A 72,089-nucleotide genomic window follows, 5' to 3' on the forward strand; every position below is an offset into this window, starting at 1 on the left:
GGGGCTCCCCTCCCTATATAACCACTTCTTCCCTAAGTGACATTCAATATCTTCATCTCGTGCTCTCCTCCCCCTTCTCTTTCACTTCCAATGCTCTCTTCCATCTGTTTCTCTTTCTCCCGGCCCATACCCCCTTGCCCTCCCCCCCCCCCCCCCCCCCCCCCCACCCCCACCCCCCCCACACACACACACACACCACACACACAACCGGTAAAATAATCTAACACTGTTTCTGAAATTGAAGTTATTATAATACTGTTTAAACAAGATTGTATTTGTTCGACGTCTAATTTTTGGCGTGCCGTCCAAAGACATCAGCAATATATTGCTGAAGTCCTCAGTTACTTCAGCAATTTTGGATCCATTAATTTCCCGCGAGACATACAAAATCGATTAGCTAAACAGCGGAAGTATCGCCTTTGTTATCAACTCATCATAAATTACGATGATTTAAGTTGTGTATCGATTGAGTGAGTTGAAGAAGAATGACTTCTTTAACTAAAATTAGAATTACAACATTTTGATTATCGTAGTAACCAATTATTTTACAGATAGTGTGATTGTAAATTTTAAAAAAAATGTATTATATTATCTGATTATACTAATGTTTATTATGAACTTCAAATTAAGGCCTATGCCGTATCCTTTTTTTTTTTTACCACGGCCTTTAATCTAATGCCTTTTTAATGATTTTATTACGATATTTTAATAACCGGTACCCAATTTCGCTGATTTAGTAGATTTTTCTGATTAATTTAATGGGAAATGGTTACTAAAACTAGGTTACTAGTTGGAAAATAACGATAAGGGGGCCTAAACTTATATGACAATCAGTATGCTAAGAAAATCAGTAGGCCTATGCTAAGAAAATTAGTATGCTAAGTACTGATATTAAACATGTTAAAGATCGAGGAAGGTGGTGAAGTAGGATAAACGGGCAGTACGAAGGCTTATAAATACGATCAGGCCCTAACCTGCAATTACGCACCGTATACCGGTACAATACTGCCAGGCAAGATGCGGTGGCTCGCTTGAGGGGAGTTTCCCGTACACACAGCACAAGCACACCGACTCGGCGTGCGTCAATGAACGTTCCAAAATCGCCCTATTTAACTAGTGTATTCCATCAATGAAGCATTTTGATCTTTTATCTTGTACCTTCAAACTAATGATCTTCTTTTTACCTGTCTTTCTTTCTTCTGTTTACGTGGTAAAAAGTCTAAAAGTCTTTAAAATAAGTCTTGCTATTTATTTTTATTCTAACAGGCTCTGTGGTTTTTTGAAACATGTAAAAAATCTGATCGGAAAACGTCACAATCTTAAGGGAGGTGTAATGAGCGTGAACCTGGTTTGGATTCCAGAGGGAGTGTGCCTGTAACAGACACAGCCACCAGAAAAGGACCAGCTCAGATCGCGCGCCAAATAAGTTTGCAGTCCAGAAATTTCATTTTTTGCTTAGCCTTGCAAAAAAATAGGCAGAGCTGGGAATCGAACCCGGGACCTCCGTGTTGTAAAACCTAGTGCGTTACCACTGAGCCAACTGACAATTAGCTATGAGAAGTTTGATAGTAATCCTTGATATTGCTGAATAGAATAAATCAATACTGATAGGCCTATTTATCTAATGTACGATGCTATTCAAATTTAATAGACGTTCCATAGGGGCATATAAACTAGGAATATAATGTGAAATGACTATCAATCGATCAATCAATCAACTTTTCAAGTTATCAACAATCAATCAATCAATAATAAACCGACGTATCATGGAATATTACAAACTACTAACTAATAGGCCTATACCAAATAAATAAATAAATAAATAAATAGGCATAGGCCTAAATAAATAAATAAATACAGAATGCAGAATGCAGTTAGTATTTTATTTGCAAAATTCCAAACCTTCTATTATAATTTTCTGCTATACACGCAAAGGACCTGTGCCTTTAATATGTCCGCGCCTAATCAATAATGAGTCTTTCACCATGCTCACACACCATGTTACTCCCTTAGCATTATCTACTGACCAAGTCCTAACAACTCAATGAAATGGATGCTATAACGTACCCAATCAAGCGAACATATCAAGGTCATATCAGGGCGTTATACAAAGAATGGTCAAAGGTCAACGTTTCCAAAGAAGTATAGTCATAGATGTAGACACAAGCTTTCGTGCGGGAAACATAAACACATAGTCGTCAGTCGTGTGGTTTTTATGAGATTTGATACGGCGCTGAAGTCTATGGCTGTCCCAAAATCAGTTCCAGGCCCGGTTTTTTAGACGGCAATGTGTGTGTTGTTACAAGGAATGCGAACTCATTTTATCAATGAGTGAACCACATAGAGGAATACGACATCTATCGTGACCCAATCTGCATTCTGTTGCCTGCAAAAGCCGACGATCAGGTAAAAATTCTAAAAGCAGCGTGACTAGATATTTGCGTTAATTTCATGATACGTGTAAAACGCATTGAAAACGCCAAATTGCAGTCATAAAATATATAATATTAGTAAATCACCCAATCGAATGTTAACGTAGGTATGTGGAAAGAACTGCAATAACAATAACAAACTATGTGCCCAAAGAGTTGTCTTTGGCATGTCGTTTTTTGAAATATCACCAAAAATATCAAATTTTGGAAAAACGCCCCAAAATTTTAAACAAAGACGAACCTTCCAAAATAAATATATATTAGCACTCGGCGGCCCAGCCACTACCTGCCGCTGTGATTTCGGGGTAACTCATTGCTTCCCCTCTCCAGATACCTGTACTTCAAGTTCGCCCATACCCCACGCCTTAATGCATACTCAAATATAATTTAGATCACATAGGCCATAGAAACAAATTCCAAACAAATTATAGCCTATCAACTGATTGATGAGGTTTAAAAAACGAGTGTGTGCCTGATAATGTAAATTGTATATAACAATGATTTTCACGCTAAATTCAATTAACTTCACATGTTAACCCTAACACCAGTAAAAACCACAAAATACCACGATGAAAAATTCATAACATGCATGCATCCCAGGGTCTGCGATGACGCAATCACCCGAAGTGTGATATGATCACGGAATTGCTGGCCGGGCAGCAATAACCGAGCAGCTACCGGTCCGCGTTCGTTCGCTTGGCATGCGAGGGGTCAAAGGTTCGAATCCCGGGGGTGCCAAGTCAAAAATTCTTCTTCTTCTTGAAAAAATCGGATCTTCTCTGACTTCCGATACCAAAAAGCATGGGTCAGTGTTAGGGTTAAATTGACAATTTAAACTTTAATAATAGGGCCTTCGCGATATGCACGCGCATGCACTCTCTAATTGGTGAGTAAAATGTTGAGTTAAGGGGGTACTACACCCATCCATAATTTTTTTGTCTATTTTTGCATTTTTCTCAAAAACTAATAACACAATGGTAACAAAAGTTATCTGTATTATAGGGGCAAGGAATCCAATTACTACACTGGAATTTCAGTGACCCAAGACAAGCGGTTCGTTATTTATGACAAGAAAAGAGGTACAGCAAGGATGTACCTCATATCCTATCATATTTACTGAACCGCTTGTCTTGAATCACTGAAATTTCAGTGAAGTAATTGGATACCTTGCCCCAATAATATACATAACTTTTCTTACCAGTGTGTTATTATTTTTTGATAAAAATGCAAAAAAACTCACAAATTTACCACAGGGGTGTAGTACCCCCCTAAAAAGAAACAATCCCCTTTTTAATCTCCATTGATATGGTAGAAATTTAGAAAATGACAGTATTCTAGAATTAAAATGTAAACATTTGAACTGTTGACAAATGAATAAATGAAACAATATTAAAGATGTCAACAGTATAGGGCTTCGTCATAATGTTGTCATTTAGGCCTATGACTATGTCTGATTAACACAATTCTGAACTTAATTTACAAAGTGTACTGTAAACGTATTTAATTTACAGGTATTTGTTTTTAATTTGTCGACAGCGGGCATTTTTAAGGTTGCATGATATTAAAAAAAATGTTGCGACAGACTACTGTATTGTAGAAAAATGCATTCACCGATATAATAACTACGCAAATGTCTGCATCCCGCTAAATTAAGCACGTTTACTGCATTTAATCATCATGTTAAAGCAATATTATAACATTTTCAAACAAAATAGATTAGCATTTTTTTGCCATAAAATGTTAGCTTTTACTGTCAGATATATCCCCTTTTATTTTTGAGCCGAACAACTACTTCAAAGCAAAGAAAATTGGAATTTACTACCAGCGCACATGTCGCCAATACGTACCACTCCTTCGGTCATGTTGTGGTACGACCCTTTGTTGTGTATATCACCGTCGCGCACGCCGCGTAGTACTGTGTATTATGAACATCGTGTATGCGTTCGACTAACAATTCCATCGTAATAATAAAGGGCTGAATCAGCCTTTTATTCAAAATCTCTGATTTTGACAAAACTACAGCACCTAGAGTCTTGATTTTTGCAGGCTATATTGGTTTAATAAAGTACAATTTAATCGTGTAAAAAATGAATTAAAAAAAATTCAGTGAGGGCGTCCTCCTCAGCAAATGTTATAATATGGCTTTAATAGAAAACATAGTAGAATCGGTTACTTTACTCATAATCATGAATAATACTTATTTCAAAATATCCATAAAACAAACTGTCATTGTCAACCCACATTCATGATCAATCCAATTATTAGTCGCGTGGACATGTTTGTTTTAAAAATTGATTCAATAGGGAAGTGTGAAGTCTTAAAATCTTGGTGACTATCATTATTGATGATTAAAAACACGTATTCATACTTTTGTTAATAGAGTTCAAATGACAATCTATGGTGTTTAGGTTTTTAAGCATATATTTAAGCATACCGTATTAAACATGTCATAGTATTTACATTGTAACAGTTTTCAAACACTGCAGTGTGTTCATGTTAAACTCATTGTTTGAAGAATAAATTTTTTAATAAATTTTAAATTGCCGAAAAATCAACAACAAAAAGATACCACGATTGCGCTTGGCAAACCCTCACTTAATAATTTCTTTAAATAGATCCGAGTTGCAAATATATCCTGACAGAATTTAGTGCGTGTTTGGTCAAGAAAATATACATCCCAAATCAGCAAAAAAAAGTTTAGTTAGTAATAATAAAACTCTGTTTGGATTTTTGAACATGATTAAGCCAGTTAGCAACCTGGACAACCGATTCTTTTGTTATGCAAGACTCACTCAGTCATTTAATGAGGCAATACAAACGATCGAATTTGGTGTTGAAATGAGATACACCTTTTCAATGTAAAATTAATGTTCTAGGACAAATGAAAAGCAATTTTTTCAGTAAATGTCAGGAAAAATTGTAGTGCTTGATACTGTATTTTTTTTCAAATCCTATTGTTAAACTTAGGCGTGAAATTTAGTCATTTAGTGTAAGATGTTCGATTTTGATAGGCTTAAACTCTGCCCGCGAGCCTTTTTTTTTGGGATCAACCTTTTAGCTTTTCAAAGTAAGATAGTTCGCTAATGAAGGATTTTTCCCAACTTTCTAACGCACATCACCGTGAGCGATATATCATAGTTTTTTCAGAATTTCCGTTTTCATTTCACCATTTTTACTGCCGGCTGAAAATTTTTCAAAATCAACGCGTGAAATCTAAGGCTAATACTAGCGTTTTGGATCGATATCCCTGGGTTTAATAGGAATACCGGCATGGCTACAGTGTTGCCAGAACTCCAATATAGCAAAGAAATTTCCAGGCCTATAGCGCTCCTTCTGATCATGTTTAAGCACGATGAGTGATTAATTATTTGATTTCATCATCACCGTGATCATCGGACCAATGTGTTGAAATTTGCTTATCCTCAAAACAACTTTGCCCAACAATCTTACATGCAATCGGGCAATATTTTAAGCAAAACTTTCATTTACAAAACATAAATATTACGCTGTATGTTTTATGATCAAGCAAACTGTTTGGAACACACTTCCATATAACCTTGGTAACGACCCCAGACTTTCGTTATTTAAACGCCAGCTTAAAACCAATCTCTGTAAATTGATCGTTTTTACGTTTGTTTGTAAATTTCGTGCTTTACGCGCTTTGAGTTCCTCATCAGAAAAGATTGTGCCTTATACGAACCATTCATTATCATTGTTAACTTGAACAGGTTTTTGTTTTTAAACAAAAACCTGTTCAAGCAATTATTTAAAATTGCTTGCCTACAAACAAAATAACTTGGATGTTAATACATGACGTAGTGTTTCAATTCTCATGAAGGTGACTGGGTATGATGTCTTTTGTTTGTGTTTGTTTGAAACTGCTTTTGGAAACCCACCGAAAGTCATAGGCCCTAATGAAGCAGCCAAAACAATACCAGGTTAAACATGGAAGTTTATAAAACCTATTAAATTACCTAAAGGAAAAAAATTGTGGCAACAATGAGCCTTGCATTGAAAGTCATGGTTAAAGTGTGTTGAGTACCACCCCAAAGTTTCCCTACATACACCCCCACTACCCACCTCACACACCTCTATACCCACCCCACCCCATAGGCCTCCATGTGCATGATATTACATAATATACATAATAATATTTATATAGCACGACTATAGGTATACATTTATATAGGTACTCACGCTAAATTATGACAAATATTGGTTATAGGCCTACATGTCAAATTAAAAACAAACCCGAACACAAGTCTGAAGGGTGTAATGAAAATGCCAGCCCGCGATGGGGGGCGGGGCGGTGGGGTCATACAAAATTCACCTGGAGATAGGAGGGACAGAAGATTAAAATCCCCTATAATAACACGCTAATTTTTCTAGGTTTGGACCGTGGATTTTCCCATGGACCTCAAGCGTGCGTCTCTTAATACGGACTAACCTAGGTAAGCAAACAAACAGACAGACAAAATGGTTTTTATAATCATGGAATCCATATAAATTGAAATTCAGGCTATCACGGGAGCAAATTTTTAAAATTCACCTCATTTACCAGAACACCCAATTGGGGATTTGGGCTACCAAATCGCTGGTCGGGCAATCTTGGCTTTCAATGGAAAATTGACCTGGATAACAGCAAAGGAAATATCGACTATTTCTGCTAGTTGTTCTCGAGATAAAAGTACTGAGTTTGACATTTTCGGAGCATGAAGGGAAAAAGGGTAAAATAAAAACGCAAATTCTGACAAAACTATAATATATAGACCCACACGATGTGCCCTACAGAGGCAGGAAATATCTTTCTTTAGCAAACTATATTAATTTGAGACGCTAAAAAATGAATTCCGTAAAAAGCTCGCGGGTGAACTCAAGGCCTATACAAATCAAAAATATCACATTAAAAGACACAATGTGATGCTTAATTTTAACACCAGGATTTTAAAAAAAATGTATATCCAAGCACCAAGTTTTTAACTGACATTACTGAAGGAAAAAAAATATTGCTTTATATTTGACCGAGAAAATTTATTTCATAGCAAAAAGGTGTATCTCTGAATTGTGCTGATTTTAACATGTATCGATCGACTTTTAGCGCGACTAAGCATTTCTAAAGAATCGGTTGTCCAGGTTGTTGACTGAAGCTACTAATATTAAATACACCGTCACACAGGCCTATTGTAACTATGGTATTGATTTCCGTCTCGCTATTTGCTTTTGGCAAACCTGTGGTCATATTTCGATAAGTGGCACTTAACTATGATCGATTTTTCTTACAAGTCAACTGCGCGGGCAACTGCGGCATCCTCGCTCGGATCCGCAGTTTTATCATAATCACTGTGGAATACATAATTTGGTTCCTCAATATTTCTTTCTCAATGCCTCAGTAGATTGCTGAAGTTAACTGAGGACTTCAGCAATATATTGCTGAAGTCTTTGGACGGCAAACGTTTCCTTCCTCACAGGGGCGTCTGTAAGATATAAGACTACCTAAGATCTAGAAACTTAAACCTTCAAAACTAAGACTTAAGACCTGGAAAATACCTTCAATATTTAGATGCAAACAACCCCGCAAGAAATATATATAATAGCTTCAAATATAATAGCTGCAAAGGTAAATCTAAAAATAAACAAACTATACCACCGGTAAAATTATTGGAACCTATGGGAACATAATATGCTACTCCGGGTATTTTATTTCTTCGCTTCCTCTGTAAAACTTAATGTAGAACCGAACAAATATTGTATGATGGGAAAAATATGTACTTACCGGGTAAGAAATACCACATTAACATTAGCCACCGCATCAAACCAACAGCACATTTTCTCATCTTAGCAGGCATATTGTGTTAACGTTGGTACTGAATCGTATAGTGAAAATGCTAATGTGTCTTTGGATATAAGCTGTATCATACGTACATGGCATTAACCATAATTATGTTGCATGGGGAGCTTGGTGATTTCCAAACGCCGTGATCGTGCGCCTGTCTATCTAATCAAAATCAATCCCCTGTATTGAAGCGAGGAGGTCGCGTAATTAGCCAGTTTTGAAGATATTGCACGAACGAAATGTACGTGGAGGCTACGTTGAAAATGCACACAATTTATCCATTTAACAACATGTTGAATATTCAAGGACAATGAACATACGAAAGTTTGACTTTATGCATACGCGCGGGGTTCATAGGTACAGATAATCCATTGAAATGCGTGTGATATTGGCCGTATAAAAATTAGATTGCGATTTGCCTTGTTGATACAAACGCACATTATATACGCGTATTCCACGATGAACTTATGAATGGCCAAGTCGACTAAAAAACGTGTAAGATTATACGTGTAACCTTACACGTGTAAGATGGCATCTTACACGTGTAATATTGCATCTTATACGTGTAAGATCCCGGGGGGTCACTCCCATTGTGGCCTGTACACCATCCGCGATAATGAAAACGCGTAAAAAGGGTAGTTTTTCGTGGGTAGGTACGATACGCGCGTATCGCGTTTAGGGTGTCAAAAACATGAAAAAAAAAAAAAAAAAGGGTAGCAAAATTGCAATTGCTAAATACGCGGAAATGAAATTTAGGGTATGAAATTTGATGTTAGGAATGAAATCCCTGTTTAGGGTGTCGTTTTAGCCAAGGGTTAAATCCTTGTTTAGGGTGCTTTTCAAAAGTTGATTATCGCGGATGGTGTACAGGCCACAATGGGAGTGACCCTTCCGGGGTAAGATCGCATCTTATACGTCTTAGAATCTAGCGGGTTGCTTAAATTGACGAATCATACATAAAGAACCCATATTTAAACCCCAAACAACCAATCTTCTTACGCATATTCATCTTCGACCAATAAAATCTCGCCATAGCATTTCTAACACGCGTAAGAATTGACTTTTAGGGATGGACGGTATTTGTAATTTGACTAGTACATACGACGAGCGTCGAAAAATCTCAGCGTTGATATCGATATGTACCACGGTAGATTTTGCAAACGTGATCATTTTATTTACTTTCACCTCTTGAAATTAATTGATATTGAGTACAAATTGACTCCAACTGAGAAAAAGTAACCAGAAAGCTGTGACCATGACGGTCCAACAATAGGAACAATTCATTACACTTTCGGTATACAATACAGGACATTGTATCACTAATACAAATTTAGAAAATACCTTGTTTACGATGTTGGTGATGAGCTCTACTTATCCTCGGTACGCCGCCAATAATATCGCGTATTGTCCATCACAAAATTCAAAATCTTACACGTATAAGAAGTCGTGGGTGTTACAAATCTAGAAATGTCTTTACATATTATTGGTCGAAGTTTGCTACGCGTAAGATGATTGGTTGTTTGTGATTTCTTACTCTGTGATTCGTCAACTTAAGAATCCAACTTCATTCTTACACGTGTAAGATGCAACCTTACACGTATAAGATGCAATCTTACGCGTATAAGATGCAATCTTACACGTATAACCTTACACGTTTGTCCTCCACTTTTTGGACCACTTGGCCATTCATATGAACTTGACATTTTGTACGGTGTCACGACGGTTCATGCAACGCGCCCAATTTTCACCACGAAAGAGTCATATTTTGAAATGATATACCGTAAAATTCCGTCTACAAGCATATATATGCCTCTAAACGAGGTTTTTTTGACACAAGAGACAAGAGGCAGACACTCTCAACAAAAACGTTATTTGGAGTTTGAACAACTATATTACTGATAAAGGCGGCTGTACAAACATGTATATTTGTAAGACCAATCTATTGCAATGTTTTTGAGAAGGGTATTGGCCTTTCATATCTTTCGTTTAAAAAAAACCCTCGTTTAGAGGCATATATGCTTCTAGACGGAATTCTACGGTATGATGGTGGTGGTCCTTAATCTATCAAAATACTTGTTTTGTTGTGGCAACCATTAGAAGCACTGAAATACAGTTAAATTTAAGCAGCATGTTGGTTTTTAATCAAAATCAAAAGTATGCTGTATTGAAGTAGACGTAACACCCGGAGGTCACTAAATTTCAAGCGCTTCGCCCTCTTGTGACCAGATCAAATGTTAGTCTTTGTTCTAGCCACCTTGTTATCCTTTATGACAAAAGAACACATTCAAGCTTGGAACCGATACTAGCAATTTAGTTTTGAACGCCTATAATTATAAACGCACAGTCCACGCAGCACATATGGAGCACTACAATCTCTCTAAAATTAAAATGCACTGCGTACAATATCTTCCATTAATCCATCATTCTAGAGTACCAAAGCCAAACAAAAACCTTCTTTAATTCCAGAGCTAGATACCAACTCCATCATGTCCATGGGGGTGAAATTCAAAGTGGTCTAGGATTCAGTTGCCTAAGGCCCGGTCACACTATGACGGACGATAAGCAACGAAAGGTGACGAACGTGAAAATCACAAAATGTTGACGGCAAAGCGACGTCAAAAAGAGGAAAAACAAGATTCGCTGACGAGTGGGAACGACATTATGCGACAACACGACGGCAAGGGACGAAAGGCTGCGGCAGGAACGGGAGACTTGCTACCAAAACCGGACGTTGTCTCGGTGGCGAGTGACGATGTCTCGACGGAGCCCGACAACAAGCAAGGAGGTCGGACGGCTGGCAGCGGATTTGCTTGCGGCAAGGAACGGCAGCTGACGGTGGATTGCGGCGATGATGACGTGACTCAGCGGCCGATATCAAAGCATGTGTGTGTGCGGGTCGAATAGTCCACTTTGGCGTTTCCACTCTTCACAACGTTCTGATCATCCACTCAAATATCAATATCAATGATAATCAAAAATATTAACATCAATATGAACAATAATCAAAAATATTAAAATCAATATAAATAATAATCCAAACTATTAATATCTATATCAATAATAACCAAAAATATTAACATCAATATCAATAATAATCAAAAATATTACACATATCAATAATAATAGAAAAAAAATAGAAAAATCAATATCAATTACAATTAGTGTAGCTCTGACTTCCTCAGGACAAAGTACCTAAGAATGAGACATGTACAGCCTGTCTCAAAAAAAAAGTTGTGCAAGTGAATAGCGTCCTCTTTGGCAATTAGAAAATACCGTTGTGACATAATGCTTACATCAACGTCAAGGGCGTAGTCCTAGGTCTCTAATGCCGTTTGTTCTGTTCAATTTGCTTGTTTTAATCTCGAGATATGCTAAAAAATTAGTTCTGTGTTTTTTCTGGAATGGGGAGTAATTGAAATTAAAATTGTAATTAAAATTAGTTGTTAAAAATAACGACATTGTCACTGTAATGGCGCTAAAAGTCAACACGCAACCTACCACCAGCAATTATTATCCACAGTATTGGCCATTTTTTGCCATTCATTATTGTTGTCGTCAAGTTGCTCCCGTAAGTATTCCTTTTCAAAAACTCTTTTGGCATGATCATCCGGATACTCCACAAGCGGAATCTCACTACCGTGAGAAACCGTGTTACAAGAACACTTTTTCTTATCCAATAATTCACTAGTATTAGCATTCAGTGGGGTTGACTCATTCGTGTCGTCTTCACGATGCTCTTTGGTAGAAAATATTGTTGGCGATGATAATCTGAAGATCTTGCGAAGCCATTCAGGAACTGGTTTGACTTTTTCTTGATGGTATAATACCGACACCAGTACACCAGCCACGACGGATAAACATCCAGTCACAATCATTGGAGCGAAGTAATAGCCTATTTTGGATTTTTTTAAAGGCAAGAGGGGTTAAACATTGGCTCATTATAAGTAAGAGGTATAATAAGATTAGCAACAATTTAATATTATAGGTAATATAACCGGTGTTATTTGAATCACACTTGACAGGCAATGCTTACTTATTATCGGCATGGTGGTTGATGACGGTGGAAGAGCACTACAGCAAGTAGGTTGGTGAAACCGAGGGACACCTTTTCACCGGAGGCGGTTGGCAAAATAAAAGTCAGCAAATTCAAAATTGACAGTAGCGAACATGGAAGGATGAAATTCAAGATGTGAAATATTGGGCGGCGTTTCAGAACTACGGTAAAAATAAGCTCTGGAAATAATCTGAATAAGGGTAGACAAATACACATGGGATTAGTCCGGTTGTCAAACGCAATTTTTCCGTTCTGCTTTGGCCGTTCTGGAATTTTGTTTTGGATGGATATTGCTTTTCAAAATTGCTCTAAAGATCTTAGATAAGTTTGTATTGTGTAGAATATTTCGTTACATTGGCAACATCACTCAATGTCTGAGAGTGTATGATTCAATACGCATTGACCTTTTTGATCATGTTGCCAGAGTAAGGAAGCATTCTAACAAACTATTTACCTAGCTGGGGGTTTACAACCCCCCGAGCTAGGTACTGGTTTGCTATCCGATCTTTCTTCTGCTTCTTCTTCTTCTTCTTCTTCTTCTTACCTAGCTGGGGGGTTTCCAACCCCCGAGCTAGGTCCTGTTTTGCTATCCGTTCTTTCTTCTTCTTTCTTCTTTCTTCTTTCTGGCAATAAAATTCAAAATGCTTCTCCTTCTACATGTTACACCCTACGGTTACGTAACTTGCACATATTGTATCAAAGAAGCAGCACACTTTACCTATCACCAACATGAAGCAGACACAAGACTCGTCTTCCACCTGTCACCTGTAGAGAAGCCAGGTGTGTCAGTTGATGCTGAAAACACGGATGTTGCAGTTATTCAACTTTTTTACAGTATACTGGAAAAAAGTCATCTGTTTTCCATTATGACTATATGTATCATGTCTGTGCCTTAATCGGTCTGTTAATATACTAGTATAATGTAAAAGTGTAATTTGCGGCCTTTTATAAAACTTTTGTAAAAAACAACAATTCCACAGGAGATAATAATCTTGGCGGTCGTGCCCGTTAATTATCGTTATACTTATAATGGGAAAAGTTCAGTAATAGGTCTGTCACACTACGACGGACTGGATCAACGTACATCACCGAATACAAAAATATTTTATTCGGTGGAAAAATCACCAGTCCGGCAGAAGATTCGGTGGGATTTTGGGTCCGATTCCCGTCCTGCAGGCGTCTTATATCCGATCGTTCGACGTCCGACAAATGACCGGATTTGGGGGTCCGATTCCCGTTCGTTTCTCTATGCGTTGTGGCCGCTAATAATCCTGCAGGCGTCTTATATTCGATCGTTCAACGTCCGACAAATGACCGGATTTGGGGGTCAACGTCCGACAAATGTCTGGATTTGGGGGTCCGATTCCCATTCGTCTCTCAAATGCGTTGTGGCCGCTAATAATCTTGCGGGCGTTTTATATTCAATCGTTCAACGTCCGACAAATGACCGGCGAATCCGTGGCATGTGGCACCAACAGGGACGTCCACCCTATCAGAAAAGTGGGGGAGGAGAGGGTGTTTGAGAGGGTTTTGACCCTTAGAGGCAGTGACGTAGCAAGCACTTTTTCAGAGGGTGAACAAAGTGGGGAAAGACAACTTTTAAGGGGGAAAACTTTGACGAAAATGGTCAAATATTGGCTAAGAAGTACAAAAGGGCTACAAATCTGATATATCAGGGCAACCAGCCGGGGGCATAGAGGTGAGAAACCTTTGGACAATGAAGGCCCAATTGAAGCCATTTGTCATTTTTTGGATCAATTTTAGCACTATTATTGGGTACTATTTTAGTTTGAAAAAATGGGCAAATTGGTGAAACGAAAGCCTAATTGAAGCCATTGAAAAGTTTCCACCATTATTGTATAATATAAACAATTGTTTAAAAAATAACACGTGGATGTCCATAGCAGAAGCAAAAAGGAAGACTTGTCCATTTTTCAAAATGAAGGTCCAATTGAAGCCATTAGCATGGGGACTGTAGGGCCTATTTACATTATTAGGCCTAAGCCTATTATGTAAAAATTTAGTTTTAAAAATGGAAAATTTGGAAAATTGTTTTTGGTACATCATTTTTACACTATTATTGCCTTAAACAAAAAACAAAGAAGGCCCGAACTGAATTTGCAAAATTTAAAATGTTACACTGATCCACTGACACTTAGATATAAGACTTCAGACTCGTAATTTCAGGTAAAGTATGCATGGATTGATATGTTAAAGTCAATAATAGACCTAAGTCCGTCTTAAATACTGACTTTGGTGACAAAATGTCACGGGCCCTACATATCGACGGGCCGGCAGTAATTTTCACAGGCTTTTGGGCCAAGGAACCACATATAAGCACTGCCTATAATAATCACAGGCCTTACTATCCTGGGCCTACTCAATAACGTACAATTTAACCTTTTCCATGTTTTCTCTTCTTTTTTCTTTCTTGTCAATCACTAAAACTGGTAGGAATTTGATATTGCGTTCTCTACCCTTCAGAAAGTGCCCTTCCCTCAATACTACTTACATGCATAGGCCTACTAAATTACGTGCAATTTAACTTTTCTCTTCTCTTCTCTCTTCAATTTTTCTCACTTTCTTTTCTCTTTTCTCTCCTTTCCCACTTTTTTTTTTTTTCAGTCACTAAAGTACTGGGGGAAATATGATATTGCGTTACACACCCTTCAGAAAGCCCCCACCCCCATGATCGATGCACATGTTCGCCATAGGTCTACATCCGGCACAAGCGCCTGCGAAACCTTGCAAACACCTGCGGTATATAAACGAAAGAATAACGAACAAACCCAGGGTATATACAGAACAGTACGAACACACATCGGTCAACTTCCGAGCATGTGTATTCGGCACACTCCGTTTCAAGTTTTGTGCATGCACAAAACTTGAAACGTATTGTCGACGGACTAAACAAACATTACCTAACACGAAACGCATTTGGCGGATAATAGCAGGACATATGAAGAACATAAAACGAACATTGACGAACACTAACGGATTTGCTAAAATACCATCCGTTTCTTATACGGAAGACCGATCCGGTGTAGTGTGACACTAACACGGTCTGGGTCAACGTACATCACCGAATGCAAAAATATGCTACCCGGTGGTGAAGGCCTCACAGGAACGTATTTGCAACGAACACGGGCCGAGTGCAACGAACAAAGAACGAACATGAACGAAAGGAGAGCGAACAAACTCCGGCAATATGCCCCGGGGGGGGGCACTCAACTTAAATTTTGGTAGGGGTGTGCGGCGCGGAGCGCCGAACTTTGGGAACTGAGAACTGATTTTCGGGCAAAATAGGGGCTTGAAGAACTGAAATTTGGGCCAAATTATAGGCTGTTGAGCTAAAAATTTCCAATTTTTTTCCAAATTTGAGCTTAAAGAGCTGCAATTGCAGAGTTTGAGGCTCAAAGAACTGGATTAGATTCAAATGTGGGGCTTAAGGAACTGCCGGAGAGCCTGAAAAAGGGACCCTTGACCGCCGCACATACCCGTACCACCTTAACATGTGAGTGCCCCGCAATATGCAGCACCATACGAACACACATCGGATAAATACCGAACATGTGTATTCGGTACATTCCGTTTCAAGTTTTGTGCATGCACAAAACTTGTCGACGGAATTAACGAACATCACCTAACACGAATCTCTTTTGGCGGATGATAGCAGGACATAAAAAGAACATAAACGATCATTGACGAACAACAACGGATTTACTAAAATACCATCCGTTTCTTGTACGGAAGACCTATTCGGTGTAGTGTGACAGGCGCATAAAGTATAAAGCCATTGTAACAATAGAAGGCGGACGGTCGTAAATTGCAATTCTCAGAAAACAGTGAACAGGAGAAATATAAAAGCGATATTATAAGACGCGCTCTTCAGGGTAGAACCCAGGGATAGAATAACAGTTTAGTATAGGCTGATTAAAAACCGGTAGTAAACGGGACTTATAATCTTATTCCCGCTCACTTCAGCTCACGGTTGAAGGTCACGGTTTCGTCACAATCCTGAAAAAAAATTGTCCCACACAGTCCGTCACAAATCTTTTTTTGGGGTGTGGGGGTGTGGGGAGGTTGGTCCCCGTTCCACTTGAGTCTCTCGTGAGTACCACATGAGTCCCGACTCACGGGCCGGGTTAAAAATCCGTGCAGTAACAATTAAAACACTGTGCTTAAGGGTAGACGAGGTATTGTTGGTCGAAGCAACCTAAAAATCGATTTTCATTATCTAGATCAATATATTATTGAAAATTAACATCTTGATGTTTTGCAAAAGTTCATTCTACAAATCGTATGTTCTGCAAACTTGCTTAATTTATTGTTGTTAATTAGTTATGTACGTTTTACAAAAGTGTTGTTGTTTCAGCCCTCTTCACAACGTAACTCAAGAACTGCAGCACCTATAAAAGTATATCTGTGATATTTTAATTCTTCTACACGCTCGCTATGAATTGAGCAATGCAGTTTTTGCCAAAGCTCACTACCATTCGTAAAATGCTGTGAACTACCAAATCACAACAGTTTAAAATAATTAATAACCTTAAAAGATGCAGTAGAGATGGTTAGGGGCCGTCCAAATTATCGCCATTTTCACTTAAGCACCAGGCATGCGTAACTTTTTATCCCCTCCCCCTCGAGTTACGCACAAATAATATGGCGAAGGAATTGTCATGAGTAAATAGATAAATACTGATTAATAGATACCCAGATACCAAGATGTGGATACCTTAGTGCGGTGTATACGATGCCACTTTGTTGCGGGAGTACCCACTATAAATCAAAATTAAACTATAAGAATGATGTTAATGTATCATTGCAACTTTATTTTCTTCTCACGTATACTATATAGATAATTTTACAAACCAGTTTTTTCTCATGCAAGATTCTCCAAAATTTCCCCCCAAAACGAGCTTCTAAAATTGAATCAGTACTATAATTTAGTTCTAACAAATGGTGACATAATTTCTTTTGGTTTGTAGCACAATACAAAAAAGGAGAAAGCAATCACTCGGTGTGGTTTTATACGGGGTACATAGCATGGAACGCGTTTTTGGTCTCTTTAGATTAAGAATGATGTTAATGTATCATTGCAACTTTATTTTCTTCTCACGTATACTATATAGATAATTTTACAAACCAGTTTTTTCTCATGCAAGATTCTCCAAAATTTCCCCCCAAAACGAGCTTCTAAAATTGAATCAGTACTATAATTTAGTTCTAACAAATGGTGACATAATTTCTTTTGGTTTGTAGCACAATACAAAAAAGGAGAAAGCAATCACTCGGTGTGGTTTTATACGGGGTACATAGCATGGAACGCGTTTTTGGTCTCTTTTGCATGGTGCGTAAAAAGGATATAAACAAAGAATTTGAAAACGGATTCTAAAAAATTGTATAAGCACACTAAAATAATGTAAATCTACATACAATGCACCAACATTTCTTGCACTGCGATATTTAATTGCTGAGAAAACTTGGTTTTAGAGAACAACTTTATACGTCTTTTATACGTTTTTTTTACGTTTCTTTGTGTAACCTTAATCAAATCAATACAGATTTGAATTCAATCGATTTTACGGGAGATTGTATTCAATTCACTTGTGGTCCTATCCCACTCGATAGCCTTATTAATTCCTTATACATATTCGTAATATTAATAATGAATATGTAAATAATTCAAAGGTCAAATTACCAAAGTGGGTGTGTTTTACCTAGACATGACGGTAACTCGTTTAACACCATATAATTATATATTTATCTTTAATATACTTATAGAACAAATGTCCTGAACCAAATCAACGCATATTCCTGGGTACCCTCCTCGACCTATTTTGGTTGGGGTTAGGCCGCGGATTATTGTAGTTTTTCTACATCTAGTCTTGTGGCCTGTAATGTACTCTATTTTAGGTGCAAAATATCCTTGGTTGAACTTTTGTAAGACCGCATGGCTCTTGTTTTGTTACCTACTTTGTCGAAATCATCGTTTTGTGGGCAGAGGGGGGACAAAGGTAGATTGACATCCTCGTCCTAATTATCCAGGCTTAAGTTAAGAGACATATACAAACTAATTTGCATTACTCAATAGAGGTGTTCTTGGTGTCATTCAATATACACAAGTATTGTTTAACATCTTCATTTGAATATTATAATTATGCATAATTGCATAATAATTTATGCTGATCGTGTAAAATATATAAATTCACATTCATTGATGCATTTTAAGTTTGTTGAAATGTCCACAAAATATAATAATGTGGCCAGTGTTTCTAAATACGAACATGTACCTCTCTTGTTCAAAATTTATTGACTTGATCAAGATTATCTTGACCTGACCAATATTATCTTGACCTGACCAAGATTATCTTGACTTGACCAAGATTATCTTGACCTGACCAAGATTATCTTGACCTGACCATGATTATCTTGACCTGTCCACATTACTTGATATAATCGACAGTTGACCAGACTTTGAACAAAAGAAATACAATTGATAACGGAACAAAAGAAGAGGGCTAGACGTATATTTTATGATAATGTATTTTTTCTCATTCTTTCGTGGAGTGAGCAAATTATTTAATTGAAAGGGGTGCATGGTTTATACAATAGAGGAAATATCGATTCCGTGCTGCCTGCTCATACTTGACTGATTAACGGTATCACACTTAAAGTGATTTGCTCATCCGGATGATCGTAAAAATCATCAAAATTCAGATTTTAGTACCTTTGTCATTGTCATAGATGTGCTAACATAGCCTGCGAGTGGTTCAACCGAAAGCCATGTATTTAAGACAAAATAAGACATTTTACGAATCTGTAAAATAAGACATTACACGAATCTGTAATTTAGATACTGACAGTATCTAAATTAGCTACATGTATTTGAATGGGGCTTCAACTTGGTCAGTACTGCTGTTTTCTTTGTTTTTTGCCAAAATTGTCATTTCAAGAATACCAAATGACAATTTGAATGACTTATCCTTCACTTTTAAGCAATTTATAAGCAATTTTAATTTTTTTACACTTGCGCTGGGATCACTGAATGGGTCTTTAATATTGATTTAATTAGTTATAAATAACGCCATTGTCACTGTTATGGCGCTGACAGTCAACACGCAAGCTACCACCAGCAATATATTTTCCACTTTACTAGCCATTTTTTGCCATTCATTATTGTCGTCGTCAAGTTGATCACGTAAGTCTTCCTTTTCAAAACCTCTTTTGGCATGGCCATCTGGATACTCCACAAGCGGAATCTCACTACCGTGAGAAACCGTGTTACAAGAAATCTTTTTCTTATCCAATAATTCACGATTATTTGCATTTAGTGGGGTTGACTCATTCGTGTCGTCTTCACGATGCTCTTTGGTAGAAAATATTGCTGACGATGACAGCCTGAAGATTTTTCGAAACCATTCAGGAACTGGTTTGACTTTGTCTTGATGATATAATGCCGACACCACTACACCAGACGCGATGGATAAACATCCAATAAGAATCATTGGAGCGAAGTAATAGCCTATTTGGGATTTTAAAAAGGTAAGAGAGTTAATAATTGGCTCATTGTTTATTAAGGGCGTACTACACCCATGTATTGGTTTGATTGGTCTAAAAAAATATTTTTTCATTTATAGCTAGGCAATATATGCACGGATCATGTGAAATAAAGAAAAAATAAAATAATAATAAAAAAAGGTGCTTTTAAACCATTGTATAGTAAGTCATTTTAGCCCTATATATTTTTTGTTTACATGTATCCTGGTAACTCAGATGCGTGTTTCATAACAAACCATAAATTGTCCATAATTTATTCTTTTCAACATGTTCAAGTAGGTGGCATGAATAGAATACATTAAATCCTTTGTTATACCATCTATAGAAATGTACTCACTGATTATAACACTGAATAAATTAAATAGGCCTAATCTCTTCCACATAGACAATTTAATAGTACACCATGTATTTATCTTCTATAATGTGGTGTTAGGAAAAGAGATTAAAAAAGGCTATAAGGTCATCAATGGTCAGGTTATAGGTCAATTGGTTCAGGTCAAATTCAGGCATCAACATGTGGTAGTCTGTGATATCATACATGTCATAATGAGGCATCAATTTTGATATTTTGTCTGTTACTGGATATATAATGGAAATATGTGAGGTGGATATACTAAAATACCTTGGGATGTAAATGGTGAGTACAATTTAGATTGCCTAGTTGAGATGAATTGGGCAAATAAATATAAAATAGTTACCAAAATCACAAAAATGAAGCTTACGGAAAACTACCTAATATGGTGGTATGGGTGACAAAAAATACAATCTTTTTCAACATTGCTGCAGTGTGGTTGTGGTAACCTGTTACCTATGGCTTAATTAAGTTTCAGTGAAATAGTGTCGCAAGTTCAAAATACAAAATATAGCTCAACATTGAAAATAGAAGCATTTTAACCGGTTCGTTTTTGATAGTTGTGGAGCACCAAGTTCATGAAGTCATAAAAGAGATCAGGGACCGCTTATCCCCATTTTACATATCAACATTATTTCCCTAATGTGTTAGCAACACATATCCAAAATTTTAACGAAATCCGTTGATAGTAAGCTTTCCAAAATGAAGTGAATTTAAAACATCAGTGATGTACCACCTTTTGGCTTATATCATTAGAAGCATGTACGCTTCATTGATACTGATGACACCAATTGAACGAGAAGATTTGCCCCTTCATTTTGCATACCACTTTGTCCAATTTCTTTTTCTCATTTCTTCACAAAATGCAAAAAATGCAAATAAAAATGCATGGGTGTAGTACCCCCTTAAGAGGTATAAGATTAGCATAAAATTCTAGATAAATCATCTGGTATAATTTGAATCAAACCTTTTATACAGGCAATAATACTTACTTATTATCGGCATAGTGGTTGATGACGGTGGAAGAGTGTCTCCTATCAGCTGCTGAAACAGCACTACAGCAAGCAGGTTGGTGATACCAAGGGACACCTTTTCACCAGAGGCAGTTGGCAAAATGAAAGTCAGCAAATTCAAAATTGACAGCAGTGCACATGGAAGGATGAAACTCAATATGTGAAACATAGGGCGACGTTTCAGAACCACGGTGAATATAAGCTCTGGATATAATCTGAATAAAGGTAGACGATACATACGAGATAAGTTTCCCGTTGACGTTTTGAAGTTTTGACATAGTCGAAAGCTAGCAATGATCAATATCAATAAAGTTACCGCTACGTCCGTCGTATCACATTTCTCCCGTGCATTTACTTTTTTCGATATGACAACCTCAGTGTGTATACACATCATCAAATTTCTCTCAATATTTATTTATTTATTTATTTATTTATTTATTTATTTATTTATTTATTTATTTATTTATTTATTTATTTATTTATTTATTTATTTATTTATTTATTTATTTATTTATTTATTTATTTATTTATTTATTTGATTGATTGATTGATTGATGATTGATTTAGTTAGTTAGTTAGTTGTTTCGGGGAAGATCATTCCAGGCCTTAGCCCTTCTGAACTGGAAAATGTTCTTGCCAGTCTCAGAGTGCATCTTATTGATAACAAAATTCCCAGAGTTTGACGATCTGAGAGTGTAATTCGGTATTATAAGCATCAAAATATTGCACAGGTTGGGGATACCAGCACCCTGGCAGTTATGATATTTGCGACGATCAGAAAATGATAAAAAACATAAAGCATCATAGTTATTCCTCATAAGAAAAAAAGTTACATTTTGGATTCCAAATGAGGAACCTGAAAAATGCTCCGATTTTAAAAATATTTTGACATTGTACATCTTAGATAAGCAGTTCGGAAAAATAATAGTTTTTAGTGCATAAAATGTTTCGTTGCATTGGTAACACCACAAAATAGGTCAAGGTCTATGAATGGGCAGTGACCTTGACCGCCATGTTTCCACTGTAAGGAAACATTCTGACAAACTATTCTTTATTTAAATTGTTTAATAGCAGATGAACAATTTAAGAGCATTTGGTGTCACATGATGAATACCATTCAATATTCACTACTATGATTACAGAATCTGTCTAAAATCTCACCCAGTGGCATAACCATTCACAATACGTTCAGGTGTCACGTCCTCCAATTCCCATATTCCATTCTCCACAAAATACTTCTTAAAATTAGACTTTGTTGTTGAGGATGCACCGACTAGATTCAACTGTTTCATGTTGTAAGACCATGATCCAAATCTTAAGGTACAATGCTGGGTATCAAAGGGAAAGAGTCGGGCGTCGATGAGACAAGATGTGTGCAATATGAATGGAGTAGACCAGTACACAGTACCATCGGGATAGAGAGTAGCACCAACGTCTTTTAAACTTTCAAAGTCTTTTTCAACGCTGTGAATAGTAATAAAAGAGCACACACAAAAACTACATATTCGGGGTGTGTGTGTGTGTGGTTATCTAAGCTGAAGAAGGGATAAGAAATCAAAAGGAGGGACATGCTTAAAATGTGTATATGCCCGTAGGACAGTAAATACACTTCCGGTGTGGTTACCACAATGCGTTTCTGCTCACACCATCTAAACGAACAATACCTCGGGTTTTAAAATTTTGCTGGGGTAATGAGAAAAATAGCTTTCTCCTGATACCAAATTCTCAGTTTTGGAAAAATGGGGAATTTGATACATACATTAAGATAATTATACATTTGACAATAATGAAACATCATGCAGTGACTTTACAATCTGACAATCGTTGACGGTCTTGTTTGTCTTTTAATCATATTGAATAGAAATAACTATAAATATTCTAGCTTTATAGCAGTCCATTTTTCAAATAAATGGAGAGGCTTGGAAAACTTACTTTTCAAACAAGTGAAGATCTGGTCGCCAAATTCCGGAAGTTGGAATAATTAAGTATGGAACATCGGGATATTCGCTTGTGCTCCAAGTCAGAAAATCATCATGCCATATCTGAATAAACAATGAATGGATATCTATATAGATTAAATAATGAATAAATAAATTGATACTAATTATATACTTTCCCCATACCGTTTCATGACATTTACTGGCTTTAACGGGTTATGCCATTTTAAATCGACTTTCGAAAAGTTTTTTGATACATTCATTGATTTCTCAAAAAGTAAAAATCGCAGTTTAACAAATAACGGTTCAAATGAAAGCCATTATTGGGGGCTAATTGTTGTATCACTATGATAGGCCTGACACCAATATAAACACTTGTTTCGGTGACCCAAGTTCATGGTCATTTCTGCTCACGCACTTTTTTACAGATGGCCTGGAATTTCATATTTCGGTTTCAGCGATTGCCCGAAAAAGGTGGTATGTTTTTGAAAAGCGTTTCCGCTTGGAATGTAGATAGTTATTGTTGCTATTACTCTTCGCGATTTTAATTTATGCCCTCTTTAGCCGACAATTGTCAATGCATTTTACACAATAGATACGTCGCTTGCATAAATACCGCTATTTTTAACAGTATCGTTTTTGTTAACCAACATAACATCAAAAAGAGTTCTCAAGACTTTGATGAGACCATAGATACCAAATCGGACTACATGTGATGAACAGATTTTACACTAGAATCAAAAGAACCAGCGTAGGCCCTCTCAAAATGTACTTTTTAAAATATCGCGTTGTGATAAAAATGACTGCCTTTTCCTTGTTTTTTATAACAAGGAAAAGCTTTACTTACCTCAAACTTCAAACGTAGTGCTGTCTCAGTGTCCGTTACTGGTTAGTATTATTCCGATTAAGCGATTTTCATGATTTAGGCCTACTTAGCCTACATTTGAGCAACTATTTGCCCACACCGTGTACGAATATATTCCAAATATGGCGCTGCATTCAGTATCACACTAAACGACAACACACGACAAGGTTATACCATTTATATACCTCCATGGTTATACTAAGATGTGTAAGACTTTCTGACACTATATTCACGGTTGTTCTAATGGCTATTCAAACTTATGACAAATTTGGCTGGTTTGCGTTGTTCAATACCATTTCACCTAGTCTTGGTACCAGCCGGTTTGTGCTCCTCCGTCACTAACGGTGACGGAGGAGCACAAACCGGCTGGTACCGAGACTACATTTCACCCTGATGTGACAGTGACGTCACATCCGGGGTCACGTCAGTATAAAGTTGAGTTTCCACAGAGGAGTAAGATATCTTACTCCTCTGTGCTGGTTTCATACCATGATACTAGCTCATACTACCATGCCGGTTGCAATGAGCGGCGTGGCGCACGCGCATTGCAGACAAACGGACACAATCAAGACTTGTCATTGGTTGAAACGCTCTGCCGCTTGCCGGGTGTTCGTGATCGCGCGCCATTATCGTGATGATCGGGGATTCCTTTTTGTGATGAAGGCACCAGCCGAAATGTCCGTTTTCCAGAATGCAATGAACATAACTCTGTACTCCCCCGGGGAGATGATGTATTTTGCGACACTCATGGCGGGAAAGAGATGAAACGAATTTTATTAGGCGCAGCATCACTCGCTGGAGTTCGATGGCGCTGGTGTACATACGCACGCGCTTAAGGGGCGCAACACTAAATAAGCGTCCCATAGGATAACGTGTGATTTTGGCCTACTTCGAGCGCCATTCCTGGCGTCCCTGCAATACTTGACAAAATAAATTTGGTATCAAATTAAAGCTCTGTTTCTGTAGATTCCAAAACTTTTGTCGGCATATATCGATGACCGTTGACTTTTTTCGCTATTTCGCGATGCAAAAAATATGGCTTAAAAATATACTAAATTCACCACTCACATTTCAAAATCGGAAGTTGTCTTCATCCGCCACAGAGAATTGCTTTTGAGATAAAATGTCCGGTTTTTTTCTGCATGTTATCATTGAAGACACTTGTCGAATTCATATGAGCTGATATTGAGTGATTTAAAGTGAACATGTCGGTAGATATGGTCGCTACAATCTCATACTCACTATGGACTATATTAGCCGAATTTCGTTCTTACATAAAATGCGTAGTGATTTAGTGTTGCGCCCCTTAAAGACACCGCATAGATGCGAGAGCGAAACAGCTGTTCACAACGCGTTGACATCACTGCCACATCGGGGTGAAAAATGGTATAGGTAATAGATGACTATGAAACCTCAAACTCGCCCCTCGATAAAGGTTGGCAATTGAAGCAGGCCTCAGTTTAGCGAACTTTGTCTAGTTTAATGCGATGCGAGTGCAAGCGCCGCTCAGACTGTGAAGGTTTCTGGATACCGAATATGGGTTTAGATTAGGCCTATATCATGTCCTCTAGGCCATATAATTTATTTTTGGAAAGGAAAGTCTAATCTCGGAGCCTATTCAATTGAGAAGGGACAGGTTTTTGTCATAATAATATAAATATTAATACTTAATGCCTCGCGATTTTTTTGATATCCAGCCATAGTATTTTAATTGATTAAACTGAACATAAAGCTATATCTTTACTAGCTTCATGCACTAATTTGCAGACCCGCCCGGCCTTCTACATGTAGTGAGTACCACATTAGATTGTGTTTACAAGAAATAATAAGCGCTGCCTCCTCGAAATTTCTTATGCCATCAGCTTTGATGATTAAATATTATCTACAACTCGGCACCTGTGTTCAAGGCCTTTCTTTTATCTGTTGACCTCAAAAGAAAGGATTAGAATGATCAGAAAGCCGTCCCTGACCCCTTTCCACACATTAATAATGAGTCGGTAAGGAACGTGCTACCGTTATACTTCAATGAGTACGTATGGCTACTACGCAGTTCAATGGCCTTATTGTGATCTGGCGGGAGTTTTAAAAGCACGGTCCCTGACTGCGTGGGCATATTTCCGGACAAGGAACAATAGAGACCAATTGCCTGGCAATGACGTCACATGTAATCCCAGTCTATAGTGTGATTAGAACATTATAGGCTGGTGGTCACTTATAGTACGATCAGTACGAAAAGTCCAATGCGATTATTAATGTATTTTCTAAAATTAAAAGAACCACTTTTTAGCGGGAATTTTTGTAAGTTACACAGCTGAAGTTGTGAAAGGGTTGAAAGACTACAATATTACGGCTTAAACAAGAATTTCTTTGTTTGGTCGTTATTCCTATAGACTCATCCCTTAAATTATTACTCACCATAGTCAAAAATCCACTCATTTTCAAAGTTTGCTCTCTTTCGTGCTGCAATGAAATCCATACGACAATTAATGTAAGAAGTCGTAAAAGAAAAACATTCACGTAATATAATGGTAAAGCTGAATTTATACTCGATCGCCGAGCGATTGCGATGCGCCGCTTTTGGAAAGCGATGGGCAATCGCCTAATTTAGTGATGCATCGCCCTTCGCTTTTACATTTATACTTAGCACGGCGATTGCAGACGACAATATTCTAAATGCCACAAATAATAATCGAGAAAGGTAAACCAATTAGCGAAATAATAGATAAACGGTTCCAAAAAAGTAAGTCCCCCTAAGACATTTTAGTATAATCCAAAAACGGCTTGATCAATTCTCTTGTTTTAAAGTTTGGAACATAGGCTGATTAGTTATGCATCAAGTGAGCGGATTTTTGCTGCTACTTTTTATCATCTTCATTGCAAAATGCAGTCATTTACGATATTTTCGGCTAAAAAAAGTTGCATTTTTCTACATAGGCTTTTTATGCTTGAATTTGTGTTTGACAATTTTTTCCCTTTAAGTGAGTAATTTAATCAAAAAGAAGAAGAATTTAATTTAATTAAGTTTAAGTCTTTCCTGATTTAGGTATCACACATTCAAAAACAGTTGTTATGGTTCAGTGAATAAATTAAATTGAATGCTGCAGCTTATTAATGTCTTTCAATAATGAATAGACCTTCCTTCATGTGAGATGTCTTCCAAGCATCATTCTTCTCTGCTGTTGGTCAAGCTGGTTCCCCGCATGCTGCAGGATTTGCTGCAAAGTCCTTTAAGGTGATGTGGTCCCTCACGTGTCCGCTTGTAACAAGTTGAGTCTTGATAAAGACCACCCATATAAATACTTTTTGAACCATTCAAGGAATGACCAATGAAACAAGTGTATAGGGCCAGCATAAAATATCTAACCAGGAATCTGTTGCTCCATTAGTTAAATTAATCAATGAACACAAGATTTATCATTGAAGTTATAGTTGTTCCTTCCCAATAAATTAAATTAGAATGAAAAACTTGTTAAATTTACGCATTTTAATGCATACAAACAGCCAATTTAGACAAGTGCATCTTTTGTTGATGGATAAAATTTCATAAATGGCTATATGATTACTCACTGAACCATAAAACATGTTTGAAAAGTGTAAAAATTAATTCATGAACATCTTAACTGAAGTTATTTTAATAGAAAAACAAAAAAATATATAGAAACATTCCTTTTTGATTAATTTTATTCAAGTGAAAGAGGTCTGAAACCAAAAGTCATGCATAAAAAGCCTATGTAGAAAAGTGCAGCTTTTTTTTGGACGAATTTTTTTATAAATGGCTGTATTTCTCAGTGAAGATGATAACAGATAACAAGAAAACACCGTTCACGTGATGCATAACTAATCAGCCAATGTTCCAAACTATAAAACAAGAGAATTGATAAAGCCGTTTTTGGATTATACCAAAAATTCTTAGGGGGGACTTGTTTTTTTGGAACCGTTTATCCAGTTGGTTGAAAATGATTGGTTGATGCATTCACGCCTTATCGCTCGTAAGTTGAGATTTCTTCAACTTGTAAAGGCGACGTCGTATTTGCCTCGGCGGTTTGTATCGATTGATCGACTTCACGCTCTGAAAACGGAAGGAAACACTGAGCATGCGTGGGTGTTTTTTACAAATGCGATCGATGATAAATTCAGCTTCACGATATAATCATATCCCCTATATCCCATCATGCTTTATTCCAGATGGGGTACTTCCACCGCGTTCCGTCGGCATTGATAACCAAAACCCAAAATATAACGTTTTTAAAACGTTTTTGTGTTTGCTGGGTTATATCGCTTAAGCCGTTATACGTTTTTACATATTCAACTAAAAGCGGAAACGACAAATGGCGCTTTTAAGATTTTGCAATGGAAGTACAATCTTGTTAAGGGGGGTACTACACCCCTGTGGTAAATTTGTGACTATTTTTGTATTTTTCTCAAAAACTAATAACACACTGGTAACAAAAGTTATGTATATTATTGGGGCAAGAAATACAATTACTACACTAAAATTTCAGTGACTCAAGACAAGTGGTTCAGTTAATATGATAGGAAATGAGGTACATCCTAGCGGTACCTCATTTCTGATCATAAATAACGAACCGCTTGTTTTGGGTCACTGCAATATCAGTGTAGTAATTGGATTCCTTGCCCCTATAATATACATAACTTTTGTTACCAGTGTGTTATTAGTTTTTGAGAAAAGTGCAAAAATAGTCACAAATTTATCGAAGGGTGTAGTACCCCCTTAAGGCAATGAAGCAGAAGAATAATAGAAATGTAGATATTAGTCTTGTGTTCAAAACACTAAAAAAAAGGAAAAATTAACATTTTGCTGAAACAAAATGCAAAGTTATTTTCGGGAAATGTTAAAATATGGCTTTGATATTCAATACATGAATTGATATATATACTTATATCCTTGTTTTATAGTTATATTTTCTGTTAAATTTCAAACGTCGGGAACGAACGGCTGATAAGCTACCAAATAATAGATAAGCATCACATATCACCCAACTCACCAGGTAAAAGCCATCACTCGTTAACATCAATTTATATTGTAAAAATTGCCCATGAGCGAAACATTAATGTCGATGGTAAATTGAGTCATTTACTGGAATTAAATACCGCGCACTTTTAGGAAACTGTTGAATAGACTTTGAGAATATTAAGCTAATATCACTGGATACCGTAAAAACCTCGTCTACAAGCATATTAAGTGCTTTTGTTGAAAGCTAAATTAATCCAGGCGATTACAACATTATGGAGTTTGGGCTAATAAATTACCGATACAAGTATATACAAACAAGTACTATTGTAAGACCAATCTATTGTATTGGCATATTTACAGCTGTTTCGTATTAATTTAGCTTTCATCGGAAACACTCTATTCTTATGCTTGTAGACGAGGTTTTACGGTATTTAGACAAGTTTAGACAAAGCTGTTGGTTATTCTCCTATCTTTAGTTTGCAAGGCTATTTTGGTCCTAAAATCAATGGTCTAGGTATGTTTTTTCTTCAGCCACGCTGAGAAACTATTAATCATTTCAGAAAGAAAACCCAATTAAAAATAAAAAAAAAAGGCTAATATTCATATAAAGTCTCCCTTACCAAATCTATGACCTGCTGAACGGCCAGATCAACAATAACTTCAATTTGAGTGCTTGAATTCACTACAGGTCTTGGTGATGTCGGACCATAGTCTGCTAGCAGCTCCTTGGTTAAGTTATAATGGCCTCCTCTTGGTGGACTGGCAATTGTTCCTTTGAAAAACAAATATTTTCAAGACCTTACGTTATATCTGCCTTTTAATCAAACTTAGAATATCGGAATAAGTTGTTTGAATAGTCTGTACTTGCAGTCTGCAATCCCAGTGAATGCGTTTCCTGGATTCAATGTGATGAATGTGATAGAGACTATTGGTAAACATTCCCGACTTTAGTGATGAAAGTGTCTTTTTTTAACGTATTAATAGGGTCGTGTGAACAAAATATTAAATATGATAATCAGCAAGCATTCTAAAAACGATTACGGTCAACTTCAGTTTTCAGATTGTGTACCAGGAATGACGTTCATTGAGTTTCAAGGTGATACAAAATGGTGTCTCCGCCGAAATAAATACGACAGCGAGTTATACCTTGTTCATTGTGTAACCGACAGAGTTTGATATAGTGAACCATCATCCAAAGCCGCCATCACCACCACCACCACCGCCAACAACAATAACAACAACAGCCGGTTACCCTATACACCCACCCACCCCATTATACTCACCCCACACACAAACGGTATTGATTCTGAAATCGAAGTTCGATGTCCAATTTTATTCATATACTAAAGTTTCCTTGCGATCCCTTGCTCACATGGGTATCTGTAAAACTAAGATTTAAGACCTAAGACCTGGAAAACTAATACTAAGACCTGTAAAATGAATACCTTCCGTATATAAACATTAACTAATCCCACAAGAAATTTATCATAAACTGATGATAATTTCACATGCTTAAAAACAATTAATATAGCATGTATTTAACCCTATAACTTCTGAGCCATATTTTGTAACACGGACTACGATTTTTAAATGTAAACCTAATATATTATAGTTATGGTTTTCTTCTTTATCCAGGGATAACAAAATAAGTACAAACATTCCACACATAATGTCGCTATGACTTCATAATGTGAGCGCACCTTTGCACAATTAGGAAATTCTGGGTATGTACACAAGTATTAGTGTTTGCAGGTTTTTAGGTCCTTATGTCTTGAGTCCTAGTTTTACAAGTCTTATATCTTTGATTTCTAGGTCTTAAGTTTTCCAGGTGCTAACAATGTGTACACGGTAAATAGGATACGGTTTTCGGTCATTGGTTTTAGTCCTTAGGTTTTAAGTTTTACAGACACCCTTGGTCACAGGTCCCTTCTGTAAACATGGTAAAGCATTGCTGTTTCTAGCCAACGTGGTCCAATACAAAACTTTTTTTTATTCGACAGAACCTTCATTACCATTTGAAAAACTAAATTTGCTTACTCTTCATCTCAATCGTATCAGTTGTTTTCAAAGAAAAGTACCAAAAATATTTTTTTTAAATATACTATCGGTAACAATACTGGAACCTATGGGAACATCCGAGTATTTTGGTCGCTTCCTCTGTAAAACGTAATGTAGAACCAAACAAATATTGTATAAGAGAATGTAACTATTATACTTACCGGGTAAGAAATACCAAATTAACATCAGCCATCGCATCAAACCAATAGTACTATACTTTCTCATCTTAGCAGCATGTTGTGTTAGGGTTGTTACTAAATCGTATAATGAACTAGGTCATGCTAATGTGTCTTTGGATATAAGCTGCATCATACGTGCATGGCAATAACCATAACCATGTTGCATCAGGGGAATGCATGTTAATGAATTAAAATGCATTGCATACAAGAACTTCCATTAAGGTTATTAAATGGGATTTTTATGTGCTTGATTCCGGACGGGCGTAAGTTGATAACAGCAAACTAGCAAGATAAGTTGGTTATAATTGCGTTCGCAGAATGAGTCCGCATAATGTTCGCATAATGGCTCCAACACGTTTTCAATCAAACATGGTGCGTAAAAAGGATGTAAACGACGGATATCCAAATGGATTCTAACAATAATGTGAGCAATTGGCGAGCGAAAAGTTGCCATTTTGAAGTTAAAATGGACAAATAATATTTTAAGAATTATGATTAAGCTGCAGTGGCGTAGCCAGGGAGAGCCGAGGACAAATTGCCCTCCACAAAAATAAATTTTAGGCAAAATGGTGCCATTTGCGTCACATAAAGGTATCAAAACACGTTTGTTAATTCAGTGAGTATATCTTATTGGATTTGTCAAACAAAAACAAAAATAACGTTTGTTAATGATTTTTAACCTATAAAGTGGAAATGGAAGCCATTATGAATATTTAAAAGTCAAGTGGTGCGACATTGACTGACATTATTCAGTTTTTGCTTGTACATTTCAGGTGAACATGGTGCCATTTGTATCACACGAATTTACTGTGCAAATAGCAGCCATTTTGAATATATCAAGGTCAAGTGATGATACATTGACTGGAATTTATCAGTTTGTATATTTTGATTATACAATATTTATGCGAAAATAGTACCATTTACATCATATAAAGATGTCAAAACGTATTTTTAATGATTTTAACCTGTTCAGTGCAAATGGCAGCCAGTTTGAATATTTCAAAGTCAAGTGATGAGACATTGACTGAAATTTATCAGTTTGTATATTTTGATTATACAATATTTATGCGAAAATAGTACCATTTACATCATATAAAGATGTCAAAACGTATTTTTTAATGATTTTTAACCTGTTCAGCCAGTTTGAATATTTCAAAGTCAAGTGATGAGACATTGACTGAAATTTATCAGTCAATTTTTTTGCTTATATATTTTAAATATATAAGCAAGTTTAAAGTTGTAATTTCTATCACAAAAGATATCAAAATGTGTTTTTTAAATGATTTTTAACATGTGCAGTACAAATAACAGCCATTTTGAATATTTCAAGGTGATAAGTTTGTGTATTTTGCTTACATCTGGATACATTTTAGGCGAATATTGTCAATGATTGTGGCATTTGCTTGACATAATGATGTCAACACATTTTTTTATAATGATTTCTTGTACACTTGGTGATTTTAGGCGACATCTTGGATTTAAAGACCCATTCAGTGATTCCAGCGGAAGTGTAAAAAAATTTAAATTGTTCATAAACTGCTTAAAAGTTAAGGATAAGTCATTCAAATTGTCATTTGGTATTTTTTAAATGAAAAATTTGGCAGAAAACTGCAGTATTGACGAAGTTGAAGCCCCATTCAAATACATGTAGCTAATTTAGATACTGTCAGTATCTAAATTACAGATCCATATAAATTCCTTATTTTTGTCTTAAACACATGGCTTTCGGCTGAACCATTTACAGGCTATGTTAACACATTTATGACAATGACGAAAGTACCAAAATCACTGAATGGGCCTTTAAGGAAAAAATCGAGGTGGCCTCTGGGCTTATTTTGTTTGTATTATCCCAGGTAACATATGTTCTGATCGGAAATTGCAGTATTATTTTATGGGATGTACAGTACCTGCCTATAAGGCGCTGCCCGCTAAATTACGGATCATTTTATGTTAAAGTCTGTGATGACTTTATGTTTAAGCCGCCATATGTGCTTAGATAGGTAGGTCGAATTTGCTTTGGATTTAAATCTAAAAGAATGGGTGTGGTTTCCTACCGATGTACTCTTAGGCTCGTTTCCAGCGCTTACAGTTGCCTTATAGATGATGTTTCTGGTAATGCGGGCAGTTCGGTTTTGCTTTCTTGGGGCAGTGGCACAAATGTTTTATTTATGTGCCTTTGCTTGGATCGCCAAGGATTTTTTTTGTTGCGGGAGTTGATTATGCTGGAGAAGTTTTCAGTGCACGAATAGCTCAGTCTGACTGTGTTTCTGTTGACAATTTACTCAGTGGTGAATCCGTAGGGAAATGAGTGTCTAAGAGTTTGGAAAATTCTTTGCCTACATCCATGGTGACGTTATTCAGTAGGGTGGCTTGAACCATAGAATTGTCCGTATCTAAGCGGATTTCGACCCCTCTCTGACTCCAAGGAGACTTTCAATAATACCATCCTACCCAACCAACAAGCACTGACAAAAGGAATCTGGCTTCTTACGCAAATGCACCTTCCAGGAAAAATCCCAAAACCACCAGCCTAGAAAAACCCAACGTAAACAAACATAAAATAATATTATATTGGGAAGGTTTGTGACTGAATAGCTTGTTTGGCATAGTTTCAGCTGTGGCTTTAAAAATCGAAAATTTACTAAGATATGTATAAATATTTCGAAATGTATTATTAGTTTGACCAATTTAAAATTACGACAGGAAAACAATGTGCATTTGTTCTACTTCCTTGTCTGAAATGTTCAATTGTGTGGCTTATTTTATGGAAATGTTGATAATGTATTTTGTGTCATTCTTTCGCTAAGTGAGCGAATTATTTAATTGAAAGGTATGCATGGTTTAAACAATAGAGGAAATATCGATTCCGTGTTGCCTGCTTATACTAGACTGATAAACGGGTAGATAAAAAAACCCAGACCATCACCATATGTTAATTAGGGTCAGGGGTTACTAACCCTTACCCGAACCCTAACCCTATCCCTAACCCCCGTAACCCCTGACCCTAATTAGCATATGGTGATGGTCTGTCATAAGTCAGATATCTACCGATAAACGGTGTCACACAGTCATTCTTAATATTGATTTAATTAGTTGTTATAAATAACGCCATTGTCACTGTAATGGCGCTGACAGTCAACACGCAAGCTATCACCAGCAATATATTTTCCACTTTACTGGCCATTTTTTGCCATTCATTATTGTCGTCGTCAAGTTGATCTCGTAAGTATTCCTTTTCACAAACTCTTTTGGCATGGCCATCCGGATACTCCACAAGCGGAATCTCATGGCCGTGAGGAACCGTGTTACAAGAACACTTTTTCTTATTCAAAAATTCACGATTATTTACATTTAGTGGCGTTGACGCATCGGTGCCATCTTCACGATGCCCTTTGGTAGGAGATTTTGCTGACGAGGACAGCCTGAAGATTTTTCGAAGCCATTCAGGAACTGATTTGACATTGTCTTGATGATATAATGCCGACACCACTACACCAGAAACGATGGATAAACATCCAAGCAGAATCATTGGAGCGAAGTAATAACCTATTTGGGATTTTGAAAAGTGAAAGGGTTAATAATTGGCTCATTATTAAAAAATTTCATTAATTTCAAAAACATCTATCTACGGAAAAATATTTATGTTAACTTGCGACATGTAACTTATTTTGTATCAAAGGAGGAATTCTTCCTATTCAAATACATTGGAAGACCACCCGCTGTGCTCGGTGTCACATTCCATAATGCTAATATGTCTGCGCCCATGGGTGTCACGTGTCTAGTGTCATGCAATGATACTTACTTATTATCGGCATACTTTCCGATGACGGTGGAAGAGTGTCTCCTATAAGCTGCTGAAAGAGCACCACAGCAAGTAGATTAGTGATACCAAGGGACACCTTTTCACCAGAGGCAGTTGGCAAAATGAAAGCCAACAAATTCAAAATTGACAGTAGCGCACATGGAAGGATGAAACTCAATATGTGAAACATAGGGCGGCGTTTCAGAACCACGGTGAATATAAGCTCTGGATATAATCCATATAATCTGAATAAGGGTAAACAAATACAAAATGTGATTAGTCCGGCTTTTCCCGTTCTAGCTTTCTTGGTGTCCAAAGTTTTGTTGAATATCGCTTCTCAAGTCCACCGATTTCAAAAATATGTTTACTGGTCCTCAGTCACCATTGGTTGTTTTGAGTTGCCGACTGTTAATGTTCATACAGAGGTCAAAACTCAAGATTGCTCAAATGTTGTTAGACCTCTCCGGGCTCATAAGGATTCGAAAAAATGTATAGTTTTACCCATTTGTGAGGTACCGTGCCGGAGTTATTGACAGAAAGGTCAACGGTCACATTTTGGATTGCACAGGAGGAACCTCCGACATTGCACATTATTATGTTTTGATGAATCCAAGTGTGTGAAAATATTGGATCCAACACATAGGCCTAATAATGATAAAATTGGATAATTTACGTCCAATATTAGTTGGTCTCGCCATGAGTTTTAAAAACCCATAGCTCGACCAATAAATATGGGCTCAATCGATCCAATTTGATATAAAATTGAAAAATCATAGATAAGCGAGAAAACATAATAGTGTGTAATGCGTAGATTGTTTCGTTACATTGGTAACGTCGCATATTGTATTATGATTCAATCGGCATTTGTCTTTTTCACCATGTTAGGTAAAGGAAACCTGACAAACTATTCTTTTATACTTGTTTGTGGAAGACGACTTGATGACACTGATGGTCGAGTGATGGATATCATGCGTGGTTTATTAAGGCAATAGAAACAAATTAGTTCGATCTTTTGATCGACCATCGATGCTTGGTCGATCCTTATTATTTATGAAATCAATTAATTTACTATTGTTAATTGTGATAAAAATAATAGTAATTTGTGCCTCTAGGAATATTGTCCAATATAAATTTAACATTAATTCTGATTAATTAGTTGATAGTTTATTAATAACAAGCATCGAAGCAGCATCGACGGTCGATCAAAAGATCGAACATATTTGTTTCTGGTGCCTAACAAATCTATCTATATTAGAAGACGAAAAAACCCTGTTCTACGGGCCAGATTAACCCAAATGTTGGGCTTTGGGGATATTTAACAAAATCAAAGCTGTATGAAATTAAAATCAGTTATTTTTTGCCCGAAGTGGATTAATTTTGACTAAATTAATATAAAATTGTCTTTTTTCACAAACAATTTGCAAAATATTTACGGTCACTTAGCGTCTTTAACCCGGATTGACCCTACTTGGCTAGTCTATTCTCCCGTAGAGCAGGGCTTATTCGTCACCTAATCGCCTAACTCACCCTTGATCATCACCATAATCATTAAGAATGCGTTCAATTGTCACATCCACCAATTTCCATATTCCATTTTCAACAAAATATTTGTTGAAATCTGATTTTTTTGATGAGGGTGAACCGACTAGATTCAATGCCTTTATGTTGTAAGACCAAGATCCAAATCTTAAAGTACAATATTGAGTATCAAAGGGAAAGAGCCGGGCGTCGATGCGACAAGACGTGTGCAATATGATTGGAGTGGACCAGTACAAAGTACCATCGGGATAGACAATAGCGCCAACGTCTTTTAAACTTTCAAAGTCTTTTTCAACGCTGTGGATACAATTAAAATAGCATACTCAAAAGTCATTATACTATTAAATACTTCAAATATAGATAACTGCCATCTGATTGGATAAAAGTGTGGTCATTGAATTGTCACTTTCAAAGAATCGTTTCGTGGTAAATGGTGAAACTCTTCTCCGTCATCAGCGGATGTAGCTAATTGTCCTTTATTAATTCTGGACACTGGTCTCCGAATAATAAATCACAAAAACATGTCAAGAAATCAGAACCGGTGGAGATGGTACACTCAATATTTCAGAGCTCTAAAGCCATTACATCAGTATCTCACAGTAGCTCCAGTGACGAGGTAAATAATTAGAATCACGAGAGCACTGGTTCGATCCCCACCAGTTTTGCTCTATCAATATATTATGCGTCAGTCTGCCCGGCCGTTTCTTTGTCATTTAAATGACTTTTGTTTTGTATTATCTTTATGGCTCATATAATTTATTTTCGATATTAGCTTACTGAAAAGAACCAAAAATTAATCAAATGAATAAAAAGACAATAATTGACCTTTTCTAGGTCATTATAAAAGGGGAAATTTAATTTGTGAAAAATGCCCCAATTTCAAAATTCTTTTAAAATTTTATAAAACTTTTGCGAAATTTTGGCAAAATTCTGGTATAAAAAGGTTTAATGTTCTTTGAAAATTGGTATAAATATGGGTCCACTTTCATATTCTCACGCAAATAAATAGGTACACACTTAAATAGCAACATTTGTATTATGTGGGTCGCACCTTATTTTTACAAGAAATTTGAGGCCACATCAAAAACGTTTTGGGAGCCCTATCTGCCCTATTGTGTCTTGCGTTGTATTACTTGTTGGTCGAAGCGTCGTTGAACATATTAACAGTCAAAGTGGTACAGCTTATTATTATATATAGTACACAGTGAAATGCATTAAGATGTAGGTCTACATATTTGATGGCATGCTTTCCCAATTTGGCCAGTGGTAAGCATTGAAGGCTTTGCTTGCTTCTTTTATCAGAGAGTAATAACTTTTAATTCTGGCTTTGTTGCATCCAATTCTGGCGATTCACAATATGATGCGCCGCCAGAGGTTGCTCTTGCTAGTCCAATTTTTGACTTTCAGGATCGACATCGCCGTTCCAGCCACCATTGAATTTTCACGCGAGTGTAATAATAATGTTGAAAATAGCTCCATTGCTGCGATTCGCGTGTAACATCGTTATATTGATATTTAAACACAACGGTATTGTGTTCCTGTGTTGTATTCGTATTACGCGGGCTTTTGATGTCGACATTTTCATTATGCACTGCTTATTTTGACCTCTTCCCCCGGCGCATCGTATTATGAATCGACCGAATTTTTCAAATGAAGGGGACGGGACGTGAAAAACTTACTTTTCATACAAATGAATATCTGGTCGCCAAATTCCGGCAGTTGGAATGATTAAGTGTGAAATATCGGGATATTCGCTTGTGCTCCAAGTCAGAAAATCATCATGCCATATCTGAATAAACAATAAATGAATATCTAGATAACTGAATAAATAAACTAATAATATAGATATATTTTCCAAACCATTTCATGACAAATACTTACTGATTTTAAATTAATACTCACCATACTAAAAAATCCACTCATTTTCAAAGTTTGCTCTCTTTCGTTCTGCAATGAAATCCATACGACAATTAATTTAAGAATTCGTGAACATGTTTTTAATAACATTCAAGTATTAAATAAATGGTACCGATATAAACCTTTTCCCTATCCCATCGTGCATTATTTCAGGTGGGGTATTTCCGCCGCGTTCCGCTGACATTGCTTCGCAAATAACATCATCCCCCGGGTGTAGAGTTTGGTTTATTAGATTAAGGATATGTGTGCTGAGAAAATGAATCTTCGCGATGCAGTTCACTAAATGTAAATGGCAGATGATGACTGATACAAAAAATCCAGACATTATTACGTATTGTCATCACCAAATCACGAGGTTCTTCACAAAGAATGTTTCCTATTGCTAAAACCTTTATAAGTTTTCACATATTTGTATTGAAGAGGAGAAACGGCTGAATGGGGCCTTTAAATTTTGTAATGGAAGTGCAATATAAGCTGAACTCATTCTCCATCGCTGAGCGACGAGCGATTGGTATTTGACCAATGAGGTAGCGCGCTTTTCCCAGCGCAACAAAAAGCTCTTTACCTCATTGGCTCAAAGAAACAGACGACAAATAATGTCTCGTGTTCAAAATTATGTTCGTGTGTATTATTACTTCCTTTATCAAAATCCCACAATGTTCAAATTTCGGGTGTCACACATACCCCCTTGATCATGACGTGATATGGTGAAAAGGGTCTATATTTGGTGCAGAACAACCGATATAGTGCGGGTCTACTAAAGCAGTATTTTAACATTTTGATGAGGTCGACACCCTCAAGTTTTGTCAAATTCTGATTTGTACACAATTGTATAAAATGTACATTAATAAACTAACATACTTAAATATACGATATTTTTAATAAAGCCACGTGTCCCATCGTTTAATTCATGTGATCGAAATATTAGTCGAACATACGCGATGTTTATAACACTGTACGTACATGGTGTGCGGACTTATTGTCATAACACATCAAAAGGACCGACCTCAGTTACGGTCGATGGAGTTGCACAAATTGCGACAGTGGTGAGGAAATTACATAGCGATTTTCTTTGTTTGACCTCATTTGTTCCGTTCAAAATTAAAAGGGGATATATCTGACAAGGAAAACTAACATTTTGTGTAAATGAAAATACAAATCTATCTTATAGGATTGTTACAATAATGGTTTTAACTTAATTTGTCAAATACTTAAATTCCAAACATTAGCAATGAGTGGCTGATGAATCCCCATATAATAGATACCACTACGCATTGTACCGAAATGTATCACATAATTCAGGTAAAAGCCATTGCTCGTTAAAAGCAATTTATATTATATATAAAATGTGCCCATGAGCGAAAGATTAATGTCGATGGTAAATTGTAGTCATATTTAATTACCGTGTACTTTAGGCAATCTATTGAATGTTAATTCAATACCACGTAAGGGTATAAGACTTAGCAAATAACAAGTGCCACTAGATCTCTAGAAGGGTATTAAAGGGTATTAAAGAAGAAACGAATTCTTTACTTTGTAGGAATATTTGGTTCTTTTAAGTCAATGGTCTAGGCACCCATATCTTCAGCAAAGCTGAGAAACTATTGGTCATTTTAATCACTGCTTTTTAAATATTGAGTCGTTCTAAAAACAATCATGTAAAAAGACCAACATTTCATATTAATAAAAGTCTGTCTTACCAAATCGATGACCTGCTGAACGATTAGATCAAGAATGACTTCAATTTGAGTGCTAGAATTCACTACAGGTCTTGGTGATGTCGGACCATAGTCTGCTAGCAGCTCCTTGGTTAAGTTATAATGGTCTCCTCGTGGTGGACTGGCAATTGTTCCTTTGAAAAACAAATATGTTCAAGACCTTACATTATATCAGCCTTAATCAAGGTTATACGTTTCACGTCACATAGGGGTACTAACCTGATTAAGCTCATTATACAAACGCTTCATTAGTCCAATCAGCAATCTTCATGTACATGTGATAAGGTTTACTAATACCTGGAATCAGTAAACACAACTTGTATTTGTAATTTCTTGTCATTGAGCGGATCTTATTTTGGGTACACGATGTTGTTGGTCGAAGCAGCCAAAAAAAACCCCGATTTTCATTATCTAAATCAATAGATACTATACTTTGAAAACTTGCTTGATTTATTGACTTAAAATGACCTAATTTGTTTTTTGGTGTTTTGGGGGCAAATCCATATCTTCAATACGAAAGGTTAAAATATTTTAATTGGTCGTCGGCGTTTCATCCCAGCTACATACACTTTAAGTACATGTCATTAGATTGACTAAGTTTACTTCGAGGACTGTTAAATATCGAAAATGTCAGTTTTTAATCATTTGCCATAAAATGTGTATTATATCGCAAATTCAAATTATTTGATATCAGAAGTACATTCTTCGCATTCAGAATGCAATTCAATATGTCTGACGTGCTCTCATGTCCCACAAAAAATACTGTCCATACGTTCATACCCCACCCCTTAAGCCGAGTCGAATCTTCATTGAGGACACTAATCCAATACCGAATCCACAAGCCAACTAAATGTCTGTAACCATGGTAACTTGAGAATATTTCATAGGACGGTATGTTAATAGTCATCAGATTATACTATTTCCCTAATCAGTATGTTAATATACATGTATAACGGTAAAAGGTATAATTTGTGGCATTTTATTATGTAAATGCACAGCAAATATTAATCTTCATAGTCATACTCATACCCATTAATTATCGTTAAAATTATCGTTAGCTTATAATGGGAAAAGGTATTGGTTTCCATTTAAAAATGTGATCGCATTTGTAAAAACAAAAACGCGACTTTCTCATCACTTGGTCTTGTACGAGGGTCGGGGAGTATGTAATAAGAGTTGACTTGTAACCCCATATATGGATATTTTCATGACATTTCTTTATGATCACATAAACACTGTACCTTTGTCTTTCAGACAACACATGCAAAAATGATATCATGCACTACTTACGTAACAGCATTAGCATAAAATCAATGGTCTACAGTCACTGGCGGAAAATGAGTCGTTTTTGGTAATTAGGCTGCCACTCGTCAGCCGAGCTTCTTGACTCCCTCCACTGGCTACCCATCGAAAAACGCATCATGTTCAAAATCCTAACATACATCTACAAGTCACTGAATGATCTGCCACCAATCTACCTGATTGTTTGACGATCTATATCCCAACCAGAGAGGGTTTACGCTCGGCGTTAGACACAACTCGTCTAGCTGTCCCCATGAGCAACCGATTAATTGGTGATAGGTCTTTCAGTGTACAAGGACCCAAACTGTGGAACAACATCCCTTTAAACATCAGAGTTTCCCCCACTCAAGAGTAACCTAAAAACTCACTTGTACTGATTGTTGCTGATTTTAAGCCTTTTTCAGATATTATATGTTTTTGTATATATTTTGTATCTTTGTAAAGTGCTTTGATCAGGTTGGAAAAGCGCTATATTAAGTGCTGTTATTATTATTATTATTATTATTAAATGAGGTATTGTTGTATATGCTAGATTTTCTCGGCAGTTATATGGAGAGTGCTGCCTTTTGAAATATAGTAGAACACTAACTTCCAGCTCATAAAATCATTTTTGTCAGGATGGAAAGAACTTTACTTATTAGATCAATAATTGGTTTCAGGTGTGCAAGCCTTTGTTAGTCATGTTAGTGATGAACTGAATATATATATAGTAGTGAATAATTCAAACAAGTAACAGGAATAAAAGTAAATGTGTTAAAAATGTGTTAAAAACTACACTCCCCCAACAAGGATTTTGTGTGTTTCTTTGACGAATCTTTAACTTTATTCTTACAGATATCCATGAATTTGTCATGTCAAAAATATGTGACAGTCTTTTTTCTCCATGATCTGACTTTTTAAAATTGAAAACAAAGAGAAAAAGATTCACCTCAAAAATCACATTGTCTTCACACACAAACATTTTTTCATGTGATTTTTTTTAACCATAATATACCAAATGAGAGGGTAGCGCATTAAAGAATCTAAATTTCATATATTTTTTTAAGATTCACCCTATACCCTTTCCGAGTAACATTTGTGCGATTAAGGTACCATTCTCCCACACATTCTTGCTGTTCTTGAAAGCCTAAACGAGATACTCGCGTATCGCGCCCGGCCGTGGAAAACCCCACCTTTTTACATTATTATTTTGTACGCAACTCGAAATACAAGTGGCCCCTGGGATAAAATGGCCATATCTCTGGAACCTTTATGGCATATATGAAGCTGAATTTTTATTTTGATCGACATCAGCTTGATCGCATTATTATAAAGATCGGACATTATGGCTTTAAAGCTTCATAATACTGCATCATGTTTGACGTATTAAGCACATGTATGCCTATATTTTTAGTGTGTACACATAATTCTCCCTCAATTATTTTTTATGGATTTGTATGTATTTGTAGGTGTCTGTATTTGAGTTACGTGTCGTAAGCTATTTGAGCTACCTTTGCTTTGTTACTCTTTTGGTGTGTTTTTGCCAATTATAAAATAAATAAATAAAGTATTCAAAAGTTCCAAAAATTAATAAAGATCAAGGTCAACATTTTGTCAATCCTAGAAATTGAATGAATAAGTAAATAAACTGATCAAGAGTAGCCTATATATACTCCTCTGTAAAACTTTATGTAGAACCAAAAAACAAAAAAATACTGTATACCTAATATATCCTAATATATCATGATATATCACGATATGAAAGAATAAAAGTACCTGTACTTACCGGGTAAGAAATACCACATTAACAATAGGCACCGCATCCAACCAATAATATATTTTCTCATTTTAGCAGGTATGTTTTGTTCGCGTTTAATATAAATCGCACTGCGACCTAATGTGTCCTTGGAGTTAGACTGCTTCATCATACATCTGTCGATGTTATTATATAATTTTATTCCAACTTTGATGACACCTCTGTTATTTTCCAATTGATATTAGATGCGACAGGTGCCGTATTCAATGCGGCCATACACGATCAATTTGATTGATCAACATCAAAAACCATAGCTACAAGAGCCAAAATCTACCATTGTGCACTATACACACGAAAATTTAAAAAATCAAACTAGATTAGATATTCAACTCTTCAATATTTTGTATCCAGTCCTGCACATAGGGTCACCCATATTGATAAATCGAATTGATCGTGTATGGGCCGCATAAGCAAATCAAGGTAAAATTGATTGCAGATTTTTTTGCTCTGTTGCATTCACACCCACGAACCTCCTATCACAGTGAGTGAAAATTGTCCAGCGTGACGTCACTTGGTGTCACCGTAGCTGAAACGTATCAGGCGGCGAGTGGCATGATAGAGCCGGCAACTTGTAAAACCGCCCGGCCGTATGGCATTTTCCATATACTTGGTTAGTTTTGTGGGGTTCATTATCGAATCCCAACGGTTTTAGCTTGTATTTATATTATTTATTAACATAGGCCTATTTGTTTGTGATATTTCAAGCGTTTTAAAATTTCAAAATAATCCCATTCAATTACACGGTTGACGATGGAAATTTACTGAATATAGAGAGTGCACGTCATTCACCACCTGGAACGTATTATAATAATATGTCGATGTTAAATTATAATACAGTGCGTACATGAAGCTCAATTCTTCGGTCTTATCACATAGTGACGTATTCGACATTTTTGAGAAAATTGGATCATTAAATAGTTATGTTCTCTTCTTACATTCACACAAAAACTGTGCCTCAAAGTTGTAAGATATTAGTTCAATTTTGTCGTATTTAGAAAACCTTCAAATGTCTATATCACATAACGACGTATTTGCCAATCATCTATACTGCGCAAACCCATTATGCCGTATCTGCAATTGGAAGAATTTGCCGTTTTAGATAGTGACGTATTTGTGCGACGTATTTTCGAGACATTTCGTCATTGTACTGTAAAATGGTAGTTTTGTCCTTTTCACATAGTGAGGTATTTGCCCAAACGTTTCACATAGTGATGTATTTGCACGACGTATTTGTCATTTGAATGGCGAAATTGTCATTAGTCCTTTTCACATAGTGACGTATTTTATCAATTTTTTTGCAGAATAAGTTATGCTCTGATAGTGATAAGTGAATTACATTGCAAATGGTATATTTACATTACTTTTAACCAGGTTTTAATCGACAATGATAATAATATTTTAATCAAGAGTATGCAACAAATAAAAATCGCAACATTTTCAAATTCGATTTTCTAGAAATGCGTATTTTGCAAATATGTCACTAAGTGATGCGGCAGACGAATTAATCCATTTTTCTAGATTACCAAATTCAACTAAAAACCATCATTAATTTCAGAGCTAGATGTAAAATATCAACTCTATGTGCGGTTTAGAATTAACGAGAGCGTTTCCGCACAATAGCTGAACCATCATGGTATTCGGTAGTATCGTGGTATAAGCTACAAAAATATAGGGCATAGTACCAGGGAATAATAGAAAATACTGGCCTAAAATAATGTAACTTCTTGTTATAGTGAATTTATTAAGAACCATTAGGTCATGAGTGTATTCATTCTAATATAGATTCTATACTGCGCCATTAAAGTATCCTTACACTTGGATAAATAATCACAATTTCCAAACAGAACAATATTGGGGTAAATTTGTTTTTTTAATAGATGCACATCTAATCCTGCACATTATTGAATCCAATGTGACTTCAAGAAGCAAAGTTACAAGCATTTGATTAGACGAAGGTTCAGTTTTAAAAGTGACAAACTGGCCTATTCAAAACTCCACAGACTAGACATCAGGTTTGAGAGTGGTGAATGGCTGATTAATGCGTTTGGCTTTAATTTAAAACAAAAGGAACAAAAGAAAACTGAAACAAAAGAACTGGCAAATAAAATGAAAGTTATGAAAAGTACAGAGAAGTAAAAAACTGAAATAAAAACTGCTTTAAATAACGCTTCATTGAAGAAACTGTTTTGTCTCTTTGTTGCGGCTTGTTGGAATCTTTTTGCGCCTTGTATAGGCCGGTTTGACACTTTTAAAACGGGACCTTCGTCTATTCAATTGCTTGTAACTTTACTTCTTGAGGTCACATTAAATAGCGCATCTTTAAAAAAAAATTACCCCAATATTGTTTAGTTTTGAAATTGTGATTATTTTTCCAAGTGTAAGGATACTTTATTGGCGCAGTATATTATGGTTGTTATATATACAGTAAGCCAAAACATTAAGGTACCAGTTATGTTGACCCCCTGTATATCCTTACCAAAGAAAGAAATGTCAGAATTGGAAAAAGCAGCCAATATCTGAATCTTTTAGCTCGATTTTAAGACCTCAATTTAAAAGTTGCAGTTTGCTCCATTGAATGCCCTATGATTTGTACAAAAAGCGTTCGCGAACAAAAAAAACTAGCGACGTGCTTCCATTGATTAGCACGATAAAACTAGCGTCGTGTTTTCGTTGATTAGAACTCAAGGTACAACTTTTGATTTCGTTTCTTCATTAGGTTTTGGATCACCGTTTCTTTAATTCTCAACCAATTTCAACAAATAAGTGCTAAAGAGTACAGGCATTGGCTGCTTGTTTTAATTTTGACATATTTGTTTTACTTAGGATATACAGGGGTGAACATAATTACTGGTATCGTAATTCTTTGGCGGGACTAGCAGCGCAGACGATATCAAACTTTGAATCAATCGTTGTTTGTCAAAAATAATGCCATTGTTACTGTAATGGCGCTGATAGTCAACACACAAGCTATCGCCAGCAATATATTATCTACTACACTGGCTATTTTTAGCCATTCATTATGGTAGTCGTCAAGTTGGTCTCGTAAGCCTTCCTTTTCACAAACTCTTTTGGCATGGCCATCCGGGTACTCCACAAGCGGAATCTCATGCCCATTTGAAATCGTATCCGCAGAATTCTTCTTCGTACCCAGTAATTCACGATTATTTGCAAGTATTGGCGTTGTCGATGAATCAATGGTGTTATCTAAAGCTCTAGTGTCTAGACGATACTCGTTGATAGAAGATTTTGCAGGCGAAGATAATCCGAAGATTTTTCGAAGCCATTCAGGAACTGGTTTGACTTTTTCTTTGTGGTATAATGCCGCCACCAGCACACCAGACACGATGGATAAACATCCAATCAGAATCATTGGAGCGAAGTAATAACCTGTTTGGATTGTAAAAAAAGACAAGACCACTTGACCATTTATTCACTTCACAGTTAGGATGAGAATATCATAATTTTTAGAGGTTATAATCTGGTATAGTTTCTTTGCAGACAATTATTAGATGCTTACTTATTATCGGCATAGCGGTTGATGACGGTGGAAGAGTGTCTCCTATCAGCTGCTGAAAGAGCACTACAGCAAGTAGGTTGGTGATACCAAGGGACACCTTTTCACCAGACGCACTTGGTAGAATGAAAGTCAGCAAATTCAAAATTGACAGGAGCGCACACGGAAGGATGAAACTCAAAACGTGGAACATAGGGTGTCGTTTCAGAATCACGGTGAATATAAGCTCTGGATATAATCTGAATAAAGGTATACAATAGACATGGAATTAATCTGGCTGTCAAGTAGAAAGGTCGAAGGTCACATTTTGGACTCCACACGGTGGAACCTAAAAAGTGCTAAAATCTTCCCCAAAATTGTTCAAGTTCAAAAAAATATGTAATGCGTAGAATGTTCCGTTATGGTTATATGTGGCCGTTCACGGCGAATGAGCCGTAAATTCCTCCCCCGGTCAATTTTGTTTTATTTCGTGTATAGAAAATATACATCATAAGCTTTAAAATGGTATATCATTTGACTTCAAACGATATCCAGAAGCGGGGTTATGGTTTGTTAAACTTTGTTCCTTCAACAAAATTATAGCTTTTTTCGTTTCTACATGTGTCACTTTTTCCACATTGCTCGCAAACAGTCATAATTGGCGGTCATTTCAAATCATCCCCAAGTCAACGAGGTTTAAGAAAGTTCTCTCATTGTTAATTGTTGGTTATACATACCTATACCTATACTTATACTCGTACAATGCCTGGTAACCCACCACTTGAACAGGATTTAGCCAAAGCAAACAAAGACCAGAGCTATTAAAATTTCTATAGCTATCTAAGGTAGAAGATTATTATCCACTTCAACAATAGGATTATTGATTGGTGGTTGACTATCAAAATGAGATAGATGTCGCGCCAGCTTAAGTTACCGATGAATACGACCTTCGTACACATTTTACACTGTAACTCAGAATACAGTTTAGGGAATTTACGGCTCATTCGTGCTGTACGGTCACATATTGGTAACAAAGTAGGTTGATGTTTGGGCGTAAAAGTTTCAACGGGCATTGAGCTTTTCCATCATGTTTCCACGGTAAGGAAATATTCTGAAAAACTATTCTGTTTTTAATTGCTTAATAGCAGACCAACAATATTATTTAGGTGTCACATGATGATTATTATTCAATATTTACTAACATGATTAAAGATCTTTGATCGAGAGTAACTCACCCAGTAACATATTCAGTAACAATACGTTCAAGTGTCACGTCCTGCAATTCCCATATTCCATTTTCCACAAAATATTTCTTAGAATTAAACTTTGCTGTCGAGGATGAACTGAATACATTCAGCTGCTTCAAGTTGTAAGACCAGGAACCAAATCTTAAGGTACAATACTGAGTATCAAAGGGAAAGAGCCGGGCGTCGATAAGACAAGACGTGTGGAATATGAATGGAGTAGGCCAGTACACAGTACCATTGGGATAGATAGTAGCGCCAACGTCTTTTAAACTTTCAAAGTCTTTTTCAACGCTGTGAATATTAATAAAAGATCATATTCAAAAGTAAATAATTTTAATATCGGTCGCTACGTATAACGTATAGTGGCGTACGTGAAGGTCAAAATACGTTTCCGACATAAGCGTGTTTGAAGGATATATTATCCACTATTATATCTCAGTGGCCCGATCCCATTTGAAATTGAAGTTTAAAGTTCAAACTATTAAACTGTATATTAAATAGTTAAAAAGGAATGCCACTATGTATTGTGACCGACGAATTATGCGTGGTTGTCTAAGCTGAAGAAGGACTAAGGTAATCAAAAGGCGGGACACGCTAAAAACGTGTATAACATTGGCCCATAGGACAGTACATACACCCCGGCGTGGTTACCACAATTTACCACGTTTATTGCTCACACCATCTAAATGAAACATATCTCGGGTGTTAAAATTTACTGGGGTAATAATATGAGCTGTCATCTGATCGCAAAAGGGGCTGTGCAATAATTATGAGCAGGGGTAAAATTTCTAAACGGCGTGCCAAAAATGCTTCCCACACTCGGCCTGCCAAAAATCGCTTGCCCCTCCCCCACGGCGAGCGAAAAATCTTTGCCCTCCCCTTGCATATACCAAATTTTGTGATCCCAATTTGCAAACCTTGATCTAGATATACATTGCGAGCGCATCGACCTGGAACACTTGCCTATTTGAGCGTTTCCGTACTGTTTTCCTTAGCCATTTTACAGCGTTTTATTTAAAAGGTGCCATGAACATGATGAATGTGGTGCCATGAATGTGTGCCAAAATCACTTGCCCCTCCCCCATCCCTCAGCTTGCCAAAACGTGTCCCCCCTGCTTTCGGTTGGCACAGCCCCCCCCTAGATAAACATTAAGATTACACATTTGATAATAATGAGATATCATGCACTGACTCTAAATTTATGCTTTCCAATCTGTCCAGTGGCAATCATTGATGGCATTGCTTGCGTCGTTTATCATATACATTAATAGGGAAGCACCATTAGACTTCCAGGGGGTAGGAAGTTTTTTAAAAAGATTCCCCCACTACATGAGCAAAAAAAACTTTCTCCACCTAACTGTGTATACCTAACTTTGTATAAATGCATGAAATTAAAAATTAAAAAAAACTTGGCGCCTTCGGCAGCGAAAAAAACCCAACTCCCTAACCCTCCCCTCTAAGTCTAATGATGCGTCCCTTAGAAATAACTCTTTATTCTAGCTTTCCATTTTCAAATGAAGGGAGGGGCGTGGAAAACTTACTTTTCAAACAAGTGAAGATCAGGTCGCCAAATGTCCGAAGTTGGAATAATTAAATATGTAATATCGGGATATTCTCTTGTGCTCCAAGTTAAAAATCATCATGCCATTGCTGAATAAAATATGAATGAATATCAAGATAAATTAATAAATAAATTGATAATAATTATATATTTTCACCATACTGTTTTATGACATTCACTGACTTTGAATTATTACTCACCATAGACAAAAATCCACTCATTTTTAAAGTTTGCTCTCTTTCGTTCTGCAATGAAACCATATGAAAATTAATTTAAGAATTCGTAAGAATATCATATAAAAACATTCAAAAGGTAATGGTAACGTAAATCTTTTCCTATATCCCATCATGCATAATTCCAGGTGGAGTACTTCCACCGCGTTCCGACGGCATTGTTTCGCAAAATACAATAATACATCATTTGATTTATTAGGATATGGATATATGTCTGATGTGACGTGTCATGTCAAAAGCAGACACTTTTGGGCAGGATCGTAAATGGAGAAATACCCAAAAATTTGCCCGGGGTTGATTTTTATTTGGGTTTGTTGCGAATTTGTGATGTTATTAATGTTTAAAATATTGTCTGATAGTTTCAGACCGGAATATAACTGGCATCTTGTATTTTTTGAGACATTTTTAAAGGTAATTCCTATTCCCAACATTGTCAATAATATTTTCAAAGGCCGATATCTCAATTTCCAATTTTATAATACCATAACTTACGAACTCAATATCTTTTATGATATTTAAAAACCTCAAAATTTATAACCTGCCCAAACGTGTCTGGTTTTGACATGACACGTCACATATGGGCTGGTACCTCCATTATCAGGATACGGATATAATATGGGCTGGTACCTTCATCGGAGAAAAGGAATCCTCTTCTCGATGCAGTTCACTTTAATACAAATGGCAGTGGATGACTGATACAAAACAGGTACGCAGGTGTTATTGCATATTGTCATCACGGGGGTCATGTTTCCTATCGCTTAAGCCTTTATATACGTTTTTACCGTATATCTACCAAAGGGGAACTCCAAACTGGGCCTTTAAGATTTTGCAATGGAAGTACAATCTTGGTAAAGCAAAGGTGCAGAAGAATAAAGGAAAACAGATATTAAATGAAATAATCATTACAGATATTAAATGAAATGTGACCGTACACCACGAATCAGCCGTGAAGTCGGCCCGGTCAATTTTGTTTTATTTCGTATTTAGAAAATATATATCATAAGCTTTAAAATTGTACGAGGGTCCTTCAACAAGTTCTACCTCCATCATCACTTCTCTGTTATCTTACATGCCAGGATATTGAAATTACCCATGATTATACTCTTAAATTTTGGCTACAAAATAAATGTTATTTGATTAAAATGTGATTTGTAGTTGTTAAGATATCTTGGCTAAAATGAATCCAGATTTGGTACGTTGGAAACGGTCTGAAAAGAAAGGCTAATTTTGAATAAAAAGGTTGCCAACATCTATGTGGAAAACATTAAAGATTTCATTCAGCCTTCGGCTTCATGGAATACGGCTACAGACCGTAGATATTTTCTGGTATTTCGTGAACAAACAGGGGGTAAACTTATATTATCCTTGTCGGCTTTCTGTTAAATTTCAAACGTCAGGAACTAGCGGCTGATAAACTACCAAATAACAGATAACCATCACGTATCACCCAACTCATCAGGTAAAGGCCATCACTCGTTAACAACAATTTATATTGTAAAAATTGCCCATGAGCGAAAGATTAATGTCAATGGTAAATTTGAGTCAAATTTATTTACCGTGCACTTCAGCGATCTGTTGAATATTTTGAATAAATTCAATATCATGAATACGGCACAAGCCCGGGGCACAAGTAATTGTATAAGTATATTAAGGGTAGACGAGGTATTGTTGGTCGAAGCAACCTAAAAATCGATTTTCATTATCTAGATCAATATATTATTGAAAATTAACAATTTGATGTTTTGCAAAGTTATGTACGTTTTACAAAAGTGTTGTTGTTTCAGCCCTCTTTACAACGTAACTCAAGAACCGCAGCACCTATAAAAGTATATCTGTGATATTTTAATTTTTCTACACGCTCGCTATGAATTGAGCAATGTAGTTTTTGCCAAAGCTCACTACCATTCGTAAGATGGTTTCATTACCATTGAGGTATAGGTACTACATACTCTGAAAATTTTAGAAAATTCGCACGAGGCCGGTTTTTTTTAAATCACATTTTTGTTCCTAAAATGGGGGTTATAGCGCCCTCAACGGGCACTCTCTCCATAGGGCTACATGTAAAGACCAGTTATAGACAAATGGCCCTAAAATAAAACGGCCTCGTTTATTTTTGCATATGGTGTAGATTTAACATCTGGAATGTAATGCAAGTGGTGTCGTTGCTGCTCTTCTAAATTCATTTTTAAAATGTCCGCCCCAGACCAAGGTGTGAACTACCAAATCACAACAGTTTAAAATAATTAATAACCTTAAGCAAACGCCACTTGATCTATAGATTTAGACAAGTTAATTGTTCGTCATTCTCTTACATTAACAAAGAAGAAACATATTTTTTAGTTTGGGGGACTATCTTGGTCTTAAAGTCAATGGTTTAGGTAGCCTTTTCTTTAGCCAAGCTGAGAAACTGTTACTCATTGTCAAAAATTCATTTGTAAAAAGATTTATATTTCATTTTATGAAAAGTCTCCCTTACCAAGTCTATGACCTGCTGAACAGTCAGATCAACAATAACTTCAATTTGAGTGCTTGAATTCACTACAGGTCTCGGTGATGTCGGACCATAGTCTGCTAGCAGCTCCTTGGTTAAGTTATAATGGTCTCCTCTTGGTGGACTGGCAATTGTGCCTTTGAAAAACAAATATAAACAAGACCTTACGTTATCTATGCTTTAAAGAGAATTAGAATATCGGAATAAGTTTCTCAATTTCCATCCAAATACAACGAATGCTTAAATAACACCAAAATGATTAAAAAAACACAAAATGGTGGAGATGCAAGTATGAGCTGTTTGACATTATTCTTATAGCCCGTTTTGAATGTTGAATACTTTCGTTAGATAGGTTATAGGGGGATTTGCCATTTGGCCTAATGCCATTTGGTCTAATATCCATTTCGTCTACATCCATTTCTTCTAAACCCATATGGTCTATATCAACTACGTCCAATAATCATTTGGTCCTTTAACCATTTGGTCCGATAACCATTTGGTCCGATAACCATTTAGTCTAATAACCAATAAGTCTAAAACCATTGAGTCTAACAACCATTTAGTCTAATACCCATTTGGTCTATAACCAATAGGTCTAATAGCCTTTTGGTCTAATACTCATTTGGTCTACAAACCATTTAGTCTTACAAGCATTTAGTTTATTAATAAATAGACGAAATGGTATTAGACTAACTGGTTATTAGACCCTTCTAGTATTAGACCTAACGGTTATTTGACCAAATGGGTATTATACCAAATGGATATTAAAGAAATATTAGACCAAATGGTTATTAGACTATATGGTTAGTAGACATACCGGTTATTAGCCCAAACAATATTAGACTAAATGGACATTAGACTCTATGATTATTAGACTACGTGGCAATTAGTCTTTCTGGTAATAGACCAATTGAATATAGACAAAACGGGAATTAGACGAAATGGTATTAGACCAAACGGCAAAAGACCGGTTATAGATGCATTACCCCCATAACAATATTCCATATAATAAGTAAGGTAAGATAAAAGAACAGTACAATTGATATAATGAATTTTTGGGCAAGAAGTTCTTGACCTGGAACATAACTTGCTAACATTTTCAATAAGAGATTTCCATGTCAAATTTTCATCTATAATCATGCCTATTGTACTGGTAATTCTCGTCTAATTAAATTGAATGATCTAAGTGGTTGGAATAGTCTATACTTGCAGTCTGGTGAATGTGTTTTTTCGATTCAATGTGATGAATGTGATAGAGACTATTTTTTAAAATTGATGACTGTCGTGATGAAAGTATCTTTTGTAATCGGGTGAACAATATATTAAATATGTGATATGAATAAGCCGAAAAAAATTCTTAAAACAATTACGGCCATTTATTATTAGCCTCATATTCCGTTATATATGTATAGCTATGGGTGTCCTATCCAGGGATACCAAAGTAAGTATAAACATTCCCCACATAATTTCGCTATGACTTTAGTCTTTATAATGTGTGTGCGCCCTTTAAATTTGTAACTTCTGGCTATGTACAAAAATATAAACAAAATTTTCGGCTAAAAATTCTATGAACATGCAATTTCACCAAATTTTCGCCTAAAAATAAAAAGAAATGATTATTTCAAACTGACTAAGAAGTATATAGTCAATATTTCTTGGAATAATTTTACGACAGCCAAATGAAAATCATGGATTTTACTGTAGATAGAAACCTATGGTGGGCCTCGCCACCCCTTAGGTTAAAGACCACTAATAGGCCTGGGCGATACATTGAAATACGACGAGGAACTATTTGTTTTCATGGCATTCGAAAAAACTGCATTAAAATCGCTGAAATTGCTCAAGTTATATAGCCAAAAAAGTACTTTTTAGAGTTTGATGCTTCAAAATGGTACATTTTCTCTCATTATATGACATTTTTGATGTAATAGTACCAAAATTCATACGCACGGCTTCGGTTTTTAGTAAATAGTCGCCCTATCATATTGTAACTTTCACCTTCGAGGGCGCACTGTCATTTTAAGGTGTTTACGGTTCAGTGCGTTAAAACAAGAAAAGTCTCAGGTCAACCTATGTTGAATTTTTGATCATTTGGCATCTAAATCATATAGTTTCACCTGATATTGGTGACATTGAACTGTGAGAGTTCTGAATATGAGAAAATTCCACCCGAAATTAGGCATTTTCCCATTAAAACACGTGTAATACATAATTAGTGGTATTTAACCCTTAATGACCGTTTTTAATTGTCGGTCCCGTTTGGTTGTAAAGATGCGCATTTGTTTATTACGACGGACGAAAAACCTGAGGGTGTTGGTACAACCCCTTCGTAGTTCTAGGGTACACAAAACAAACGTATATATGTAACATGAAAATATAACGATACAAATATTAGCACACATAATTTTGGACTGCTTTTGACACATTTAGGAATTCAGCACATGGTGCATGCTCATGCTTATCCACATAGAGGATTCCATTACCATGATTAATCAAATTTGCAATTCGCAAGTAATGCAATGTTTATTCAGGCAGAAAGCCTTCAAGTTTAATACATGGTGCTTTTAGGAAAATCACACGCGGCATTAAATTATCTGAATAAACACAATATGACACTTGCAGGCCAACATAACGAGGTAAATTGGTAGAAACTCCACTGACTGGTTTGACTGTTTAAGGGGCCGTTCACAAACACTTGTTATGGGGGCTGATGCAAAAAGAGGGGCCCTGAAAAGTTTGACCCTCCTAAGGGGGGGCTCTGAAAACAATGACCACAAATTTTCCTGGAAAAATTAAGTTTATATGCTTTTCTATGGGGTTGACCCATAATTTTCATTTCAAAAAATGGGTGCCCTGAAAAAAGTCTGTAAAGGGGGGCCCCGAAAAGTTTTCGCGATGAAATTTGTTTGCATCAGCCCCCCTTACAAGTGTTTGTGAACGGTCCCTAACGTGGAGTGCTATAATGGGACTACAAACAAAATGAATTTATCTGATTTCGTTCCGGTGTAAGTTGGTACATGTCTAATCATTACACAAAAAACCAGGTTTGAAATAAATAACCCAAAACAACAATCATATTATAAAGATCGTACATTATGGATAAAAGCTTCATATTTATATAGTACTTCATTATGGTGGGTGTTTTTTTTTTCAGTATTAAGCATTGTTTTAGGTCTTAAGTCTTAAGTTTTAGTCTTAAGTCTTAAGCCCTTGGTCACAGGTCTTGTCTGTAAAGCAATGCACAACATGTTTTTATCCGATAGAGCCTTCATTACTACAGGCTGTATCAAAATGATTGTTAAGAAACAATAATATTGATCTGAATCATATCAGTTGTTTTTAAAAGAAAAGTACTAAAAATATACAAACTATACCACCGGTAACAATATTGGAACTTAATATGGGAACATAATGCTACTCTGGGTATTTTTTTTCCTCTGTAAAACTTGTAGAAACTAAATTTATTGTATGAAAGAATAAAACTATTATACTTACCGGGTAAGAAATACCATATTAACATTAGCCACCACATCGAACCAATAGTATATTTTCTCATCTTAGCCGGCATGTTGTGTTAACGTTAAGTCGTATAGTGAACTAGCGCATGCTAATGTGTCTTTGGATATAAGCTGCATCATACGTGTATGGCACCTGGGCATGGTAATACTGACCATAATATTAATGATACATCAGGCATTGTCAGGGGAATGCATGCTAATAAATTAAAATGCACTGCGTAAAAGAAACTCCATTAAGGCGTGGGGTATGGGTGAACTTGAGGTATCTGGAGAGGGGAAGAAACGAGTTACCCCAAATCACAGCGACAGGTAGTGACTGGGCCGCCGAGTGCGAATATGTATTTATTTTGGAAGGTTCGTGTTTGTTTTAAATTTTTGGGCGTTTTTCCAAAATTTGATATTTGGTGATGTTTCAAAAAAGCGACATGCCAAAGACACTCTTTGGGCAAATACTGTGTTATTGTTATAGCAGTTCTTTTCCACATAGGCCTACCTACGTTACCAGTCGCTTTGGTGATTTACTAATATATTTTGTGACTGCAATTTGGCGTTTTCAATACGTTTTAAGCTTATCATGAAATTGAGAAAATATCTGGTCAAGCTCCTTTTAGAATTTTTACCTGATCGTCGGCTTTTGCAGGCAACAGAATGCGGATTTGCTCACGATAGATGTCGTATTCCTCTATGTGGGCCGCTTGATGATAAAATTACTTTGAATTCCTCGTCTGGAAACAGGGTTTCGGACTTCTTATGGAACAGCTGTAGTCTTCGACGCCGAATCAAATCTCATAAAAAGGGCACGACTGGCGAGTATGTTTTTTAATATTTCCCGCACGAAAACTTGCGTCTACGTATATACTATACTTCTTTGGAAACGTTTGTTGACATTTGACCATTCTTTGTATAATGCCCTGCTATGACCTTGATATGTACGCTTGATTGGGTGCTGTTATAGCATCCACTTAAGCACCTGGTCAGTAGATAATCCTACAGGGATACAGAAGTTTACCTATGGAGTGAACATGGTGAAAGACCCATTATTGATTAGGCGCGGATATTAAAAGCACAGGTCCTTTGCGTGTATAGTAGATCAATGTTTGGATTTTTTTTACTAAAATACTAACTGGATTCTGCATTATGTATTTATTTATTTATTTAGGCCTAGGCCTATGACTATTTATTTATTTTGTTTATTTATTTACTGACTTATTTATTTATTTGGTTAATTAGTAAGTAATTAATAACATTCCATGATTCATCGGTTTATTATTGATTGCTGATAACATGAAAACTTGATTGATTGATTGATAGCTATTTCACATATGTGACGTGTCATGTCAAAAGCAGACACTTTTGGGCAGGATTGTAAATGGAGAAATAGCCAAAAATCTGCCAGGGGTGATTTTTTCACAATTTGGGTTTGTTGCGAATTTATGAGGTTATTAATGTTTAAAATATTGTCTGATAGTTTCAGACCAGAATATAACCGGCATCTTGTATTTTTTTAGATATTTTTTTGAGCAATATCAAGGATTACTATCAAACTTCTCACAGCTAATAGTTTGTTGGCTCCGTTGCAATGCACTGAGATTTACAACAGGGAGGTCCCGGATTCGATTCCCACCTCTGCTTTTTTTTTTTTTTTCAAGGCTGAGAAAAAATGCAATTTCTGAACTGCAAACTTATTTTGGCGCGATCTGAGCTGGTCCTTTTATGATGGCTATGTCTCTACAGGCTCACTCCCTCTGGAATCCAAACCAGGTTCCCGCCCATTATACATCCCTTAAGGTTATTACATGGGTTTTTCCACAGATCCTATTCATGTGCTTGATTCCAGAGGGGCGTAAGATAATAACAGAAATTGTCATTCAGAAAAAAGGAACTCAGGGGCACATGCACATGAACCTATGAAACTTGGCATAGCTCGTGAGTCATCCTAGTTGGCCAGTCAAAATATGAAATCAACCACCACTAATTGCAACAGAATCCATTTCACATGCGATTTTTCCCAAAATCTCACTCAAAAACATATCAAAAGTACCCGAAAATTCAGGTAGAGGAACAGTGCCTAATTTGCATAAATCCAAAATGGCTGCTTATACAGGGGTGAAATATAAGAGTTAGTTAAATGTATTAGTAAAAAGTCAATTTTCAAAACATCATTTACATGAAGATCAAGAAATACCAAGCTAATTTTGACATTAATTGACAGAGAATTATCTCTTCTTTGTTGAGATGCTCACCTTTGTTTCATAACCATTAAGGTATAGGACATTTTTTGTTTTTGATATAGCCCCGGAATGAAATGTATTTAATTATGTTTGTACTCACTCATGTAGCATTGTGTGTGAATTTTACATCCGAACTAAGTGCTATTCTTTTTTATGGGCATTTTAGTGTCTAAAATGGCCCAAAATGAGGGTTTTTAAATATTGCCGTCCGTTCCATTTCTAATCGTCCATAGACTTTAGATGTAAAATAAAAAGGCTCATAAAAATTTAATAGCACTTAGTTCGGATGTAAAATTGACACAAAATGCTTTTTGAGTGATTACAAAGATAATTAAATAATTTTCATTCGGGGGCTATGTGGAAATTGTTTGTACAATGACATTTCACAATAAAATGTCCATTGGAAACAAAGGTGTGCTATTATCAAAGAGTCAGGAGACGTTGGCGCGCAGAAAAACAGGCATGTAAATATGCCCGAAAATATGGAATTTTGACCTTTGACCTCTATTAAATATGTGCGCCATCAAAATCCAAAAAAGTATTGGCTGCAAAATGATACTTACTCTGGAGATCTATAATTTGTTCTTGATTTTGGTACTTCAAAAATGCAAAATGCAGGTTGGGTTGATGATGGCGCAAGATGTTATGCACCTCCGAAGTGTATCATTATAAACTAGGCTCAGAGAGGCTGAAATTTCAAGAAATTGTTTCAGCCGAACGAGAGCACTGTACCCGTTTATATTAATAGGGTCCGCAACATATAAGTTCCCCCTAATACCTTCTTAAATAAGTCGAAAAATGTCTTACGAAATGTAAAAAAGATATGTATAGCCCTATTATTTTGTTTACCGCTGTGGACCAAGTAATAGCGTCACACATCATTGCATTCAGTCACAATAGAGGTTATCCACTTTACTCATGCGTGACTTCTAACAAAAGGCGCTGGTTCCCGTAGTATTCCTCATTCAGACCAATTCAGTGCACGACCTCGGAGTTACCTGCAGGACTTTGGCGGGCTATTTTGAAAGTCCTAAATAAGGTATAGCAGTCGCTGATAGGATATGCAGCTTATAGAACACGGATAACCTCTATGGTTAATTGTGTAAGAAAAGACACCGTTTTAAAAGTTGCACCTGAGTCCGTAGCAATCAGGTTTTCTTTAACAAACACATGGATATGCCTGGCTTCTGTATTGTTTGAGAGTTGACTCCTATGGACTCAGATGCAATTTTAACACCGTTTTTAAACAAATAGACCGTTTTAAAAAGTGGTCACTTTTTTACATAATGACCCATTGTGACTGAACGCAAAGACATGTGACGCTATAATTTGGTCCACATGGGTAAAACAATTAAGGCAACACATATCTTTTTACACGTTTGCATTTCGGCAAATATTTTCTTGTTTATTTAAAAAGGTATTTAGGGGGACTTATAAGTTGTGGACCCTATACATTTGAGTTGGTGCTGTTAAAATATGTACCAATATGATTTTTTAGAGAAAATTATATTTTTTGTATCGCAACCCCCCCTTACTAGTATTTGGGTACATAGTAGGAAGACTGGCTCTTAACTACCCTTCGTAGCACATATAAAACCTGCACGCTAAACAATGTATTATCTGAAACCGGCACGCTAAACAATAGATGTTAAATTATAACTGTTTATCAGGGACAGTCTGTGTAGCTCAGTGGTAGAGCGCTCGCCCGACAAGCGAGAGGTCTGGGGTTCAAGTCCCCGCACAGGCAGGTATGTCCGGAGTTTTTTCTCTGGTATATCTGCCTATGCATGTTATGTTTCCACTTGTAAATTCATGTTTAAATTTGCTAGTGTGCGATGCGTAATTCTTCTTTCCCCTGTATATCGATATATTAAGAATAACGATTAAGCATCATTAATTCGATCTCGTGCGCTAGTTGTAATGTTTGAATATTTCCATGTTCCAGTGTATGATGCGTAAGCCTCTTCCTCTGTTTGTTTTAGCTCGATTTATATACCAGCAAAAAATACGAATATACATTTTGTGGTATTAAAATATAGGTTATGGTATTTGTTTATGTGCAGAATGTGAATCATAGATAACAAATTGTGTATCACTTGGAGCTATTATTGCCATAAATTATGCTTAATGAACCCAAATAAATCAAACTTCTAAGGAGAATAATTGAGTTTCTGTCAATTGAAAAGTTCAAAAAACGCTAAAAAATGGGGATTGTCATATACAAGATGACACCATTGCAAAATATTCAGCATTAAATGAAATACATGTATGTCTAAAAATAAACACACACTAGCGCATAGTTATCATGATCATGCTTTATAATGCTGTATGAATTGTAAAATTCCATTGTCGTGTGTTTTAATACAAGTAGATTTTAAAGTTTAAATTACATAACTTAAGTCCCGTTAATATTATTATGGCGTATATTCTGTGCATATTCACAGTCGTAGTATGACGTCTTTTTGATCGTTGCCAGGTCAACTGGTTCATGCTCTCTGTGTTCAAAACCATGACAGGAGGATGACACTACACTGCACAGGGCTAAATGTCGGGACCCAGGTCACAGTTCGAGGAGAGATGATAAGTATACCACCACGCGACAACGCCTGGTAAATAATTAAATTGTACAGGCAGGGAAACTAAAATTATGTAAGCGGTAGTATCTTAACCGCCGAAACCATAAAATCAATACATGTGTATCTGCTATGCACAATTTGATATTCCCGACGATAAATCTTTGGATAACGGAATAGAAAATGATGAATATCTCCCGTAATTTTTGGTTTCTAAAGAAGCCAATTGTAAGGCTTGCACTGGAATATAATGTTGAAAGAAAATTATAGTCGTATAGCGTGCGTATTGACAAACAACCGTGCGTTTTGAAATCAAAGACTGACAAAAATTCAGATTGTACATGTGCAGAACAAAAAAATGACAGCTGCCCTTATATGTAAACACTCATATAGAACATAACACGGTATTAGACCACCGGAGGCAGGCTATAAAACATATGACGTACCAGGCTCACTGACATCTACAGAGGTCAGTCACCAGGCTATTGTCAATAGCCTCAGTCGGATATCCCCCGGCCCATTATGCGTCTCAAAACTATTAAACAGATCGGAACAAAATGGCCATGCGTGGCTGTTGAAGAACAAGTGGATTCGATCTACCATCATGACGATTTCTGCCATGAAGATATCGGGGCGATGACACTGTGCCACGGCCATTTGCGGAAACAAATAGCCACCAGTGATCTGCACCAGGTCATGAGCAAAATCAGACTTGTAACACCCAAAAGTAACAAGAAATAGCACACAAAGCTTGTGTGTAGGTAAACACAAAGGAAATGACCAAACTCTTAAATTTTGAAAGTTTGAAAATGTCAAAAAATATGATACTGACTGGCCATAGGGCCCTGTTGATTGTTATCTTCCATTTCCAAATAACAAGTAAAGAGTACCTTTTAGATGGTAAGTAGTTTACTGTTTCTTAATTCGTATTTTGCCAACAATTTTTCTAAAATCAGAGCAAATTGAAATTACCCCTGAACAACCAAAAATGTGCTGTTTTGACCAAAAACTTAGGTTTTTGAAGAATAACTATGTAACAATAGGTCGTAGATGCCACAAACAATACATTTTAGAAATCCTCGTTATCAGACAAAATACATTGGTGAATCTGTCGACAAGATTGGAGAATTTTTTATCCCTGTGTGACCTTTCGAGACTTCTAGAGGTCACTAGGGGTCAAATACAAAGTGCCTTCACATCTTAAAATAAACTCTGGACCATGTACTTCATGTGGACACTATCATGCTTTTTTCACAAAGTACCCATGATTCTACCATATTTGGGTGCTTAGCAGCTAAACCATACACAGAAGTCTAGCAGCGGGCCTAGCAGATGATGTCAAACCTTTGATTTAATTATTTGTTTGTCAGAAGTAACGACATCGTTACTGCAATGGCGCTGATAGTCAACACACAAGCTATCGCCAGCAATATATTATCTACTACACTGGCTATTTTATGCCATTCATTATTGTCGTCGGCAAGTTGATCTCGTAACTTGAAGCCTTCCTTTTCACAAACTCTTTTGGCAAAGCCATCTGGGTACTCCACAAGCGGAATCTCATGCCCATTTGAAACTGTGTCTGCAGAAATCTTCTTCTTATCCAGTAACTCGCGATTATTTGCATCTATTGGCGTTGTCGATGAATCAATGGTCTTAACTAAAGCTCTCGTATCTAGACGATACTCGTTGATAGAAGATTTTGCAGGCGAAGATAATCTGAAGATTTTTCGAAGCCATTCAGGAACTGGTTTGACTTTTTCTTTGTGGTATAATGCCGCCACCAGCACACCAGACACGATGGATAAACAACCAATCAGAATCATTGGAGCGAAATAATAACCTATTTTGGATTATAAAAAAGAAAAAAAACGATTTGACCATTTTGTTCATTTCACAGTATGAGAATATCATCAGTTTAAATCAAATTATGCAGACAATTATTAGATGCTTACTTATTATCGGCATAGTATCCGATGACGGTGGAAGAGTGTCTCCTATTAACTGCTGAAAGAGCACTAAAGCAAGTAGGTTGGTGATGCCAAGGGACACCTTTTCACCAGACGCAGTTGGCAGCATAAAAACCAGCAAATTCAAAATTGACAGCAACGCACATGGAAGGATGAAACTCAATATGTGAAACCAAGGGCGGCGTTTAAGAGCCACGGTAAATACCAACTCTGGGTATAATCTGATTACACACGGTATATAAATAAACAGAAACATTTCATGTACATTATTCTAATCAAATGAAAAAACGGTTTTATCCCAGATCGCAACAATATTCTGACTTTCCACGTGCTTCAATCCAGGGGTGACCCATGAAGAGATCTGAGTAGTGATAACGATCATATCCAGCCTAAGGAGGAGGGAACATTACCAATTGATCTGCAACTTTTATCTATATATTTTCGATGGTATGAATTCGAATTAACGGTTTGATTGGTTTCTATCACGTTTCATGTCTAAAAATATCCTTAGAAAGAAGCCATGACATGATGTCAGTCCTCCATTATAACATATGGTACCAAATTTAGATTCTACCTCTTGTCTGTAAAAGGTTTTGTTTTTGTTGATATTTCAACATTGAACAACATTTATTTTCATTTTAGACTTTTTTATAGTCTATGTTTTCTTCATTTCAGCTTAATTTAGCAGTTGTCATGGTTGTGTGTAAATTCCTATTACTATACGTTGTAATAAAACACGATTTTAAATATTTGTATATTAATTTTCTCTGAGGGTTTGCAGCAAAATTGATATTTTATTTTCCTTGGTATGGGTTTCAGTTGTGGCTAGTAGTCAGGTAATGATGATGGTGATGATGATGATGATATGATGATGATGATGACGACGACGACGACGATGATGATGATAATGATGACGATGATGATGATGATGATGATGATGATGATGATGATGACGATGATGATGATGATGATGATGATGATGATAATTAATACACAAACGACAAGAGGAACAAACATGCCTAGCATGTAATTCTATTTTAACATGGAAACGTTTGACCTCTTATCTTCTCACAAAACTAAGATTATGCATATCTTATCTCTTCAATAAACATTGTAAAAGTCGATTTGGCCTTGACACGTGGGGCTTGCCGAAAATGTGAGCATGTCTACTATTTCCATGCTGTGAGTGATACCATAGAAACGTGCTCTTTGTTTAAACATTACAAGTAACATGAGTGGTAAACATTAATGTTTTATATTGCTTTCAAACCCCCCCCCCCAAAGCAATGTTGGAGCCAATACTAGACCAATTGTCCGTTCCTGTCTCAGTATCAAAACAACATTGACTGGTGGGTGCGGGAGGGGGGTTGAGAATTTCATACTAAATTAAATCCCTCATCACTGCCATCATCGTCACCATCACGACTCTAATAATCATCTGACATCAGTTGTATTATCCATCATCATCATCATCATCATCATCATCATCATCATCAACATCATCATCATCATCATCATCGTCAACAACAACAACAACAACAACAACAAAAACAACATCATCATCATCATCATCATCATCTAAACCATCATCATTATCACCATCATCATCACCATCATCATCATCATCGTCGTCGTCATCATCATTTACACTATAGCCACACAAATAGAAATCTTACATTAACTGCAAGTCATCAGAAAAACAAAATATTTTAAACAAATTATTGTTTTATTACTGTGCGCACAGTTTGCAACAATAACATCAACTGCTAGATTATGCTCAAATGAAAAATAAAATAGACTTTCAAAAATCTATAATGAAAAAATATTTTTTATTGGTAAAAGTAACTGCAAAACAGTTTCATTAATAACATTATTGGTGTTGGGTCGTTATCACCATTTGCTGAGCAAATGACCTTACGCAAAGAATAGAAATATAATCTACACGGCACTGGCTGTTGATGCTATTTTCATGCATGATTGATCATAAAATGAATAGAAATATGTGATGCGATCAAGCAAAATCAGTCGGAACCCGGAAATATTGATTTTGATCTATAGCTAAACAAAGAAAATATTTCTTTTTATTTCCTCTTGTTTAAAAACTCTTTAATTGCTCATATCTTTGGAACTGGTTGTTCAATTTCAACGGGGTTTTCTTCCAAATGCAGCTTTGTAAATGCTTTTTACTATCCTATAAGAAACTGAAAATTTAATATTTCCGAGTTTCGACTGATTTTGCTTGATCGCATCACATATAATCTACACGACACTGGCTGTTAATGCTATTATCATGCATGATTGATCATAAAAACAGTTTACGAATCACAGTAACAGTGGTTGTTCAATTTCAACGGGGTTTTCTTCTGCTATAAGAAACTGAAAATTTAATATTTCCGGGTTTCGACTGAGTAACTCACCCTGCATCACCATAAACGTTAACAATACGGTCAAGTGTCACGCCTTCCAATTCCCATATTCCATTTTCCACGAAATATTTCTTGAAATTAGACACATTTGTTGTTAAGGGTGAACCGACTAGATTCAACTGTTTCATGTTGTAAGACCAGGATCCAAATCTTAAGGTACAATGCTGAGTATCAAAGGGAAAGAGTCGGGCGTCGATGCGGCAAGACGTGCACAATATGAACGGAGTAACCCAGTACACAGTACCATCGGGATAGAGAGTAGCACCAACGTCTTTTAAACTCTCGAAGGTTTTTTCAACGCTGTGAATAAAATTAAAAGAGCACACTCAAAGTAACATATTCTTGGGGTGTGGTTAACTAAGCTGAAGACGGACGTAAATAACGTCAACTCCCAAGAATCGGTTCTTGGTGTACTTTTCTTTCTTTTCCAGATAGCTGATTGTTTTTGGTTTCCCTTTACCTATTCTCGACATTAATGTTGTGTTTGGTGTTTCACAGCTATCTAGTATACCGTAGAGTCAAGAAGTGGTATATCACATACCATGATCGCGTAACATGTGAAGAAATCTTAGAAGGACATTCATTTTATTATAAGGCTTTGCATATTCTATTTGCGATCCCCGTATTTTGGGTCTCGATTCGGCCTTACTTGCAGGTCAATTTATGCAAGCCGTAGGTCATTTAAATAATAATTATGTTCTATATAATATTAGTATATAGGACATACCGGTAGTGAATCAAGAACAATGTACAATAAATAATTCTTCAGTCTGGCTTTATGTCATTCCACGTAAAACTCACTTTTGATATAAGTGTAGATCTGGACGCCAAATTCCTGAAGTTGGAATAGTTAAGTAGGGAATATCAGGATATTCGCTTGTGCTCCAAGTCAGAAAATCATCATGCCATGTCTGATAATAATAATAATAATAATAATAATAATAATAATAATAATAATAATAATAATAATAATGAAAGTATGTATGATGATTGATAAGATACATACATTTTTCCCCATAATTATTAGTTATATCGTGACATTCACTGACTTTTGTTATTCCGTAGAACATCGTCTACATAATATATAAAAGTGTTTTTGACGAAGGCTAAATTGATGAAGACATTTTCCATCTCCGGCTGTTTCGTATCGCACGAGCATATCACAGGGCATCAGACTTTGAACGTACTAGTGAAGTGCAATATATTCAAAAATTGTTTTAAGCTATTGCTATGGTAGTTAATCCTGTTACATCATCACTCCTTCCCACCACCATCTATATCAGGGTGAACCAGCCATCGCTGAACAGAGACGGGGGCCGATACAAACTACCTAGAGTGTACGACCCGATTTTAGGGTCAAGTGTCCGAGGTCGCTGACCTCTAAATTGGGTTGCCAGTCTGCTGATGAAAGTCGAAGTGTCGACTGAAAATTCCAGGTACGCAAATTTTTGTGTTGTGATCAAAGGTTTAAACCACTAAATTATGAAGGAAATCTGTGTAATGATATCTGAGTGTTTTTGTATTGTATAAATTTGTATGTAAGTGCAACTTTCAAATCTGGACCTCGCTCAATTAAATTGACCGGTGTTTTATTGTTTTCTGGGCTATCGTATCAAATGAGGTGTCAAAATACGCATGCTTCCAACGCATTTTTCAGATTTGCAATACAATAGCCACTTTTTGAATAATGGCCATTGTTTAAGGGGGGTTAGTTACTTTATTGAGATGTTTACTTGAAATGTGCGTACGCATAGTTAAGAGAGTGATCGGATGGCCAATTTGACCATGAGATTGTTCTTGTAGCCATGTTGTTGTTGTTGTTTTTTGTTTTGTTTTTAGTCAGGTGAGGTACTTGTAAAGTATTAATTTACAAACCTCTTTGCTGGATTAATGGTATATTATAATGTAGCTTTCTATATTTTAGCCATTGTACAGCATATTATTTTGTTTAAAAAATAATTGATTACGGATGTCTCATTAAAGGTCAGGTCTATTGCAAAAACAAGTTTATCTCTATTCGAAGAGAATAATTATTACATTATAAGTTGACACTCCTTGCAATTTTTTTATGCGTATTTCTCCTGAAAAAAGATAAATTGTGTGGGTAAAGTTGGGGCTCGTACGTGTTCTTCCCCCGTTTGAAGCGAAATTAATTTTCAAGGCAGCGGGCAATGACGTAAGTAAATGAAGCGGGCACTATATCATGCTCTCATTTACTTGTGTGACACATTTGACATTAGCAACAATGAGTTGTACTTTTATTTACCATAACAATGCTGCATAACAATATGAAGACTATTGTTCTCATTTCGGAAACAAAGCCCACCCAGTATTGTTACTATGCTTTTGCTTTGTAATATTTCATCCAACTAAAACTATAATAACTATAGCATTGCAATATACAGGGAAATCAGATACATGAGTTTGTGGACTTAAGGTTATTAATTATTTTAAACTGTTGTGATTTGGTAGTTCACAGCATCTTATGAATGGTAGTGAGCTTTGGCAAACATTGCATTGCTCAATTCATAGCGAGCGTGTAGAAGAATTAAAATATCACAGATATAGTTTTATAGGCGCTGCGGTTTTTGAGTTACGTTGTGAAGAGGGCTGAAACAACAACACTTTTGTAAAACGTACATAACTAATTAAACAACAATAAATTAAGCAAGTTTGCAGAGTATACGATTTGTAGAATGAACTTTTGCAAAACATCAAGGTGTTAATGTTCAATAATATATTGATCCAGATAATGAAAATCGATTTTTAGGTTGCTTCGACCAACAATACCTCGTCTACCCTTAACACGGTTTATATGCTAGTCTCAGATGAAATTCTAAGCTCAAATTATGTATTTATTTTTTAGGCCGAATATTTCTCATGATATTGATATACATATGAATTGTAATATCACAATTTACTCATATATAAAAATTAAAAAAAGCGGCTGATTTTATCCATATGTTTAAAAACCATTAAATTTGTAATACTTAATTTAGAGTTTTTTTCTTTGAACAACAACAGTATACGTTCTGTCCATTGAGAGCGTTTATAGTCCCTTTTCTCAAAGCGGGCACATCTCATTTCATGACGTCACCCTTTTTCTAGGCCAAATCTGTCTCGTTCGAAAGAACTCACTTAAGTTGGTTTTTGCGGAATATCAATTATAAACGTCAGATTTTTATTTTATCAAAAAAGGAGTCATTTTCATTGTCCTCATAATATTAGCTTACCAATGATATGATGTTGTTTTTGCAATAGACCTGCCCTTTAAAGCAAATGGAAATAAGGTATTCGTTTAGTTATACAGAATATAGGCCTAACTTTGCCATTTTCCAAATAGGCCTAATTGCAAATATCGTTTAATACATGTATATGGTATGAGAGTTTATGACAGTAATGCAGGACTAACGCATTATAAGACAATTCCAACAAACATAACAACAGGGTTTCATAATGAAGGTTCCTTAATGCGTTTATAGTTAAATTGTTGGTATAATTTATTAATATGATATATTTGACAATATCCAATTATTATCCATGGTATAGCAATCATTATATTAGAGTTCCATAATGTCACAATTTGGTAAAATGTAATATAAAAAAAATATTGGTAGTAACATGCAAGCTTAAAGCATATCCAGAATATTATAACATTTCTGAACAATATTTGCTCAAACTACAATAATGGATGGACGTCTTCATTAATTTAGCTTTAGTCAAAAACACTTATACCGTGTGTCCGTTCCGCCTATATTCCGACTTTCCTGGGAGCATAGCATCAATATGGTAGTACCCCCTCTGTTTATTTGCCTTTGGGCTACTAGCTGCAACGAACCCTAAGGCTCATTGCAGCGAAAAAAATATGTCGGCCGTTGTTCTAGAATTTTAGAGCTAATTTGGTATGTTTTGGCAGATTTAAAGGTCTGCAAACCTTGATTTTCAATGGAAAAACAACAATAACCGAGGTTTGCAGACTTTCGGAGGTTATCGACCATAAAAAGACAACAACTTCAAATAAATTGCTAAGTGACATTTATATTAATCCAAAACAATAACCAGTAACAAATTAATATCAAATTAATTGTGTAAGTTTAATTTAAGGCATGTTAGAATGGTTTTCCTATCGGGGGAGGAACAGACTTGTGACACACGGTATATAATGATTGTAGACGAGGTTTTGCCTTTTGTCTATTATATTTTCTTATAATATTGCTACTCACCATATCGAGAAATCCACTCATTTTCAAAGTTTGCTCTCTTTCGTTCTGCAATGAAATAATTACAATTATTCAGAATTCTTTACTGCTGCCATATCATAAAAATCGTATAATATATCCAACAACATTGAATTATTTGGTGCTACGTACGTGTATGCAGAAGCTTGCAGAGAACAACCGAGGTTACTCATCTTAATTTTTTTATATTTTTTTCAACTACTTTGGTGCATGATTTCGTCCAGATTCCGTAAAAATGTGGACTATAAGGTACGATATCTTCATCTTCAATACGCCGGGTTGATACAATATGTTAACCTGAATTGATATTGTTTTACTACGTGTTGGCACCCTGGTGCTATTAATTTTGAAAAAGAGGAACGAAAACAAGTACAAATTAAAATTACTTTTAACGTGATTGTTAGTGAAGCTTGTTATTTGGTATAAGGTAAAAGTAATGAATGATTAGACATGAACGCTAAAAAGTTTTATAGTAATTAGCGCGGTATTGCATAAATAGCTTTAATAATTATGTTGTATTCTATTGGTTACTTTTTATGTAATATATAAGTGGATGGTGTCGCCACCTTCTTAAGATTGTCACTTCGTATTAATAAACCACTTTCATTTTTGTCAAACTAATAATAGTAGTGTAAACTTAAATTCGAACACCAGCGATAAGCGACTGATCACTGCCAAAAAGACTTCATCACGTCTTGCGTCAAAACCTATTCATCAAGTAAAAAGCAATCTCACGATGCCAGCAATTTAATTGTACATTTTGCTCCTCAACGAAAGATTAATGGCGGTGACTACAGCGTACACACTGAAAGTACGATTATGTCAGTGGTAATTGGATTCATGTTTACTGGAATATAGCCAATTAATTATCGTGCACTTAGCAACATGCTGAATATTTTATTGAATTTAAATGTAATGTGCAGAACACCGCTATATAGCTCTAGATTTATATATATTCATACACTCACACTTTCACAAACACCCCCCACACACACACCCCCCACACACACAACACCCCCCCTCCCCACCCTACTCACCCCATCCAACACACCCCTGCACACTACCAGACACAACACTTCTAGGACCTCACATTTTGGTACCGAGTTTTCTTCTTTAACCTGGGACACTCAATCAGTTGAAAACACAATTAATCATCTGTTCTTCCTTGAGGCCCAGGCACAAATGTCACTAAAGTACCGAGCCAAGCACAAATGTCACTAAAGTACATTACTTTGTCCAATTTAAGCGAATCCTCGCAAAAATACTTTATTTACCACTACTAATGCATACACTCTAAATTCACGTTAATCATTTTCTGAATATAATCCCTGCTCGTTTATTTTTGATCCCAAACTATTCGTTTTGATGAGATATATTGTATTGTTCATTGTGGTTAGGTATATTATCACTTTGAACCGACAATCTCATCAAAATGAATAGTTTTTGTTTTGTTATGACAAGTAACTTTTTAAATTGATGAAATCTCCAACTCATTTAATATTTGACAAGTTCATCCATTTCAATTTTGAAATGTTTCTGTTCGGAGAAGAAAAATTTCTTTTTTTCTTTTCTTTTTTTACCTTATTTTTGGAATTTTTGTTAACAATCTATTCATTTTTCACAAGAACCTATTCATTTGTTTTTAGATGACAAGGCAATCTTATCAAATTTTATGAGTTGTGAAAAATCTATTTTGCTATAGTCAGAGCCATACTTGTCAAATTTGAATAAATTCTATTCATTTGTGAAGAGGTAATTTTTAGAGTGTAGACTGGCAATTAATGTTCATGATGGCACAATATCTGATTCTTTTTATACAATGTGATTTATATCATGCATCTGATCTAGAGACGTCCATAATAAGTTGATTTACCTCCAGTTTTGACCAAGCTTTTGAGTTTTGCAATAAATAAAATATTTTGCTTCAGCTTCTGAAAACTTTTTTTTCGCTCGTTTTGTCTTCTTGTTCGAGAATCTAGGCCCAGCAAAAAAAGCAAGATCGGGCAAAAACAATTAGGGTTGGTTTCTTTACACTCCACTAGAGTCAAGGCTTGTTGGACCAGTTTTTAGGTTGGTTCTTGGTTTTGTTAATATGTTACTTGTTAAAGATGCACAAAAAAGATTAAAGGTACGTTTTATAAATATAATGTCCCATAGTTTCATAGAACTATTCGGGTCTGGGCACAATGGGCTATTATAGGTAATCTAATCCATCCAAGCTTCTCGAGAAGCTTTAAAAAGACGAATAATTCATATTAAAACATTTTCCTTACCAAATCTATGACCTGCTGAACGGTCAGATCAATAATAACTTCAATTTGAGTGCTTGAATTCACTACAGGTCTTGGTGATGTCGGACCATAGTCTGCTAGCAGCTCCTTGGTTAAGTTATAATGATCTCCTCTTGGTGGTCTGGCAATGGTTCCTTTTAAAAAACAAATATATACAAGACTTTACGTTATCTATGCCTTAATCAAACTTTGTCTTTTCACTTTACAAGGTCAAGAAAGGTTTTGTGACCGCATGAACAGGTTGTAATAATGGTTAGAGGCAGAATTATATGCCCCAATGAGTTATGGGTGGGTCAATGAGTTATGGGTGGTGTAAGATAATGTTGTGATCATGTAGTTTCTACATGACATAGGAGGTGAAATCGCCGGAGGACTTTGGTTATTATGGTTATAGATAATGTTTGTGGACAGTATTCATGCATGGAGTATATGCTACAGCCTACAGGAACTGTTTGAGTTCTTACCGTCGATTAGGCTGAAAGGGGA

General features: G+C 36.1%; 4 protein-coding genes across 5 annotated transcripts in view; all 4 read right to left on the reverse strand.

The window, feature by feature from the left end:
- Positions 1 to 17,431: 17,431 nt before the first annotated feature.
- Positions 17,432 to 31,326, reverse strand: LOC140160652 (neuronal acetylcholine receptor subunit alpha-7-like). Its single transcript, XM_072183920.1, has 7 exons — positions 31,241 to 31,326; positions 29,642 to 29,793; positions 26,462 to 26,506; positions 23,177 to 23,286; positions 22,406 to 22,708; positions 21,224 to 21,459; positions 17,432 to 19,844 (listed from the first exon to the last, which is right to left on the reverse strand). Exons 1-7 carry the CDS (start codon positions 31,302 to 31,304, stop codon positions 19,387 to 19,389), a joined length of 1,368 nt encoding a protein of 455 aa, XP_072040021.1. The 5' UTR covers positions 31,305 to 31,326; the 3' UTR covers positions 17,432 to 19,386.
- Positions 31,327 to 33,382: 2,056 nt separating this feature from the next.
- On the reverse strand, positions 33,383 to 44,121 carry LOC140160651 (neuronal acetylcholine receptor subunit alpha-7-like). 2 transcript variants are annotated; one of them, XM_072183918.1, is made up of 7 exons: positions 43,302 to 44,121; positions 40,217 to 40,368; positions 38,502 to 38,546; positions 38,279 to 38,388; positions 36,588 to 36,896; positions 35,061 to 35,305; positions 33,383 to 34,804 (listed from the first exon to the last, which is right to left on the reverse strand). In XM_072183918.1, the coding sequence occupies exons 1-7, from the start codon at positions 43,441 to 43,443 to the stop codon at positions 34,344 to 34,346; spliced, it is 1,464 nt and encodes a 487-aa protein (XP_072040019.1). In that variant the 5' UTR covers positions 43,444 to 44,121; the 3' UTR covers positions 33,383 to 34,343. The 2 variants fall into 2 exon arrangements, with proteins under 2 accessions (XP_072040019.1, XP_072040020.1); XM_072183919.1 differs by lacking the exon at positions 36,588 to 36,896.
- Positions 44,122 to 45,903: 1,782 nt separating this feature from the next.
- LOC140160283 (acetylcholine receptor subunit alpha-like) lies at positions 45,904 to 49,701 on the reverse strand. The gene is made up of 4 exons (XM_072183553.1): positions 49,613 to 49,701; positions 48,060 to 48,362; positions 46,849 to 47,084; positions 45,904 to 46,718 (listed from the first exon to the last, which is right to left on the reverse strand). Exons 3-4 carry the CDS (start codon positions 47,036 to 47,038, stop codon positions 46,234 to 46,236), a joined length of 675 nt encoding a protein of 224 aa, XP_072039654.1. The 5' UTR covers positions 47,039 to 47,084; positions 48,060 to 48,362; positions 49,613 to 49,701; the 3' UTR covers positions 45,904 to 46,233.
- A 12,132-nt stretch (positions 49,702 to 61,833) lies between these two features.
- LOC140160284 (neuronal acetylcholine receptor subunit alpha-10-like) overlaps positions 61,834 to 72,089 on the reverse strand; it is an 11,910-nt gene continuing 1,654 nt past the window's right edge. Inside the window, exons 2-7 of the mRNA XM_072183554.1 lie at positions 71,586 to 71,737; positions 69,298 to 69,342; positions 65,876 to 65,985; positions 65,066 to 65,374; positions 62,634 to 62,869; positions 61,834 to 62,521 (exon numbers count right to left, since the gene is read on the reverse strand). Of these exons, the coding sequence (XP_072039655.1) occupies positions 62,034 to 62,521; positions 62,634 to 62,869; positions 65,066 to 65,374; positions 65,876 to 65,985; positions 69,298 to 69,342; positions 71,586 to 71,737 (1,340 nt within the window). The 3' untranslated portion in view covers positions 61,834 to 62,033. The remainder of the gene's footprint in view (positions 62,522 to 62,633; positions 62,870 to 65,065; positions 65,375 to 65,875; positions 65,986 to 69,297; positions 69,343 to 71,585; positions 71,738 to 72,089) is intronic.

Source organism: Amphiura filiformis, chromosome 9, assembly GCF_039555335.1.
Source record: "Amphiura filiformis chromosome 9, Afil_fr2py, whole genome shotgun sequence".
Classification (NCBI taxonomy): Eukaryota; Metazoa; Echinodermata; class Ophiuroidea; order Amphilepidida; family Amphiuridae; genus Amphiura; species Amphiura filiformis.

Bases quoted from the DNA above. Each gene is read 5' to 3' on its own strand.
- LOC140160651 (XM_072183918.1), bottom strand. From the start codon at position 43,443: ATGATGAAGCAGTCTAACTCCAAGGACACATTAGGTCGCAGTGCGATT. The intron at 40,369-43,301 runs GTAAGTACAGGT...TGTTTTTCAAAG, and splicing joins AATGTGGTATTTCTTACCCG to GAACAATTGCCAGTCCACCA. The intron at 38,547-40,216 runs GTAAGACAGACT...ATTTCATTGCAG, and splicing joins TTCAGCAGGTCATCGATTTG to AACGAAAGAGAGCAAACTTT.
- LOC140160283 (XM_072183553.1), bottom strand. From the start codon at position 47,038: ATGTTCCACGTTTTGAGTTTCATCCTTCCGTGTGCGCTCCTGTCAATT. The intron at 46,719-46,848 runs GTAAGCATCTAA...CAATCCAAACAG, and splicing joins AACCGCTATGCCGATAATAA to GTTATTACTTCGCTCCAATG.
- LOC140160652 (XM_072183920.1), bottom strand. From the start codon at position 31,304: ATGAGAAAGTATAGTACTATTGGTTTGATGCGATGGCTGATGTTAATT. The intron at 23,287-26,461 runs GTGAGTAATAAT...TTGTTTATTCAG, and splicing joins TGAGTGGATTTTTGACTATG to ATATGGCATGATGATTTTCT. The intron at 22,709-23,176 runs GTAAGTTTTCCA...TACTATTCACAG, and splicing joins GATCTTCACTTGTTTGAAAA to CGTTGAAAAAGACTTTGAAA.